Source organism: Schistocerca serialis, chromosome 12 (genome assembly GCF_023864345.2).
Source record: "Schistocerca serialis cubense isolate TAMUIC-IGC-003099 chromosome 12, iqSchSeri2.2, whole genome shotgun sequence".
In the NCBI taxonomy this organism is placed as follows: Eukaryota; Metazoa; Arthropoda; class Insecta; order Orthoptera; family Acrididae; genus Schistocerca; species Schistocerca serialis.
The window spans coordinates 57,894,703-57,966,791 of NC_064649.1; positions in this window are offsets into that span (position 1 = coordinate 57,894,703).

The following is a 72,089-nucleotide window of genomic DNA, read 5'->3' on the forward strand; positions in this document are numbered from 1 at the left end:
GTTTTCGAACTTACACCATACATAGCTCGAACAGCCCGTTTTTGAGCCAAAAATACCCTTTTTGAATCAGAAGAATTACCCCAAAAAATAATACCATATGACATAAGCGTATGAAAATATGCGAAGTATACTACTTTTCGTGTTGAAATGTCACTTATTTCAGATACTGTTCTAATGGTAAATAAAGCGGCATTTAGTTTCTGAACAAGATCCTGAACATGGGCTTTCCACAACAGCTTACTATCTATCCGTACGCCTAGGAACTTGAACTGTTCCGTCTCGCTTATAACATGCCCATTCTGTCTGATTAAAATGTCAGTTCTTGTTGAATTGTGGGTTAGAAACTGTAAAAACTGAGTCTTACTGTGATTTAGCATCAAATTATTTTCCACAAGCCACGAACTTATATCATGAACTACATTATTTGATAATGTTTCAATATTACACATAAGATCCTTCACTACCAAGGTGGTGTCATCAGCAAACAGAAATATTTTTGAATCACCTGTAATACTAGAAGGCATATCATTTACATAAATAAGGAACAGCAGTGGCCCCAGCACCGACCCTTGGGGAACGCCCCATTTAACAGTGCCCCATTGGGACTGAACATCATTACCACTCTCAATATTGCGGAGGATTACCTTCTGCTTTCTGTTCTTAAAGTAGGAGGCGAACCAATTGTAAGCTACTCCCCTTACTCCATAATGTCCCAACTTCTGCAGTAATATTTTGTGGTCAACACAGTCAAAAGCCTTCGTTAAATCAAAGAAAACACCTAACGTTCGCAACCTTTTATTTAATCCGTCCAAAACCTCACAGAGAAAAGAGACTATAGCATTTTCAGTTGTTAAGCCATTTCTAAAACCAAACTGTACATTTGATAGCAAATTATGTGAATTTAAATGCTGCAGTAACCTTGTATATACAACCCTCTCGATAACTTTAGCAAACACCGATGGCATAGAAATAGGTCTATAATTGTCAACATTATCCCTGTCTCCCTTTTTATAAAGTGGCTTCACTACCGAGTACTTTAATCGGTCAGGAAACTGACCACTCCTAAAGGAAAAGTTACAGATATGGCTAAGTACTGAGCTAACATACGTGGAACAATACTTCAGTATTCTGCTAGATATCCCGTCATATCCATGAGAGTTCTTGGTCTTTAGTGATTTAATTATTAACTCAATCTCCCTCTTGTCAGTATCATGGAGGAGCATTTCAGGTAACAGTCTCGGAACACTTTTTTCTAAGAGCGCTATATGATTCCCTGTTGGGACTAGGTTTCTATTTAGTTCACCTGCTATATTCAGAAAGTGATTATTAAGTACTGTACATATATGCAACTTATCAGTAACACGGACATCCCCACTACGCACTGATTCTATATTCTCGACCTGTCTCTGCAGACCAGCCACTTCCTTTACGACTGACCATATGGTTTTAATTTTATCCTGAGACTTAGCTATTCTATCTGCATACCACATACTTTTTGCCTTCCTAATAACTTTTTTAAGCACCTTACAATACTGTTTGTAATGCGCTGCTGCATTTAGATTTTGACTGTTTCTAACATTTTGATATAATTGCCACTTTGTTCTACAAGATATTCTTATCCCTTTAGTCAGCCACCCAGGCTGCCTGTTTGTGCTAGTACCCTGTTTTGAACGTTCTAACGGAAAGCAACTTTCAAAGAGCACGAGAAAAGTCTTGAGGAAAGCATTATATTTACCGTCTACTGTATCAGCACTATAAACATCTTGCCACTCTTGTTCCTTGATAAGGTTTATAAAAGTTTGTACAGCAACTGGATCAGCTTTCCTAAAAAGTTGGTAACTATATTTAACATGTGTTGCAGCACAAAAATCTTTTAGACTTAAAATTTGTGCATCATGATCTGAAAGGCCATTCACCTTTTTGCTAACAGAATGCCCTTCTAATAATGACGAATGAACAAAAATATTGTCTATGGTTGTTCTACTGTTCCCTTGCACTCTCGTTGGAAAGAATACGGTTTGCATAAGATTATATGAATTAAGGAGGTCTACCAGCATCCTTTTCCTTGCACAATCACTTATACAATTAATATTGAAGTCACCACATATAACAAACTTTTTGTATTTCCTATAAAGTGAACCAAGAACCTCCTCTAGCTTTAGCAAAAATGTTGTGAAATCGGAGTCTGGGGATCTATAAATAACAACAGTAAGAAGTTTAGCTCCACTAAATTTAACCACACCTGCACAACATTCAAACACCTTTTCAGTGCAGTACTTTGAAACATCAATTGACTCAAATGGGATACCGTTTTTCACATACATGGCTACTCCCCCACACCGCATAGAGCTCCTAGAAAAGCTGCCAGCCAACCTGTATCCTGGTAAAGGAAGCCTCTGAATTATCTCCTTACTTAAGAAGTGTTCAGATATACCAATAATTTCAGAGTCAACATCTATAAGCAGTTCACTAACTTTATCTCTAATACCTTGTATATTTTGATGAAATATACTAATTCCCTCATTAATCGGATACCCAAGCTTTGTAGAAAGTGGTTTCTTTGTTAGAGAGACTTCCCTTAAGCAGGAATACCTATCAGCTGACTTCAATCTAAAAAAGGTACAGCTCTAACACCCACAACTACCGGAATTTTCCCATGAGTGATCCCACCACCCCCACCTATGCTGTCACCTATAAGTTTTGCCAACCTCCCCTTCCCATACCTGTTGAGGTGCAGGCCATGTGAGTGACGAATGCGTTTTCCTTTACACCAGTCACTCAGCTGGGAAGGTAGATCCACCACATCGTGTTACTGTGAGGTGCCTCACTTGCAGAGCCCTAGGGCGAATAAAAAAAAAAAAGTTCAAATATGTGTGAAATCTTATGGGACTTAACTGCTGAGGTCATCAGTCTCTAAGCTTACACACTACCTAAATTATCCTAAGGACGAACACACACACCCATGTCCGAGGGAGGACTCGAAACTCCGCCGGGACCAGCCGCACAGTCGATGACTGCAGTGCCTTAGACCGCTTGGCTAATCCTAGGGCGAATCAAGCGATACCTGAGGGTCCGAAGCTGCAGCCTCAAGGTGTAGCCAAAAGCGCATTAAGCTGTTCGTGAATTGCGGCCAGCTACTCCTGCATCCGAACATAGCATGCACACATTTACTCCTCATAGCAAGACTAACCCAAGAAGAAAATTATAAAAGCAGACAGAATCCTAGATACGCAACTTGCTAAACTCCTGATTTGTTACCTATGGACGCTGATGTCTCAATGAGCTATGTAACTGGCTGTTTAGAAGATATTTAAAATGCGCTACACACTGCTCGAATTTACACTTATAACATGCGAGCTTGCATCTCTTAAACGGAAACACGGACGAAATGTAATACGCATACTATGACGAAAAAGACATGAAAAGACCAACACTTAACTTGGTGCACTGTAGCTGTATATCAGCTGAGAGCTGGAGCCTCCCATGTAACTTCCACGCCCTCCTTGTGCGACCACTGGATGATGTTTCTGAACATGGATTTCTACCCTCGATTTGCTCGTTAAGACACACCCTAGAATCCTTCCAAGTTTTCCGGCATAATTTTGTTACACTTTGTGTACTGGTCGAAGGTAATGATAGTAAGGCAGATAGCAAGTTTGAGCTACATAATAATTTTTGTACGTCTGTATGCGTAGTGCAGTTTCACGATTGCTAGTCTGCAAACGTATCTCAAGAACTATACTCTGACACTGATATCTGTCTTAAACTGCTGACAGTTTTGATTCTTTGGCTAGAATTTTCAGACTCAGTATTGAAGACATAACGAAAACGGTATATAGATCATTGTAAAACAGGACATTTGCTTCGTATTTCAGTGGGAAATTTTACATTTACATTTAAATGAGTACTCCCCGCGGTAGTATCGGTTGGCCTACGAATTATTCATGGCTCATAACCCCACATTCGCAATTACGTTGCACACCGCTCATCTGCAGACCCACTTTTACTGGTACGTTTTTGCTTTTATTACAGTATACGCCTACCCATTTCATCTTTAGCTAGTAATTACGATGCAGTCTACCTAGATGGAGATATAGATGTAGACGCATGAAGCATAACATTCTCTGCTTATTAACGTTGGAAACAGGCATAATGTATCACTACTAACGTATAAAGCTTCACCTAATCATACTGTGAACCAGATTGCTCGTGAGCGCGTAGACACGTATCAGGATGCAACAGCACCGTCACCATGCTGCCGGAAAAACTGACAGAGGCTCACAAGCAGGTCGCCAGCAGTGTAAACATTTGGTTTTTGGAAAATGAAGAAACCCGCGGGACAGTTGCTTAATCCACAATATTTTATTGGATACACAACAAGTTTCGAAATAGTCGCAATTCCATCATCTGGTGTAAACCGCAGTAGTAAAAGATTCTTGTACACGCGAAAGGGAGAGGTCCTCAAGTCTGGAAGTATCACATAAGAAACTGTGTGGCTCAAATTTTAAAATTAAACCAAATTAAAAGAGAGAGAACAGGACGTTGCTTACAAGTAAGATCAATTAATCGTCTGAAGTCATTCTCACCCCATGTTGTCACGGAACCAAATGTTCCGTGTCAAAACAGTAAAAGGGACCTACAACACCCCCAAAAAACAGACACCATGACCGGACACCAAAAGTTACCAAAATAATCAAACATGTAAAATGCAATTAAAGTTGGATGGGGGGGGGGGGGGTGGGGAGGGAGGAGAAATAAATCACGTATTGCGTGGAACTGCTTGCAAAAATTCGATAACAACCGTTCCTCGATGCTGCGCCACATGGAACACAAGCAAGACAGCCGTGTAATAGTAGATATTAGCCGTGAGTACTGAAGCAGCAGACAACCCAAGCGCAAGCGGTGTACGAAACAGAGATGAGACTGGTGAATTGTTTATAGTGGAAAAGCGGGAAGCAACTGCCTAAAGGAGACGTAAACATCATAACACTGAGAAAGAAGAGGATCTGTACATTTAAGCAAACGAGGAAAAATATTACCTTATATGGACTCAACCTGCATGGTTCAAATGGTTCAAATGGCTCTGAGCACTATGGGACTTAACATCGGAGGTCATCAGTCCCCTAAACTTAGAACTACTTAAACCTAACTAACCTAAGGTCTTCACACACATCCATGCCCGAGGCAGGATTGGAACCTGCGACTGTAGCAGCAGCGCGGTTCCGGACTGAAGCGCCTAGAACCGCTCGGCCACAGCGGCCGCCTAATCTGTCTGAATAATGTCATAATTAACTAAAATATCTTTGTGATACAGAACAGTTCGTTCATTAATCGTATCAGGAGGACGGGAATGAATACATCTTCACATTTCAGTTTCTTCCAGAACTTTCAGTATCCGACCTTTCTCTGCAGTGTGTAAGACAGTTAAGTTATCGTAAATCTGCTGAAGCTGATGTTTATTGTCAATCAAATGCATGCTTGAGAAATTTAATAAGAATATACAGGCGAAGGGGGATGGAGCATAGAAGGGAATCACTCTGAAGGCTGTAGAGAAAAAGAACAAGTTTTATAAGATTTCATATCATGGATACGTATCATAGAGGACTGGGGAGAAACTGATGTCAGCCAACATAGCTCCGGGATTTTTCATACCAAAAAATTTCGGCACTAGATTAAGGAACCATGAAGTCTTCAATAAGTATTCTTTCTCCTATGCCGGAGTGTATCGTATTGAGTGAGATAAAGGTCAGTTGTGTACGAGCAGATACATTGGCCATACGGGCAGGAATTTTCATAGGAGATTTAAAGAACATAAAAACCTGGTCAATTCCATGTCAGCTCCGACGATGCATTCGATTGACAACAAGCGTTAGCTGCAGCTGGTTTGCGATAACTGAACTACCTTACACACTGCAGAGAATGGTTGGATGCTGTATGTTCTGGAAGAAATTCAAACCTTAAGAAGTCTTCGTACCATCTCGATACAATTAATGGACGAAAAGACTCGAATCACAAAAGTATTTCGGTTAATTATGACATAAATTGCTTTCGAAATGTGGTGCTACAGAAGAATGCTGAAGATTAGATGGGTAGATCACATAACTAATGGGGAAGTATTGAATAGGACTGGGGAGAAGAGAAGTTTGTGGCACAACTTGACCAGAAGAAGGGATCGGTTGGTAGGACATGTTCTGAGGCATCAAGGGATCACCAATTTAGTATTGGAGGGCAGCGTGGAGGGTAAAAATCGTAGGGGGAGACCAAGAGATGAATACACTAAGCAAATTCAGAAGGATGTAGGTTGCAGTAGGTACTGGGAGATGAAAAAGCTTGCACAGGATAGAGTAGCATGGAGAGCTGCATCAAACCAGTCTCAGGACTGAAGACCACAACAACAACAATGACATAAATTAAGGTGTCCACATAATGCAGTATTTTTCCTTGTTTGTTTAAATGTACAGATACTGTTCTCTCTCAATGTTGTGATGGGTCCGTCTCCTTTCTGCTGTTACTTCCCGCATTCCCATTTTAAACAATTCACCAATCTCATGTCTGTTTCGTACCGCGCATGCGCTTCGGTCGTCAGCAGCTTCAGCACTCATGGCCGGTATTTACTATCACACAGTTTTCCTGTTGAGTTGCTGCTAGCGCAGCGCGGGGAATGGTTGTTATGGAATTTCTGTAAGCAATTACACGCAATATGTCTTTTCTTACCCCCCCCCCCCCCAACTCCCACTTTTATTGCATTTTATATGTTTCATTATTTTGGTAACCTTTGGTGTCCGGTCGTGACATCTGATTTTTCTGACTGTTTTAGATGCTTTTTACTCTTTTGACGTGAAACCATGACAACATTAAGGTGATGATGACCTCAGCTGATTAAGTGATTTTATTTGTGAGCAACGTTCTGTTCTCTCTCTTTTAATTGGTTTTAATTTTGAAATTATAGCCACATAGCTCCTTATCTGATATTTCAGACTTGAGGATCCCCTCGCTTTCGCGTGTAATAGAATATTTTTACTATTACACTTTAGATCAGATGATGGAACTGTAACTATTCCTAAACCGGTCGTGTACCCAATAAAATATTGTGAATTACGCAATTGTCCCGCCGTTTCCTTCATTTTTCAGAATGGACTTGTATAGCTTGTAATCTCCCCCTCCTTTCTTCTTCCATTTATTGTCCACATTAATTGATTAATAGGCAAAGTCTTTTATGAAGGTTTGAGAGGAACGAAGATTACAATAAACTTTCAAGTTTACTTAGCTTGTCATGTTGAGATGGTTCCAGTACTTCTTGTCTAGGGGTCTGATTCTTGAAGCAGAAAATCTAACACCAGGTCGTCACGGCTGGTTTGAACTAAATAAATTGGAAGATTGTTTTTGCAGAATTTTTACATAAATATATTTCACTGATTTTCTCACATTTTAGTATATAATAGTATTTTGATTTTTCACATTAACAAAGCCTAAATTACATTGTTCACGCCTATTAGACAAAAATATGTCCGATCATATCAGAGGCAAGCTTACGACTCGCTCACTCTGCGGAATTAACAATATTCCTAAGGGTTTACAGTTTGTCTTAACAAACTAGTTCCTGCTAGTTTTCTCTACGTTATTAATTTCGATTATTACTTCATAAATGAATCCAGACATAAACACAGTAAACAGTACATGATTACATAATTAATAATAAGTTTTAAGTGTGCAAATAATACGTAATTTAAAATATTTCTATAAAATATTTTAACTGCACATTCAGGTGTAGTAATTATAAAATATAACATCGAAACAAAATTATTGTCTAAAGTAATTCCTTTCCTGAAGGCGCCAGGAGTCAAAAACAGGGAACGGAAGGCTATTTACAATTTGTACAGAAACCAGATGGCAGCTATAAGAGTCGCAGGGCATGAAACGGAGGCAGTGATTGCAAAGGGAGTGAGACAGGGTTGTAGCCCATCCCCGATGTTGTATATTCAGCAAGCAGTAAAGGAAACAAAAGAAAAATTTGGAGTAGGAATTAAAATCCATGGAGAATAAATAAAAGCTTTGAGGTTTGCCGATGACATTGTAATTCTGTCAGAGACAGCAAAGGACCGGGAAGAGCAGTTGAATGGAATGGACAGTGTCTTGAAAGGAGGATATAAGATGAACATCAACAAAAGCAAAACGAAGATGATGGAAAGCAACCGAATTAAAGCGAGTGACGCAGAGGGAATTAGATTATGAAATGAGACATTTAAAGTAGTAAAGGAGTTTTGCTATTTGGGGAGCAAAATAACTGATGATGGTCGAAGTAGGGGGGATATAAAATGTAGACAGGCAATGGCAAGGAAAACATTTTTGAAGAAGAGAAATTAGTTAATATCGAGTATAGATTTAAGTATCAGGAAGAGTAAAAAGTATTTGTATGGAGTGTAGCCATGTATGGAAGTAAAACATGGACGGTAAATAATTTAGACAAGAAGAGAAATATGATGAAAATGGCTGTGAGAACTATGGGACTTAACATCTGAGATCATCAGTCCCGTAGAACTATTTAAACCTAACTAACCAAAGTACATCACACACATCCATGCCCGAGGCAGGATTCGAACCTGCGACCGTAGCGGTCGCGCGGTTCCAGACTGAAGCGCCTAGAACCACTGGGCCACACCGGCAGGCGACAAGAAGAGAATAGAAGGTTTCGAAATGTGATGCTACAGAAGAATGCTGAAGATTAGATGGGTAAATCACATAACTAATGAGGAGGTATTGAATAGAATTGGGGAGAAGAGGAGTTTGTGGCACAACTTGACTAGAAGAAGGGATCGGTTGGTAGGACATGTTCTGAGGCATCAAGGTGAAACGTCCCCTTTGAACAATTATACAAGACTGTGCTTAAACTGACATAAAATATTTTTAGCGCAACGCAATCTGACTATCAAAGATCCCTGCAAAAGAATGGCCCTGACTAACATTAAACTATACCTTTCACAAATCACTTACCTCACAAAAATCTTCGCTGCTCAAGCTACTGCAATACAGCGAGCGCCACTACTGCCAGCTAAATAAAAGATTCAAACTATGGAAGGCACTAACTACTGATAGGGATAGTTAGCAAATGAAAGATATTAATAGAGAACAAACAATGTATTTACCTTGATATCATCATATATAAATATAGCAGTTCATGACAAATTACAAATCTCCGCCATCTCTCTCCCCACATCCACCACTGCTGGCGGCTCCCCTCCAACTGCGCAACGCTACGCACTGTTCACAGCCAGCTGCCGCTGCCCAACACTACAATGGCAGACAACAATGCAAACTAGCCACAGACTGCACACAGCACAGCCAGTGATTTTCATATTGAGCGCTACGTAACGTTGCCAATAAGAAAACATAAACAGCCTACTTACATAGAGAAAACATAAACAGCCTACTTACATAGCCCCCATGCTCCCCACAAAAAAATTTTACAAATTTTTTTTTGGGCAGTGGCCAATAATGATTTGATAAAATTTTTCATAATTACAATAACAAAGAAATCAAATGCACACACTTATTGATACAATGTTGGTCAAAAGCTAAAATTTTCTCACAGTCCATAAAGATAGTCCTGATCATTCATCATAACAGTAATTACAGGTTTTTTTTCACAAAGTCTCATTAGTAAAATAAATTGCACACAGAAGTAGTGGATTTCCATGCAGTCTTGAAGAAGTAGTGTTGTCCTTCCAACGGAAAGACAGTGCTGACTCTTGACATGCTGACAAGTAATGGGCCACAATGGAGCAAACCCACAGCAGAGTCATTCGAAGTTTTGAAGAATATTGGTAGGTAGGTCATCACAGAGTAGACCCACTGCAGTCCTGGTAGAGATTACGGTATTAGTGGGTCATCAGAGTCGCAGACCCACTGCAGTCCTTGCAGAAATAATGGTACTGGTGAGTCAGCAAAGGTGTAGACCCACTGTAGTCCTAGTAGAAATAATGGTATTGGTGGGCCATCAAAGATGCAGACCCACTGTAGTCCTTGTAGAGATAATGGTATTGGTGGGCCACCAGAGGTGCAGACCCACTGTAGTCCTTGTAGAAATGTCCAGCAGCCATCTGTTGCGATTGTGCAGGTGCACATTCACCATCGAAGAGTCTTGCGGAGAATATAGCAAGTCCATAAACCACCACTTGTGCACTCACAAAGTGTTTGGAATTGTCCTTAGAACCAGCAATGCTGTTATCCAGTCCCTTGCTGAATTATTAACACACGTGCAAACACTAACAGTCCCTACTTCTCACATATTGTCCATATACTATGACCAACAGAAACGTGTGCAGTGAAATGTAATTTAATTTGAAGAACTGGTGTCTGTACAATTATAAATTTACAACATGAAAATACAATTAGAAAGGTACAAAATACATCATTAAAGAACATAACAATACAAATAACATTTGTAGTAACACAGGCTTTACAAAAGAATAGAAATAAACATATACATCAGTGGAATTATGACATGAGTACATACATAAAGGATCACAATAACTTTTGAAACATCAACTTCACACATGAACATTAAGACAGAACAGAATAAATAATGTATAAACATCTTTACAAAGAAAATAACATATTATTAATGCCAATTATATTCGAGGATAACAGTATTCCTCATCATAGTGAATGTAGCTTAATATTAAAAGAAGAAGAAATTCTATGAAACTACACAGAGACAGGAAGAAAACAAATACACAAGGGTACACAAACACATAGTGGGATAACACCAATAGGAAAGGACAGGGTTCGTTTTCAGTGTAACATTTGGTACTGCAGTCCAACCCAAAACTTCATATATCTTTCCTCTTATTTCATCCTTTGTTTCCACCAAAAGAATCCTATCCAAGCATGCTTTCTGTATTTATTTCACATATTTCTTACCTCATTATTTATTTCCAAGAAAATCCTACCTAAACCTGTTTTCTCAATGCATTTCTTCCAATTCATCGCAACTCTTCTATAGTCTACCCCCTCTTAATCTAACTTAAATCTACTGAGCTCAGATGCTAAACTAAGGGACGAGGCAATGCAGCAGCACAAAACAAGTAACACAAACATCAATGACAAAAATACAAATCTCCGCCATCTCTCTCCCCACATCCACCACTGCTGGCGGCTCCCCTCCAACTGCGCAACGCTACGCACTGTTCACAGCCAGCTGCCGCTGCCCAACACTACAATGGCAGACAACAATGCAAACTAGCCACAGACTGCACACAGCACAGCCAGTGATTTTCATATTGAGCGCTACGTAACGTTGCCAATAAGAAAACATAAACAGCCTACTTACATAGAGAAAACATAAACAGCCTACTTACAAAGGGATCACCAATTTAGTATTGGAGGGCAGCGTGGAGGGTTAAAATCGTAGAGGGAGACCAAGAGATGAATACACTCAGCAGATTCAGAAGGATGTAGGCTGCAGTAGGCACTGGGAGATGAAGAAGCTTGCACAGGATAGGGTAGCATAGAGACCTGCATCAAACCAGTCTCAGGACTGAAGACCACAACAACAACAATTCCTTTTCATAAATTTTAGCTTGAAATATAGCACACTGTGTATAAAATTATATGAAAGTTTTCAGCAAAGCAACTAAGATACTACTGACGTGCCCAAAATTCGAAAAATAATACCGGTATCGACAACTACAGTTGAGGAAAAGTAATGCTTGAGGGGGATGTCCTGTTACGATATGCGGCTGCCCCCGCAAGGAGGACACAGTCTTAGGCGGCGCGCCCGCGAGCGTCAGAGCTCGCTCAGTGCGTCGCTTTTAGCGCCGGCCGGTGCCGGGGGCGGCGGCTGCAGGTCGGCCGCCGGTCCGCGCCGCGCCGCGCCGCCTCGCTCAGACGGCTCTGGTAATCCCGCTGCTGCAGCCGGCGCCGCCGCGGGCCGTAAATCAGCGTGTCGTTTTAATGGCCGCGCCCGCCACGGCACGGCGCTGCCTGCCGCCTGCCGCTTGCGTCTCCGGCCGGGGTTGCAGTTTTTGTTCCCACGGCGCGCAAACCGCGTCGCCGGCCGCGCCAACCTCGCCAACACACTACCCTCGTGTCCGCTTCTGACAGTCTCTCTGCACGTCCCTGTGCGTCGCTGTTTCAGAGTACGCCTCCCCTTATTTCTCGTCGTACCTCACGGCTCATTCTTTGGACCTATTCTTTCTTACGAAAATATTTTTCTGACTGCGCTACCAGTCACAGAATTTTTTCTCTTACTTAAATGATTTAATAAGCGACGTGTTTCGAGTCACGAACATCTTTGCGCTACAATGACAATAGAAAAACATTTAATTTATCCATTTTACTGCTTGTTGAGCTCTGTGCCAGAGGATTACATTATTTTAATGAATACAAAAAATGGCTCTGAGCACTATGGGGCTTAACATCTATGGTCATCAGTCCCCTAGAACTTAGAACTACTTAAACCTATCTAACCTAAGGACATCACACAACACCCAGTCATCACGTAATGAATACAGCAACCAGCCACTTTTATTTAACCTAAAACGTGTTTCGAGCTTTTACTCAACCTCAGTTAGTGTAATACACACTTGAGACTTCTGTCGGTACATAGTTATATCATCGGTAACGAACTGCACGTCATAAATATGCAACTCGAGAAATTTAGTTGTTAAACAAAACTGTTACTTTGCACAGAGCACCAGCAGCATCTAATTCGCTGCTGACGTTGCAAATATGTACTGACTGAAGTCTCAGATACGTATTACGCTAATTAAAGGTGGGTGGAAGCTCGAAACGTGTTTTAGCTTAAGTAAAAATACACAACAGAGTGGCTGGTTGCAGTAATTTTTAAAATAATGAGAACATTTAACACAATTTCACACAGATATTTCAGTTCATTAAGCAGCCCGGACGCGAACAAACTTTTTCGTCAGATTCTCTCTTTTCTATCCACGGTTTTTGTCAAACAAGCCTGTTCCTAAGGTGAAGTTTTTTGACAGTTAGTTATCGGCTACCAATGCAGACAAAGCGTTTTTCACGTTGACCTAAACACTGTGTATTTATACTTTATTAAAATGAAATGGAGAACTAAGTAAATCCATGAACATCTGCTGCAGAAAGTAGGCTACACAGTGACAATTATCGAACTATTATGAAAAAAACGTAAATTAGTTACGAACTACGGCGTGCACCCACTTCATTCAACATGTTAAGCTGATACGACGAGATAAATTGTAATAAAACTCTTCTCCGCAAAAAAAAGCAATGCGAAACATCGACACAAGCAGCATCCACCATCTTGTGTGTAGTATACTGTGACGTTCTTTCTATGAAAGGTCCAAATTTCAGCAAGCTTCGATACTTATCAGTGACACATCAAGCGAAAGTTGCTTTCATCCTAAAATTTTCATACCATGTGTAGGATCTACAGAGGTCACTTCTGTGCCGTTCGGGGAAAAACTTAACGCATAAATCTTCAGCAGGTTATTTTGGATATGGCACTATTAGTGGTAGAGGGTGATTGGATGCCTTCTTTTCACCACCCCTTCCCGCGGGATGAAATCAGTATACCTCACACCCACGCATAAAGTGATAACCGGTGTGAAAGTCTCAGAACGTATTCTTATTGTTTCACAATAGTGTTACTGTGGTGCGACGTGGGTGCCAGTCCAGTATTCACCTAGTCGTCTGTGGTAAACCGCCTGAAAGCCACATCCAGGCTGATGTTAATCCACCGCGAAGAATCGATCTTGGAAGGGAGAGCCTCCCTGAATCCCAGAAGAAAGCGTGTTAACGCCCGGGCTATAGGAGCAACTCGGGAGGATAACCTAATTCGAGGGAAATATTCACTTAGTGTCCACATAATAATTCTGATTAATCACTCATTTAGTTCTTACGAAATGACTATCTTCTTGAGATGTGTTTATTTACCATCATTGCTTTGGCTCCTTGGAGCTCTTTAAGCACTGTTTATAAACTTGCAAATGGCTCTGAGCACTATGGGACTTAACATCTGAGGTCATCAGTCCCCTAGAACTTAGAACTTCTTAAACCTAACTAACCTAAGGACATCACACACATCCATGCCCGAGGCAGGATTCGAACCTGCGACCGTAGCAGTCACGCGGTTCCGGACTGAAGCGCTAGAATCGCACGGTCACCGCGGCCGGCTATAAACTTGCAAAAGGACAGTTAAAATATGATATTGCAAACATCTCGACTACGCAGCACAAACAGTGCTCGAAACAGAGCTTGTTTCCATTTAACTACAGACATGCCGATCGTCGTGTTATCAGTCACTTGCAGAGTCTTCTCCACATCTTGCTGTTGCATATTTGATGGTTGTTGAAATGTGTTACAATAAGAGAGAGAGAGTGACATTTTCACTTTTAAAACGACAGTATAAAAATTATTTTAATGAACTGCCAATATATTGTTACTGCAACAGAGATACATATATATTTTCAATCGTTACGTATATTCCATTTTACCACAATTACAATGGTGTTGGTGAAGAAATATGAGTTCTTGAAATCCTCGCTTCTGTTTATGATTTAGTTATTCCATTTCTGGCCATGGATAAGTATTTCTATTTCGTCGAAGATGTCAACTTCCCAGCTCCTCTCTAAAGTATATACTGCTTTAAGATCATTGGCTATCGGAACACTTTGACCTGTTTCGAATATATTCTTTGCTAAACCTGATTTGTTGCACTTATCAAGCCTGAAACAGACAACAGGTACTTGGGTTCTAAAATGTCTGCCTGTTTGATCACTGTAGTATTTGTTGCAATGACTGCATGTTACGTTCTACATTCCTGGTTTACTCAGTTTCTTAGTTGGTTGTGAGATGTCGGGAACCAGTCCTTTTCTTAACTTTTACCAGTGGCAAAAGTGATTTTCATGTATGTGTTTTTAAAAATCTTGCCTAATTTCTCCGAAATGCCCCTTAAATATGGTATATAGTTGTATATTTATGTTTCGGTACACTGTTGCAGGTGACGGCCTTTCCAGTTTGCTTGCTTTCGTTTTCTCATATGTTGTGTAAGTGCATCTGTTTTCCGTTGGCGACAGCCACTGTTACGTGCTGTGGATTTGATTATTTCGATTTCTGTCTCACAGCCTGTAGTTTCCGTGCTATGCGTAAGAAATCTCCTAATGCAGCTTGTTTATATGAGCTAGGTGGTGTAGAGGACCTTCTTTCCGGCATTTATCAGTGACCTGGTAACAAATATTACCCTGGTCAACGTTTAGTGCCACCAAATTAGAAACTGACATTTTTCTCCTTGTTGTTCAGGTCGAGTATGATTTGATGTAGATTTACACGCCAGTCTATACTGTGAAAGTTTGTGGGGAGCGTAGTATATGTCTCCATTTACTACATCGTTTCAGCTACTGCCATCACCACTTCAAAACAAACTTTATTAAACGAAGTTCAGTTTCAGTATCAGTAAAACTCTTCTAAGTGGGACTTCATGAGTCAGTCCGGAACTCATTCCAGGTATTCATTTCCTTTGTTAATATCCTGTGAAAGCTCTTCGTCCCTCCGTATCTACTTCAGCTTACATCCATTTGAAACTGCTAACTGTACTTAAGCGTTGGTCTTCCTTTACAATTTTTATCCACACACTTCCGTCCACAATAAAATTAATTTCTCCTTCTTTTAGTCATGTTGAGCCACAAATTCCTTTTCTTCCCGATTCGAAACACTGTCTTTTCATTGTTTACCCATTCTTTTATTCTCTTCCTGTCCTTAAAGTTTATGATCTACATTTCACTTCAGTACAAGGCTACGCTCCCGATAAAGACCATCGCAGAAGATTTCCCAAGCTTGCGGGTTCCTCAGGATCTTCCGGTGTCCACTACTGCTAGAACTATTAAGTGTCCTAGCAGTAGTGGACACCGGAAGATCCTGAGGAAGATCCCAGCAGAGGGGTCGAAACGTCGACTATTTTAGGGGAAATATGATGCGGCCTAATAACCCAGAAGATTTTAACTTGAATCACACAGATGGTTTGATATTCCGCCCACTCGTATTTTGTTTATTAGGCGCCAGTATGGGTCTGCGCTGAACGCCTTCTGGAAGTAAAGGAACACGGCATCAGCGTGGGTGCCGGTATCTATCGTTTTGTGGGTCTAGTGGAGGGGCAGAGCGAGCTGGGTTTCAAATAGTCATTGTTTTCGGAACCCATATTGGTTGCCAAAGAGGAGATTTCGGTGTCCAAAGATGGCTCTGTTGTTTTTGTGGATTCTGCTTAACTTACGGGACCCTTGCGCTCCGCAGTTGCGATTTATGAATACTCCATGTCGTTAATTTACCGCAGACATCGAGATTGTTTCTGTGGGAACAGCACCTCAGACCGCGCAGATCGGAACCGCTGCCTGCAGACGTCGCTAGCCGCAGCAGGGACCGGGGCCCTCACACAGCCGCGGCCGGCGTGGCGTGTTTTCGTTTTATGCGCCGCGGGTGACACGCGGTTAATGGAATTCCGCCACTTCTTTCGTCTCGCCGCCGGCGGGGCATCAACTACGCTGAGGCGGGGCGTGTAATTAAAAGCGCCAGGAGCCCTTCCGGATAGTCGACTGAATCCACCAGCGGTGTGCTATTTTCATCTTCTAGTCGCCCTTCCAATGACTGTCCCTCCTCTTTAACCGGTTAACCGTACTTTTGGACGGAGTAGGAAATAAAAATAAAACTGATTTCACGTATGGGTATGCAGTGTCAGTAAAACCTCGCAGACAGCCGTTACTGTTCTTTCGACAGACTCCAGCGGTGTATCTGACATCGTCCTATCGCTACGGTTACAGAATCCGAAACTTTCCTTTCGCCTGCCTTCGGAGACCCCTTGGCGTCGCGTGAAAACACACTCACGACTGCGCATGGTTACAGATGCGCCTAAGACAAGTTGCGCATATACGAAGTTGAGAGAAAAGTAACGAGACTGATTTTAACTAACAATTTTTACGTTTATTTTTTCTTTTCAAACAACAATTTGTCCGCTTCAGAGTAATTGCGTTCGGCAGCCATCCACCGGAGGAGCCGTCGTTCCCAGTCTTGGTGGCAGCGATGAAAAGCTTGATTGAACTGTTAGGTTCTCCAACATGTCGGCCACACTCTTCTGAATGTTCTCCACAGTCCGGAAATGACAACCTTTTAAGGCGTTTTTCAATTTCGGAAAAAGAAAAAAGTCAGAAGGACACAGACCAGATGGAAAGGGGGGTTGTGGAACAACAGCAATGCCTTTTGATATAAAAAATTTCGTGATTGTCCGTGTGACATGGGGCGTTGTCATGATGCGGCATCCACTTGTCTGCACTGACCGCTCTCACTCGAGCCACCATTCTCCTGAGCCTTCCAAACACATCTTTGTAGGACAGTTGGTGGACTGTTTGTCCTGGCGGAACAAATTTCTAACCCATGACAATCCTGCTATCAAAAAAGCAAATCAACCGTGTTTTGATCTTTTGATTTGCTGATTCGGGATTTTTTCGGTCGAAGAGATGTCTCAGTCTGCCTCCCCTCACTTCGCCGCTTCGTCTCAGGATCGTACCCAAAAATACAGAATTCAGCACGTCTAATGACGCGACTGAACCATTTTAGTCATTGGAAATCCTCTCCAACGGATCAACGCACACCTTTCTTCGAGTGTCCATCTGCTCAGTTGCGAGATTACTCGGCTCCAGTTTGGGTACAAACCTTTCCCGAGAGCGAAACGTCGATCAAAATATGATGTACAAGTTTAACAGGCCACCCATCATACTTATAGTTAAACGTCGGTCTGCTATCACCAGAGTGCGCAAGCGCTTGTTCGACGTTTTCGTCTGTTTTTGAAGTTCGAAGTCTCCCTGAGCGAGCTTCATCTTCAACTTGTTCTCGGCCTTCCCAAAGTGATCTGTGCCAGCGAAGAACTTGTGCTCTTCTCACTAATTCTTGATTCCCATTATACACTGTAGAACATCAACACTCCCACTTGATATCTCAAGCCCACGAGAACTACTGGTCGAGCGGTTTGACAAAACCAAGAGCAAAACTCTACGCACCATTATGGAATAATGCAAATGGGTCGGAAAACGATAGATGTAGTGCAAAAAAAAACCATATGATTACAATTTCTGAAAAATTGGATCATTTAAGAGAAAGAGCTTCACAAGTTGAGGAGCAACGCTTTTATCCATCTCTGGGGTGTCTCCGGACACGTAGACACGTCTCAGACCTGGAGTAAAATTGTATTCAATGATGAGTCCCGCTTCGAACTGAGCCCCGTTGAGAAGCGAATACGTGTCTTTAGACACCCCTGTCAGCAGTGGGATACCAGCCTGATGCGGCCCGACAACCAGGAGTGATGGTCGGAGGTCCATTTCCGGGACCCCTTTGGTTGTCATCCGCAGCACCCTTATAGCACAGTGGTACGTCGATAATATTCTACACTCCGTTTTGTTGCCTTCCACGGGGAGCCATCCTGGGGCCTTACATTTCTGCAAGCTAATGCTCGCCCGCACAGGGCGAGGGTTTCTACTTCTTCTCTTCTTGCCTGCCAAACCCTCACTTAACCAGCACGACGGCGCATATCTCCCCCACATAGAATATACGGAGCATTATGGACAGGGTCCTCCAACAGTCCGTGATTTTGACGATCTAACGCGCCAGTTGGACAGAATTTGCTACGATATCCCTTCGGGAGGACATCCAACAACTCCCTCAAACAGTGCCAAGCATAACGGCCACAGGTGGGCCAGCGCGTTATTGACTTGCTCAATTTGTGAAGCTCTTTCTCTTTAATAAATCATCCAGATTTTCTGAAATTGTAATAATTTGTTCGTCTGTACATGTACATCACATTTACCGATTTCCGACCCATTGAGAAAATTCGTTCGTGGTGGTCCGTTCGTTTCTCCTTTTTTCGTAGTGTATTACCGATGCTGATAGAGATACCGTTTAAAAATCATTTTCACAAGCCAGAAAGGAGGAAACTTATTATTTAAGGGCGCATCGACGAATGCATCATTAGAGACGATGCACATGTTCATCTTGGACAAGGATGAGTCCACGTATTCGCTTCAGTTGAAATGGTGAGACCACGAAAAATGTTACAGTTAATGACCGGATGGGAGATGAAAGTCCAGTTTTCCAGAGTGAGTGTCAGGAACCTTAGAACCACTGAGCCACCTCCTGCAGTCAATTTTTCTGATACGCGGTGGCCGGATTTCGCGTGACTTGTTCTGGCACTCAACAGCTACTCGAATTCATCGCAAAGACATTCTCTGGTGTTCGACTGAGTGCTTTGATTAAGACAGTCCAATGAATCCAACCAATTTTGCTCGAACTGTGATGTAACAGGAACATTGATGTGTCAATATCCGGCCGACAGTTTCTTGTTTTCCTGATCGTTTCTGAGATATCTAATCAGTCAGATCTTATACTTCTTACTGTTACTATCGATTTGTTACATTCAGACTGAAATGTAGGGTTTTCGTCTTTTGCGATTCGAGTTTGCTTTCTTGCATAACGTTTTCTATCGTACGACGTATTCTATGACACTGCCCCTTTGACTAATGTCTAACTGAACAAGCAAAAAGAGTGAGGGTGCCGTTTCAAATTTTATTCGCAGTGTGTTCAATACGTGTTATTATTTACAATCTTTTAATCAACTCCCTCCTTCATTTTTCCATCGACCTTAACAGATAATCCGATAATCATTCTTATCGCCTACCACCAACAACCCTAAAAAGAAGAGAAACTTCATTCTGCTACCCAGTGTTCCATTTGTTTTACTCCGCTGTATGACTTCTAGAGAAGAAATGTAGATTTGGATATGACTCTTGTGGATTATCCACGACAGGTGATGAAACTCGCGTGTCGAAAAAATCAAATATAGTAAAAATTTACTCGTATCTCTCCACTGATTTATTCTCACAGAAACATGTGTTATACGAACACATTGTTGTTCATTTATCCACGATGAGAGGCTTAAAGTAACACAAAAGTCATTAAATGTCCGATCCAAAGTTCTCTGGTCATATAGAGAACACGAAAGCTTCCTACTTCTCTTTTTCAACTAAACTGAGTACACAAAAAATATGACTTCCGCAAAAATTCACTATAAATATTCCCGTTTTACACAACGTTTCAACACGAGAACGAACATGAGCGCTATTTGAACTAGTTCTAATTGATATACTGAGAAACAGAAAATGCTATCACTGTACGCGGGAGAGTAAAAAATGGAGCTTGGACAAACATTGAAACGAATGCAACATTACAGTCACACCCTTGAGTTCCTGGTATTATCTACAAGAGCAATTATGTCCTGCCTTGGCAGATCACGTGGAATGAGACCGTAAGACCTCTGCAAATCCAACACCCTTATCGAACATAGCACTGGGATCAGCATGGAGCCACTACATTTCGGCAACATTGACTTACCTTACTGGCTGTAATATGCACTGAAATAATGAAAAATATTGCTGATAACGGCGCTCGTTTTTGAATAATAATTACGCTGAAAGCAGACTGCAGTTGATAGCTTGCACTCAGATCAAACATTGTTTTACACAGAAATACAAAAACGCATGCAAAATAGTAAAAAATGGAGCAAGTTTCATCACTGTATACGGGATGAGAATAAATGGGAAATACTATAAAACTGCTCGTTCTTCTTCTTCAAAAATAAAATTACATTGGTCCTATGATGGACTACGCAGAGTACAACTCCACGAAACACGAAAATCACAACAATAATCTAGAAACCTCGGAGAAACATTAAAACCGTAAGATGCCACAGCCTAATCTCACGGACCAACAATTGAAATAGCGATGTTATTCCATGAACATGGAGCAAGTCTCTCTCTTTGAACAACGGATATTAAGCCTGGATGCTACGGGAGGTACATCTGTAACGACGAGAGTGTTGCAAATCAAATATTGCACCAAGATGCGGTTTCGTAGAAACGATCTCCCCGTAGTTCCTGCGAGTTGCAGCATGGAAATGACCGTCGAAACGTAACATAGGCTTAGCGCCCTCACACTGCTTGCGACCCCGGTGGGTGCGTGAACTAGAGCTTCCCGAACCTCATGAAGAACTAGCGCGACGAAAAGCAAGAAACAACCGTGCCAATGTCGAACCGTTTACGGGGGTATGCTGCCTAAGAACTCTGCCGCACTGACACGTGATTGCTCAGTCAACTACTCTTCCAAAGCATCAATACTGAGAAGACAGCTGAACGATTGCTTCACAACAGATATTCTTCAAGGTACTGAGTATAGACTCACCTTTCCAGCCAAAGCCCGTAGTACGCTTACTAGTCGAGAAACCGGGTCCGTTAGTGATTTATAACACATACAAACAAAAAAAAACATAAAAACAAATAATTTGAGTACGACTTTTAACGAACTGTTTTCAAACGTAAGTGTTTATTGGGAGAACTTTCGGAAAAATATAGGAAGTACCAGTTCTTTACAAGTGATTCAGCCACATGAATTGAGCTGGGCCCTCGTAAGCCATCAGCGCTTCACATGTGTTGGTGTATTCATAATGAGCTCTGTACCTCGGTTGCCACTACATAATATTATTTGCACGACGGTTGTCCCGACAGCAATGCACCGCTTTTATTCTTCAACAATTCTCTATTGAACATAATGAGAATGACACACACAAAAGAATGGTGTTTTAGCTACACACCTAATTTTTCCACGTAATCTCCATCCCTATCTATGTCCTTCCTCCAGCGTGAAACAAGGGCGTGTATGCCCTGTCGGTACCAGTCCTTGTCCTAGAGGTGGAGCCAGTGCTTCACTGTGTCAATCACCTCCTTATCTTCCTCAAAATGTCTTCCACGAATGGGATTCTTTAATGGCCCAAACAAATGGAAGTTCGAGGGGGCTAGGTCAGTGCGGTAGGGTAGATGGGGCAACACGGTCCAACCCTGTTTTGCGATGTACTCAGCAGTCCTCAGACTTATGTGGGGCCGAGCGTTATCGTGTTGCAGCAAAAAATCTCCTGGGTTGTTGTGGCTTCAAATTGGCCGGAAGCGCGTCTCGAGTTTTGTTAATGCGTTGACATATGTTTCTGAATTAATGGTACCGACTCTTGGCATGACATCAATGAGAATCCCACCTTTCCAGGCTCAGAACATGGTAACATGACCTTACTGGAGGAAGCAGTTGCTTTGAATTTTTTCTTCTGTGGGGAGTGCGAATGGCTTCATTCCAACGACTCGTTTTCTTTCGGGCTCAAAATGGTGAACCCAGGTTTCATCACTTGTCACAATCGGGAACAAGAAGGCCTCCCATTCAGCTTCAAAACTTTGCAACAAATCAAGACAAATGTTTTTTCTGTGCGATTTGTGATCCACTTTTGGACACCGTGGGACCCATCTTGCACATACTTTTGAATATCCAAGAGTGCGGATAGTTGCATCCACACTTCCTTTGCTGATTGACAAATGCAGCGCCAACTGCCGAGTCGTAACGCGTCTGTCCTCGCGAATGACAGCATCAGCTCGCTGCAACGTGTCAGGCGTGACAGCCGTGGATGGACTCCCCGACCGCTGCAAATCGTGGAGCACCGCCGAACCGCCTTCTGATGACCTCACCCTTCGTTCTCAGCGACTACCTGTACTTCTGTCGACACCAGGTACTCCATAGACTTTGCACAATCGTCTGTGAATCTTTCTCAAAGTTTCTTTTCTCTCCAGTGAGAAATTCAATGACAGCAAGTTGCTTGTACATCACCTACATACACCATATTGAAACTGTCCTGCAACTACGCTATATGTCGGATGTGACACAAACTTGGCGTTCTCACTTAGGAGACTTCAAATAATACATACGTAACGTTTCGCATTCGTAGCACTGTTTTCGGCTGACAGAAAAAAAAATGCGGTTCATTTCTTTTTGGGCAACCCTCGTAGCTTCTACAAGTGAGAGAGCGTAAAATGCTCACAGCAAGTGAAAGAGAGAGAGAGAGAGATAACGAGATGTGCGCATGAAAAATCCGTTCCCTCGAAAATTGCTTTCCTTCATACCTCTTCTATGTCATAACAGATGACGTGTCGTCGATTTCATTTGTATTAAGACTGCAGGATATCCGAGGTGCCTAGTTGCTTCAACCGCGCTGAGTGGAATACGTAAGTTTTTAATTATGTTCATCAACTTTCAGTCTGCTATAGTAGTTGTCCCTCACGCAGAAAACACCCCATAGGTTATGAATCTGTTGTCTTGAGGCTGTACGAGGGAAATAACAAAATTTTGAATTGGGATATCACTCGCTTTTTATTAGAATACCAGAAATTGTGTACTTACATTCAACTTTATGGTTCACAAAAAGTTTGCATTGTTCACACTTTCACAGAGAATAAACAAAATAACGAACTGCATGTTTGCGTAATTAGTGTCACCTAGTTCTCAGTTAGTGTCCAAATCCATAGATTGCTAATTAAGTGCCGGCCGTTGTGGCCGAGCGGTTCTAGGCGCTTCAGTCCGGAACCGCGCTGCTGCTACGGTCGCCGATTCGAATCCTGCTTCGGGCGTGGATGTGTGTGATGTCATTAGGTTAGTTATGTTTAAGTAGTTTTAAGTTCTAGGGGACTGATGACATCAGATGTTAAGTCCCATAGTGCATGGAGCCATTTTTGAGCTAATTAAGTTTTAACCAATACCGACTGCAGCAGACAACATGTTTGTCCCCCCTAACTACCGATCGAGCTCTTACATTTACACACCACAGATTGCTACTTCAGTCTTAACTGATACCGACGGCGGCAGACAACATGTCTGTCCTCCGTGAATGCCGAACCAATTCTGATCTGACAGCCGTACCACTTCGTCCGCCATCCAGGCGGCCGCGATCCGAACATCTCGGAAGTGGTTCGTCTGCCTTTTGGCTTAGCAATTGTGTATTATCCTGCTGATAATTAACGCTTTTGCATTAATGGAATGATATCCTACCACTGAGAGATGCTTTTATTTGAAATGCAAGTAAATCCACTGTTTAGTTTTTCTAATATTAATAACAGAATTTTATCATTTTGGCCCACTATTTCCAAACACAACAGCCGACCGCGGAGAAGGATTACAATTTAGTCGGTCTTTCCCACGATACGCGTACCGAATAAACCATCTGTCATCGGTAGCTCACATCACATTTACGTCATCTTTCAACTGCTGCCTTTCCAACTACTCTAAGAAGACCTTTTTGTAGCTGAATATGATGGCTGTACAGTCAGAGGTATTGCATCCTGATAAACATGGTGAGACTATTATTAGCGCAGAAGATGCAGGAAACATGCGGCTGGCCCAGAGTACTACTGCTTGCTGCAGTGACTGTGTAAACAAAGTTAGCTGCGATCCATACTCTGGTGTTCTGCATAGGCCTGTGCTTTCCATTACGCCACTTTGGGGTCAGTGCAGTTTTCCCTGCCCGCTCCTCCGTCACTCCCTCCTCCCTCTCTTACACTCTGTCCCTTCCCCTCTCTTCCCACTTCCTCTCCTTCGCCTCCCCCCTCCCTGCAGTGACATCTACAGGAAACAAGCCTTCTCGGACGGATGGTTTGATAACATTCGTAATTAATGGTGGAGCCCACCGCGCGCGCCTACGCCGCTAATTAATTAGCAACTCGTAATGCTCGCTATCGGGCGACGTAAAACACCCGCGCCGTAAACAAGTTCGCACGTACTTTGTAATTATCGCAGACCGTATCGTACGGCAGGCGGCTGCGAACCACGTGTGACGTCTGAGAGGTTCAGCACGGGGCGGGACGTGTAACCGACAAGTAGCGTAGCGGAAATCACCGATCTAGGTTCAAGCTTGCATTCATTGCGAATCTGTCGCCCAGTGGAAAGTTCCAAGCGACTGGAAAAAAACTCATGTGACTCACTTATACAGGGTGGTCCATGGATCGTGACCGGGCCAAACATCTCACGAAATAAGCGTCAAACCAAAAAACTACAAAGAACGAAACTTGTCTAGCTTGAAGGGGAAAACCAGATGGCGCTATGGTTGGCCCGCTAGATGGCGCTACCATAGGTCACACGGATATCAACTGCGTTTTTTAAAATAGGAACCGCGATTTTTTATTACATATTCGTGTGGTACGTAAAGAAATATGAATGTTTTAGTTGGACCACTTTTTTCGCCTTGTGATACATGGTGCTGTAATAGTAGCAAACATATTTCCCCACAGAAAGAAATCTGGGGACGTCATATCCGGTGAACGTGCGGGCCATAGTATGGTGCTTCGACGAACAAACCACCTGTCGTGAAATATGCTAATCAATACCGCTTCAACCGCACGCGAGCTATGTGCCGGACATCCATCATGTAAAAGTACATCGCCATTCTGTCATACAGTGAAACATCGTCTAGTACCATCGGTAGAACATTACGTAGGAAATCAGCATACATTGCACCATTTAGATTGCCATCGATAAAATGGGGACCTATCATCCTTCCTCCCATAATGCCGCACCATACATTAACCCACAAAGGTCGCTGATGTTCCACTTGTCGCAGCCATCGTGGATTTTCCGTTGTCCAATAGTGCATATTGTGCCGGTTTACGTTACCGCTGTTGGTGAATGACGCTTCGTCGCTAAATAGAACGCGTGCAAAAAATCTGTCATCGTCCCGTAATTTCTCTTGTGCCCAGTGGCAGAACTGTACACGACGTTCAAAGTCGTCGCCATGCATTTACTGGTGCATAGAAATATGGCACGGGTGCAATCGATGTTGATGTAGCATTCTCAACACCGACGTTTTTGAGATTCCCGATTCTCGAACAATTTGTCTGCTACTGATGTGCAGATTAGCCGCGACAGTAGATAAAACACCTACTTGGGCATCATCATTCGTTGCAGGTCGTGGTTGACGTTTCACATGTAGCTGAACACTTCCTGTTTCCTTAAATAATCCGGCGAACGGTCCGGACACTTCGATGATATCGTCCAGGATACCGAGCAACATACATAGCACACGCCGGTTGGGCATTTTTATCACAATAGCCATACATCAACACGATATCGACCTTTTCCGCAATTGGTAAACTGTCCATTTTAACACGGGTAATGTATCACGAAGCAAATACCGTCTGCACTGGCGGAATGTTACGTGATACCACGTACTTATACGTTTGTGACTATTACAGCGCCATCTATCACAAAGCGAAAAACGTGGTCCAACTATAACATTCATATCTCTTTGCGTTCTACACGAATATGTAATAAAAATGGGGGTTCTGTTGTGGACTGGCAAGACAGCCAATCCACAGTGACGGGTAGCCGAAAGGCACGCGTTTAAGCTCACGCAGACTGGCGTGAGGCCTGGAACAATTAAAGGAGTTTATAGTAGCAAATAAAGTACGTAGTTGATGTAATACTTAACTTTAATCCATAATTGGTGTACATCGCTCTTGTTTATACATGTTTTATAATCTCAATATAAACTGGTAATGGCGCCTTGCTAGGTCGTAGCAAATGACGTAGCTGAAGGCTATGCTAACTATCTTCTCGGCAAATGAGAGCGTAATTGTCAGTGATCCATCTCTGGCAAAGTCTGCTGTACAACTGGGGCGAGTGCTAGGAAGTCTCTCTAGACCTGCCGTGTGGCGGCGCTCGGTCTGCAATCACTGACAGTGGCGACACGCGGATCCGGCGTATACTAATGGACCGCGGCCGATTTAAAGGCTACCACCTAGCAAGTGTGGTGTCTGGCGGTGACACCACAGGTTCCTATGTTTAAAAAAAGTTGATATCCGTTTGACCTATGGCAGCGTCATCTAGCGGGCCAACCATAGCGCCATCTGGTTTCCCCCTTCAAGCTAGACGAGTATTGTTCTTTGTAGTTTTTTTCGTTTGACGCTTAATTCGTGAGATATTTGACCCGGTCACTATCAGTGGACCACCATGTATAACATCGGCTTGCTGCAAAATTCTAGAACTTACTCTGAGTTCGACTATAATAAATTTCCTACAAATCTAAAAGCTTATGTCGAGGATTCACTACAGTTTTAGAAAACATCGCTCGAGGGAGATTACGATAAAAATCAACTGGCAGATCTAATATTTCCAAATTTTCGAAAAGCATTTGACACAGTACCTCACTGCAGACTGTTAACAAAGGTTCGATCGTAAGGAATAGGTCCCCGGACATGTGACTCAAATACTTCTTAAGTAATAAAGCCCAGTATGTTGTCCTCGACTGTGAGGTGAGGGCGTCGCCTTGCAATACTCTGGTAAAAAATGACCTAATCGTGCCTGTAACACTATACTGAAAGCGAACAGAAAGTCTTACGTAGTGTAGAACCGCGTGAAGAGGGAGAGGCAAGCAAGACTCCTTTTGCCTCTTTGGGTTTGGCGTAACTTGGCTTGGACGGCAGTAAAGCAACCCGCCCGTTCGGCTGATTACGTGCGGCAGCTTGCTTGCCTGGTTAATAAGCGAGCGTGGGCAGGCTGAAAGCGGAATGGGTACAACTCTGGTAATACCACGCTAAGGACCCATTTTAAACAGAGGCGAATACAAGCGAACGTGCAACAGTTGTAAGTAGGCTGTTTAGGTTTTTTTATTGGTAACGCCATCTCTGTATGAAAATCACTGGCTGTGCTGTGTGCAGTCTGTGGCTGCTTTGCATTGTTGTAATACTCGCCATTGTAGTGTTAGGCAGTTGGATGTGAACAGCGCGTAGCGTTGCGCCGTTGGAGGTGAGCCGCCAGCAGTGGTGGATGTGGGGAGAGAGATGGCGGAGTTTTGAAATTTGTCATGAACTGCTATATTTATATATGATGATATCAAGGTAAATACATTGTTTGTTCTCTATTAATATCTTTCATTTGCTAACTATCCCTATCAGTAGTTAGAGCCTTCCATAGTTTGAATCTTTTATTTAGCTGGCAGTAGTGGCGCTCGCTGTATTGCAGTAGCTTGAGCAGCGAAGATTTTTGTGAGGTAAGTGATTTGTGAAAGGTATAGTTTAATGTTAGTCAGGGCCATTCTTTTGTAGGGAATTTTGAAAGTCAGATTGCGTTGCGCTAACAAAATATTGTGTGTCAGTTTAAGCACAGTCATGTATAATTGTTAAAAGGGGACGTTTCACAGTGAACGAGAATTCTCTCTGGTGTAAACGCAAGGCGCGCGTCGGCGAAAGGCTTTTGCACGAATTAGGTTCGCATTCGCTTGTGTTCTCTCGTGTTCCGCTGTTTATCAGTCTTTTAAATAAGCATCATAGTTAGTGGGCATCCTTTCCGCTTCTGTGCTAATAGTGCAGGAAACTTTCACCTGCTGTCTTGCGTGCTTCTGTTGCTGTTGACATGAGTTGCTTGAACGGCAAAGTGGCCCGAAGGAAATGTAGTGTTGCTGATAGAACCATAATAGATAGAAGGGCTCGTGGCGTACAAGAGATGCATAGCACATAAGCGGAAGGAACTGAAATATCATCGGTAGAAAATTGCCGAAGCAGCCAAAGATGCTACTGGCGGCGTGAGTAAGATGACAAATTCATTACTTGCTTGCCTCAGGAGGGAACGCAGTGAATAAGCACGAGTTTTGTAATTCTTTTTATTAAAAAGGAAGAGCACAATAAATTTCCTTTAGATTAAATTAAAAGGAAGGTCAGCGTGGCCATAATATTGATGGTTTATTGATAGCAAAATCGATTTTCAATCACATAGTGATCATCTTCAGTGCTGGAAGTGCAATTTTAAAATTGAAATAATCAATTAATGATTTGCAAGTGCACTTTGGTATTTTGTGGTAATTTTTACCAAATAAAATATTGTTAAGCCTTCACGTGACACACGCCACATAGAGGGCGTTCCAAGACCCTGTCACACCGAGGTCTGCTGTATAGGTGAATGTAAACAGCGGCTTCAGTTATTGTGATAGTTTTGGTTACTGATAATAACTTGATACCAGTGCCCACGAGTTTAATTTTTACACCACTGGTATGTTCTTTCCAACAGTTGGTTTATACTCAGCTGTATTTGTGGGTTGGGTTGTTTTGGGGAAGGAGACCAGACAGTGAGGTCATCGGTCTCATCAGATTAGGGAAGGAAGTCGGCCGCGCCCTTTCAAAGGAACCATCCGGGCATTTGCCGGGAGCGATTTTAGGGAAATCACGGAAAACCTAAATCAGGATGGCCGGACGCGGGATTGAACCGTCGTCCTCCCGAATGCGAGTCCAGTATCTAACCACTGCGCCACCTCGCTCGGTGTATTTGTGGTTTTTGTTTTTTATTCACTGATCGCCATGTGAAATTTTTATCTTCCAGCACTGAAGATGATCAGTATGTGATTGAAAATCGATTTTCCTATCAATAAAGCATCAATATTACGGTCAACGCTGACCTTCCTTTTAATTTAACATACATGGTCGTTGTGTACAAAGCACTCCATGGAGTCGCCAGTCAATTACATTGAGAGCTTAGAGGTGGAAACATATATTTGTTGCGCTGATTAACGTTCAAAATATACGAAAGATTTTGATATTTTCGATGCTTCGTTCGTGGTATTTGTAATTAAATGACTGATGTATCTGTATTGTTAGAGATTTTTTATGATAAATACAAATCGTTTACCTTCAATCATGCTATCTGCTCTCTAACAAACTATGATGCAGATTTGATCAAGTAGTCAATGTGAGAGGTCGCATGTGTGTTTTACATTTAATTTATCACAGTTTACTGACATTATCTGCCTTATATGTACCTTAAAAAATCTTTGAAGTGCTTTGCAGATGCCACTGCAGACATCAGAAACTGTCTGGTATATAGTTGCTATTGAAATGTGAAATAATCACTAACGTAAATGACTCTGGTGGCAATTAACCAGAGTGTAAACGGTAGCCTTTTTTCACGTTATGCTAGTCGTCGGTAAGCAGTGTATTACTTTTAAATTTTCTTCTCAGCTGCAACGAGAAGTCAGCGAAAAGCGTCAACAGACGTGTGTGCAGAGTTTTAGACTAACGCTAAGGAAAGGTGGAGCTGGTATGCCGTGTTAAGTGCACTACCCCCACGCATTTCACGTTTATGTAGAAATTGACACACCTAAACGCTTTCCTTCTCACGCCAGTTTGCTTACTTCGTGAAAAGCAGCGCGCTTGCCACAAAAAACTATTCCACTTCGAATATGACACGTTTGCATCGTGCCTCTAACTAAATAGTTATTAGGGCAAAAACAATAACGCAGCGTTCAAAGGTTATGTTCGTTGTATCGTGTTCTCTTCCGTTCGTTCTACAGTAAACGGTTGTTAACAGATGCAGACAAATGTTTGTGAACACTGGCGAATTGTCTGCGAATGCGCGTTCGCTTTTCTTCCATTAGCTCCCGTGAAAAGGGGGCTTTACTGGACCGTTTGGCATTTGCGTGTAGACGAAGTGGAGTTTCGTATGCTGTGGCATCAGTTGATAACTATTTCACTGACATTTTGTGGCATATAGGGACCTTACTTTACTTGTATTTGTTGCATACTAGAAATAACGGCGAATAAACATCAGTTGTTGTTGTATGTCTCGACTTCATAATTTTAGAAAATTTAGACCTCGACATCACAAGAATAATTAATTAATCCCTCCCTTCAAATGTGAACATTTAAGATTACCCAGCCGGCCGCGGTGGTCTCGCGGTTCTAGGCGCGCAGTCCGGAACCGTGCGACTGCTACGGTCGCAGGTTCGAATCCTGCCTCGGGCATGGATGTGTGTGATGTCCTTAGGTTAGTTAGGTTTAAGTAGTTCTAAGTTCTAGGGGACTGATGACCACAGCAGTTGAGTCCCATAGTGCTCAGAGCCATTTGAACCATTTTTTTAAGATTACCCATTAATATCAACTGTAGCTACAGGTTAACAGTCATACCACCTATTCCGGAATCTGTTGCCAATGGAGAGATCATTATGACACTTTTTCAGTTACAGTTCCTGTGGATACACGTTATGTGTCTTTAATGTAATGGTTTCCGTTTACTTCCGCACCCTCAAGCCGTTTATCATTGGTAATTCTTCCGCCTTTAGGGGAAGTTTCCCACCCCATGGGCAAGAGAGTTTCCTGAAACCCTTTCTGCTCCTCCACTCTCTTTGACAAGACCGTTGACAGGATGAGGGTGGCTTCTTCTGCCGGCAGTGTTCGGCCGCCAAGGCTGATGATTCTTACTCAGAATTTAAAGTTGTGGCGGTATTCGAAATCCGGACCAAGGACTTTTGATTACCAATCAAATACACTACTCCTAGACCAACAGAAAAGGAAAATTTGAAGAAAAAACCGAACGTTTGCAAAGAATGGATCACAAGAACTAGATGCACACAGTACTGTGTGCAAGTCAGAGTGGCACTACCGTATCAGGCTTTGCTACGCTAGGACCCCCAACTGAGTAATTGTCATACGGGAAGTGTCCAACAGGAATTCGTTGTGGGACACAATTCAGAGAAAGTACAACAGATGTATGTCTCTTCAAGAGTGGACACCTCAGGCCAAGCATGAAGTGTCCAGAAATTTGAAGACCATCGACGGTGCCCGAAACCGCTAATTACGAAATGAAATTGCGTCTGAGTTTGCTGATAATAACTTTCAAAACAAGCAAAGATTCTTTTGTTTGCGTTTCATAGTGTTTGTAGGTATAGCAGTACAAAGTGTTCGGAAAAGGACGGAAATTTTTGTTTAAAGCAAACAGTTTTCATTTATTCGTCTGTGTCAGTCTTAGAAAATAGACTACATTAGATGCTATATTCTTTTTTCTCACTACCCGAAACACTCACAGAACTCGATTTTATCTCTGTCAGCAATGTTTCTTTGATCCTATCTCTGCTTGCAAATCTACGGCTTTTTAAGATTTGCTTTATTTTCCGGAAAAAAAATGGCGTGTATGACAGCTGAGGCAACATTGCAGCATGGTTTTGCCCAAAAGTTCACGAACAAGCAACCAAGTGTGAGCAGGTGCATCACTCTGGTAGAAAAACATGAACTGTATCTCCACAAATAAGGATTCTTTTTGTTAAATTGCTGCCTGCAGGAAAACGGCGCTCGACTTGTAAGTACAACTCCTTACTGATCGTTTGACCTTGTGGCAAGAACTCATTTCCACTATACCGTTAAACACTAGGGACGCAGTAAGTACAATACTCGCTTCTGACTGCACTTGTTCAGTTTTTTACGGTCTTGACGATATAGAACGAATATCCTCAAACCCTTTCTGTCACGATTGAGCAGCTCTACCTCCTCCTTGCCTTCTTCATCCATTGACTCCTGAGCGACTTGCATTCGGCGCTGTTTGTATTTGAAATTTAAAAGATTTTTAAACAAATTTTGTCGGCACGTGTTTCATACACATGTTTTCACATCAGAAAAAAAATTTTGCTCTGTGTCAAATGATACCCAAAATCATCAGCGAATTTTGTGACTGCGATTCGGCGATCGTTCGTTATCATTACTTTCGCTTTTTCCACGATATTCATCCATTAACAATGTGCTGCTGTAGGGCTCCGCCTTCAGCGCCTTCACGGTGCTCTTAGAATCGCTTAGACCACTCGTACATCCTTGTTTTACTCATTTTTACAATTACTAGTTTTTATAATATTTAACATATCTAGAACTTTTATGCTCTTTATGGAAACGCAGGACTGCTAGGTGAAATTCATTGATGAAATCGAGGGGTTATCAGCGGAGTAGTGACGTCGCCTCGTAGCAACGTTTCGACGAGTTTCCTACTCGTCATCTTCAAGCGAAGATGACGAGTCGTGAAGATGAGGAGTAGAAAACTCGTCGAAAAGTTGCGATGACACGATGTCCTGAATCGGCGGATAACACGAGAAAATTTTGTGCACTTATTTAGTTCTTCAAATGTTCAAATGCGTGTGAAATCTCATGGGACTTAACTGCTAACGTCATCAGTCCCTAAGCTTACGCACTGCTTAACCTAAATTATCCTAAGGACAAACACACACACACACCCATGCCCGAGGGAGGACTCGAACCTCCGCCGAGACCAACCGCACAGTCCGTGACTGAAGCCCCGTAGACCGCTCGGCTAACCCCGCCCAGCATTTAGTTCTACTTTACTACAAATTCTGAGCTCCATTTTTTATACAAAATGAATAATTCACAACACTACGAAAACGCACCTAGTCTTTTCCACAGATAAGAACAGACTAAATATTGATATGGACAGACACGTTTACCAATACATGAACGAAATATCGAGCGAGTCGGACTAATACAACACTCGAAATCGCAAAATTCCCGTTACTTGTTGATGACGCCCTTTTACGGCTGAAGGGCTGCACGTAGCTTATAGCCCGGTTTCCCCTACGGCGAGGGAAACGCCACCTGCACGCCGCGAAGGCTGCGCGGCTGCAACCCGTCTGCGGCCGAGTCTGCGCCATAAAAATGTTTCCCGGTTTACCGCAATTAGCTAATTATGGGGCGAAGGGGTAGCGGCGCTGCGCTAATGGAAGGCCTCGCTCACTGCCCGATCTGGCTGGCCGGCTGGCTGTTGCTCCGAGCTGGTCTCGTCTCGTCGCGACTCATCTGCTGGGCTGCCCGGCATTCCTGTCTCTGGCGGCGCAGCGGCCCGGACCCCCTACACAGCTGCGCAAGCAAACTGCAGCGCCACAGCGCGGCAGCCAGCGCGAGAGCAGGGCCACATACAATTCACGAAACTCTTTGCGGACGTCATTTTGACGTCACACGCAGCTATCGAAGACCGCAGTAACTGCTATCGACTTTCACTAACATTCGACGCTGTCTGCTTCGGAAATTTGATATTGGATTTTTCGAATGGTATAGTAAGATGGGGCCCCTCCACGCCCGTACCAACGTGGTGACCAGACCAAAAGTTCTACTGTCACCTCCGTCAACATGTTAGTTATCTAATAGGTGGATCACAGGATGCTGGGCTGTGATGTTATCCGTGTGTCAGGGTAAGACTTCGCATTAACACGGTCCATCAGGTGATAGATGGTGAACGAAACGGGAATTACGGTAGCAATTTGAAGAACAGAGGAAAAAAGTGCCAAGGTTCGTGCCGTGGGAAAAAAAAACCTCTGCGACAGTGGGTTGCGTAGTAAGAGCATTAGTGGCTCACTAGCTGCGATAGTTCATGCAAGGTTGGGTTTGTCAGTATGGGTATCATGCATCATTACCGTGGCAGGCGATGGCGATGTATCCGAGTTTGCTGCAACTGCTGCATTCCTGGAACAATCAGGATCGTTATATAGTAGTGGGACATCGGCCAAAGATCATCTCACTGTGTGTGTGTGGGGGGGGGGGGGGGGTGGAGCTTCTCTGCATGCAGTGTACGGTACGGCTTCTCCGCGTGGTGCCAGTTATTCGACAAATGTGTTCCAGCTGGAGATCTAGTAATGGCGTCTGATTAACAGGGGCTCACCTGTACCGTTGTGGTTGCGTGTACTTGGCCATAGATGTTAGGTCCTTACAAGTATGTCTTTTGGCCTTTTATGTTTTCATCTATGGTTGTGGTCGTAGTTCCCCAGATTCAGAATAAACGGGTTCTGCGAATGTCTGGAGTTTCTGTATAGTCTTGTAGTGAGTTTGTGGATTACCTCCGTGAGAGTCTCAAGTCGGTATTCCCAGTGAAGGTCCGCGATATGCGTGTATCGTGAAGCGTTGCTTATGATTTTGAGTACTTTGTATTGTATGAGCTGCAGACGGCGCATCCGTGTGGGCGCAGCGTATCACCAGACAGTCTTGCCATATCTGATTATTTTTCACCTTCATGTGTCTAAAACGTTCTGGGACTACCTTATTAAGTTAAAAAAGTATGTTGTGTATTATTCTATATTACGCATGAAACACGTAAATGCCACTCAGAATAAAAAGCGTACAAAAGACCAACACCTTTGCAAAAGAATTAAAAGGCAATTTAATCTCAGCCATCTAAAAACTCAAAATAAAATTTGCGAGCTAGTTCTTTTAGGACACTTCTTTGCCAAACAAAAATGTCTTCGTTTAAACTACGTCCTTAACTACCAGTACGACGATTTTCGTAATTTTGTTAGAACAAGTTTTACCAGTACCGACGCGTTTTCGAGAGATTCTCAATGTGCTGGTGTTTTGGAACAGGATTTATTCACAGGGTGTAAAGATAAATGTGGTACTGCTGTAATTCGTCTGCTATAATGGCTACCCACTCTCTCTACTGTAAGCCAACTGCTGAAACTAGTTTTCATGGTTTGTAAAAATAAGCTTATGTTGTTGAGACAGCTTAATGAACACTGCTGAATAAATACGTTACTGGATTCAGTGCTGGCTGATTTCAGTTTTTTCTGCTTGCAAATCAGTAAGTCGTCTTACTTTCGGGCTTGATGAAGGAATTTTAGGGAAAATAGTTAGTACAACTTTTTCAATAAGTTTCGGACGGAGTTGATTCTTGCCAGTAAGTTTCGGAGTTAATTCTTACCAAGATTTATGTTTTCCTTATCCATAGACCAGCCCGAATGAGTGCAGAACTTTACATATTTATAAACAACGTAACTCCGAGGTTAACGTACCTTGCAGTAAAGAAAAAGCGTAACCTCCAATTCTCTCGACTGGGGGTAAATGTTACTATTTTGAACGTCATGTTCGCATCTCGTGTTGTGAACCGAATGATCGTGCAAGTCGATATATAGCCCGTTTCGTCCTCGATACAGCGTGTGACTTCAAAATGACGTTAATTTTCCACGAAGTCTTGTAAACAGTAGGTTATCCGCGAGAGCACGCAGCTGTTATTTGCTTCTCACGTTTGTGGCGATTTGTGTACAATTAAAAGGACTCGAGGGACTTCGTTAAACGACACCAGTGATGTAGTTTCTCACAACATGCAGATACGACTGCTTCACCAGTTCAAGACGGAAAGGCCGATGCGAACGCTGAAAACCCCGAAGTTGCAGGTTCAGCTCAGAAACAGGGGAAAGTTGTTCACATTCTACTTGCTCCTAATTTGTACCGCTGCTATAAAATTCGTATTTCTTCAACTAGGTGACATTTAGAGAGATCAGCGCGAACCACAGGCTTCATCGAGCCATAGCGTCAGCTATGAGCTCTGTGTGTTGCGGGGCAGACCGTCTCAAGAAAGCGTTGATTTTGTTGTAGTTTTCATCTAACTTTTTGTGTACCTATTACGGTACGGGAACGGAAGGTCAATGTGGAAAATGGAGGACAGATGAATCTAAATGGAGATTATGGGTTAAATAAAATATCCCCGAGCCAACAATTAAGAGGCATGTCGAAAATAGAAACGAAAATGCAAACTGTTATATAAATTTTCTTGCTACAGTAAGCCCGCATCTCGTGGTCGTGCGGTAGCGTTCTCGCTTCCCACGCCCGGGTTCCCGGGTTCGATTCCCGGCGGGGTCAGGGATTTTCTCTGGCTCGTGATGGCTGGGTGTTGCGTGCTGTCCTTAGGTTAGTTAGATTTAAGTAGTTCTAAGTTCTAGGGGACTGATGACCATAGCTGTTAAGTCCCATAGTGCTCAGAGCCATTTGAACCATTTTGCTACAGTAAGGAGTTTTCCAGCAAAGAGAAAAGGGAATTGGAAGACATAGATGATGTTCGATTTTAGCATGATGGACGGAAGGAACCTTGCGTTCAACATTGCAGAAGGAACCGCATTGCCCAGTAGTTTCAAAGCAGAATAGGCTATGGCACGCAAACATGGGGTGAAGGTGTCCGTCCAAGAAACGGCACCGAATCCGGGAGAAATGATGAAAACTCCAAAGAAAACTTCCTGATCTTAGTCAAGGAACCTTTCAGCTGAGAAGGGGTGTATGCTGAACAAAGAAAAGCTAACCGAAACGAAGAAGAAGAAGAAATGTAAAACTACAGCTCGACATGTAAACAGGAAGTGCTCTGGGGACACAGAAACTCACACGGAAGAGACAAGAATTGTATAGCGGGCATTGCAACGAAGATCGAACGGAAGAAATGATCAGATTCATGAAGTGCAAAATGTGGAATCATGCAAAGCGTGAAAAAGTGGGCAAAAGAGTGAGAAAGTTACATTGTAATACCTGAAAATAGTAATGTAAGATCTGAAATATGAAGCATTTCTCTAAAATTAGCCTCGCACAATTCTCGAGCTCAGGGTGATGGTTTATAAGGGTGATATAATACATGCGCAAGTGAAGAAACCAGATTCCTAATTTGTACTGCTTTTAGGCGTTTAGAAGATTAAGAGTAATTTGTTTATTTTTCTTAGAATTTTCATTTTTGAAATCAGATACCAAGAACAACATCATATTGTTGTGACTAGAAGACGACGCCACTTGGCTGATAACCCGTGAAGATTTCATAACTGACATACGCCGAGAAAGCCTGCAATCGCATACGCCAGATCAGTTTAACGCTTCGCTCCCACGTCAAAAGCTAAACGGCCATCCAGCTGGTTTGATTGCGAAAAAAAAATAAAATAAAAAACCGGAATCCAAGGTTTATAATAAAGCTATAAGAGCATTTAAGAGTGTTAATTGGTGGTACAGAAAGATGATGAAGATTAACTGGACAGGTAAGAGTTAACAGTGAACAGGTACCGAGTATACAGGAAACCAGATCTTTGTGGAGGCACATTCAAACTAGAAAAGACGAACTCATAAGACATATTTTAAGAGACAAGAACATCATCGGAGCAACTGCAGAAGCAGCTTTTGAAAGAAGGAATCGTCGGAGACAGCCAAGGATGTCAAACAAGCAGCAGATTGCGAATGACGTTGGACGCGCATCACATGCGGAAATGAAGAGGAATGCATATGTAAGAAGGGACTGGTGTACTATTGCAGACTAACTGAACACCAGAGAAGATTAATAGTATTAATCTAGATGAAAAATTTGATCTTAAATGCAGGGAAGGGTCAAAACATCTTTGCGAGAAGGAGTGCCAGCCGGTCGCTTGCGCGCATGAGACGCGCTAAGGGAAGTATTCCGTCGCAGAAGAGGTGAACAGGGGAACCATTAGCGACGGCACGGGCCGCAAATGGGGAACTCCACTGACATAAGCAACTCTGGCAAAGAGCACATTGTAATGGCTCAGTGCTTGCGGACGAGTAATGCGGAAACTTGGTCGTCTGTTGGCGCGCTGTTGTCGCGATCGTCTACGAAAACCTGTTGAAGGATGGCGAGACTGCGAGTAGACGACAAGGTGTCGGACATCTGCTCCTCGTCGGAGGGCTGCCCGCTCTGTAACGCGTGGCAGGCGGCGATCTGTAGCCCACCTGACCACACAGGGCACTGCCGGTGCGCACGGTTCACCGCACGCTGTTGAACAGCGGTCTCGATAGCGGGCAACCGCGATCTGTTTACATGCTGGCCAGAGGACACAGTCAGTTTCGATTGAGCGAAGCACGAGATGACCGTGATTGGTCCGTCGATCAACGGAAACTCGTCGTCCGGTCGGATGTACAACGTTTCTTGTTGCAGCAGGTCGATGACTGCGTCCGGAGGGCGTTATCCCTTAACTCCGCCTTCCATTCCTTCCCCTGCGGCATCGTCCCAATCATCCAAGATTATTAGGCTATCGTCTCGTATTACATACTCAGATACTCGTCCAGTGCCTCTCCACATCTCTCCATCTTCTGTTTGTGAGACCTTGCATACGAGGTCTGTTCCAAAAATTTCGGAACATTCATAATTTCGCGCCAATGATGTGTTGGAGCGAATTTCGCTTGGCGTCCTTACACACACCTGTCTTTAACGTGTAACACCGAAATTCATTATTGTATGTCTGTTAGTTATTGTTCAATGCTGAATTGAGTAAAACGTTGTGTCGTACAATTTGCAACTTTTGAGATGGAGTTGGAGGAACGCGTCTGCATTAAATTTTGCCTGAAACTCAAGAAAACCTTTACAGAGACCCACCAAATGATGCAGGAAGGCTACGGTGATGAGTGCTTCAGCAATACTCTTTGTTACGAATGGTTCACACGGTTTAAAAATTATCCGACGGAAGTTAAAGATGATACTCGTTCAGGACGCCCTTCCACGTCTACCGACGACGCTCATGCCAGGAACGTCAACCAAACTGTGCGTGCCAATAGAAAACTAACTGTCCAGAGCTTGCAAAAAAATGGTTCAAATGGCTCTGAGCACTATGGGACTCAACTGCTGAGGTCATTAGTCCCCTAGAACTTAGAACTAGTGAAACCTAACTAAGCTAAGGACATCACAAACATCCATGCCCGAGGCAGGATTCGAACCTGCGACCGTAGCGGCCTTGCGGTTCCAGAATGCAGCGCCTTTAACCGCACGGCCACTTCGGCCGGCCCAGAGCTTGCAGAAGAGTGTAACATTACAGTTGCATCATGTCATGAAATAATGACGCAGCATCATGGAATTGCATCGCGTTTCCGCCAAGTTAGCCAAGCTGATAGTTTTCTTTCACTTTGAAAAATTGCTACACCATGAACACGTGCCGCAGGGACAAAATGTCGATGGTGCTTGTGGTGTCACCGCCAGACACCACACTTGCTAGGTGGTAGCTTTTAAATCGGCCGCGGTCCGGTAGTATACGTCGGACCCGCGTGTCGCCACTGTCAGTGATAGCAGACCGAGCGCCACCACACGGCAGGTCTAGAGAGACGTACTAGCACTCGCCCAGTTGTACAGCCGACTTTGCTAGCGACGCCACACTGACAAATACGCTCTCATTTGCCGAGACGATAGTTAGCATAGCCTTCAGCTAAGTCAATTGCTACGACCTAGCAAGGCGCCATCACCAAGTTATATTGAGATGATAATACTGTAATGTTCACCAATTGTGGATTAAAGTTAAGTATTCCAGCAGCTACGTACTTTTCTTTATATCATTCATTACGCATCCTGTTTCAGACCTCACGCCAGCCTGCGTGAGCTTAAGCGCGTGCCTTTCGGCTTCCTCTCATTGTGTCTAGGCTGTCTTGTCTAGACACAACAGTGCTATCGGGATGTGACGCCTGCGAGAAAATGCGAGAAGGAAACGGCCTGAAATGTGACGAGGCAATTGATGGCTCTTGCCATCGCACCCGCATATTCAACCCATGATGGTTCGTAACTGTTGCACAAAAAACGTAATCACTGAGCTGCCTCGTCCTCAAGACCTGGTCCGTGCGGACTTACTTTTCTACATCTACATCTATACTCCGCGAGCCACCTTACGGTGTGTGGCGGAGGGTACTTATTGTACCACTATCTGATCCCCCCTTCCCTGTTCCATTCACGAATTGTGCGTGGAAAGAACGACTGCTTGTAAGTCTCCGTATTTGCTCTAATTTCTCGGATCTTTTCGTTGTGATCATTACGCGAGATATATGTGGGCGGTAGTAATATGTTGCCCATCTCTTCCCGGAATGTGCTCTCTCGTAATTTCGATAATAAACCTCTCCGTATTGCGTAACGCCTTTCTTGAAGTGTCCGCCACTGGAGCTTGTTCAGCATCTCCGTAACGCTCTCGCGCTGACTAAATGTCCCCATGACGAATCGCGCTGCTTTTCGCTGGATCATGTCTATCTCTTCTATTAATCCAACCTGGTAAGGGTCCCATACTGATGAGCAATACTCAAGAATCGGACGAACAAGCGTTTTGTAAGCTACTTCTTTCGTCGATGAGTCACATTTTCTTAGAATTCTTCCTATGAATCTCAACCTGGCGCCTGCTTTTCCCACTATTTGTTTTATGTGATCATTCCACTTCAGATCGCTCCGGATAGTAACTCCTAAGTATTTTACGGTCGTTACCGCTTCCAATGATTTACCACCTATGGCATAATCGTACTGGAATGGATTTCTGCCCCTATGTATGCGCATTATATTACATTTATCTACGTTTAGGGAAAGCTGCCAGCTGTCGCACCATGCATTAATCCTCTGCAGGTCCTCCTGGAGTACGTACGAGTCTTCTGATGTTGCTACTTTCTTGTAGACAACCGTGTCATCTGCAAATAGCCTCACGGAGCTACCGATGTTGTCAACTAAGTCATTTATGTATATTGTAAACAATAAAGGTCCTATCACGCTTCCCTGCGGTACTCCCGAAATTACCTCTACATCTGCAGATTTTGAACCGTTAAGAATGACATGTTGTGTTCTTTCTTCTAGGAAATCCTGAATCCAATCACAAACCTTGTCCGATATTCCGTAAGCTCGTATTTTTTTCACTAAACGTAAGTGCGGAACCGTATCAAATGCCTTCCTGAAGTCCAGGAATACGGCATCAATCTGCTCGCCAGTGTCTACGGCACTGTGAATTTCTTGGGCAAATAGGGCGAGCTGAGTTTCACATGATCTCTGTTTGCGGAATCCATGTTGGTTATGATGAAGGAGATTTGTATTATCTAAGAACGTCATAATACGAGAACACAAAACATGTTCCATTATTCTACAACAGATTGACGTAAGCGAAATAGGCCTATAATTATTCGCATCTGATTTATGACCCTTCTTGAAAATGGGAACGACCTGCGCTTTCTTCCAGTCGCTAGGTACTTTACGTTCTTCCAGCGATCTACGATAAATTGCTGATAGAAAGGGGGCAAGTTCTTTAGCATAATCACTGTAGAATCTTAAGGGTATCTCGTCTGGTCCGGATGCTTTTCCGCTACTAAGTGATAGCAGTTGTTTTTCAATTCCGATATCGTTTATTTCAATATTTTCCATTTTGGCGTCCGTGCGACGGCTGAAGTCAGGGACCGTGTTACGATTTTCCGCAGTGAAACAGTTTCGGAACACTGAATTCAGTATTTCTGCCTTTCTTCGGTCGTCCTCTGTTTCGGTTCCATCGTGGTCAACGAGTGACTGAATAGGGGATTTAGATCCGCTTACCGATTTTACATATGACCAAAACTTTTTATTGTTCTTGTTTAGATTGTTTGCCAATGTTTTATGTTCGAATTCGTTGAATGCTTCTCTCATTGCTCTCTTTACGCTCTTTTTCGCTTCGTTCAGCTTTTCCTTATCAGCTATGATTCGACTACTCTTAAACCTATGATGAAGCTTTCTTTGTTTCCGTAGTACCTTTCGTACATGATTGTTATACCACGGTGGATCTTTCCCCTCGCTTTGGACCTTAGTCGGTACGAACTTATCTAAGGCGTACTGGACGATGTTTCTGAATTTTTTCCATTTTTGTTCCACATCCTCTTCCTCAGAAATGAACGTTTGATGGTGGTCACTCAGATATTCTGCGATTTGTGCCCTATCACTCTTGTTAAGCAAATATATTTTCCTTCCTTTCTTGGCATTTCTTATTACACTTGTAGTCATTGATGCAACCACTGACTTATGATCACTGATACCCTCTTCTACATTCACGGAGTCGAAAAGTTCCGGTCTATTTGTTGCTATGAGGTCTAAAACGTTAGCTTCACGAGTTGGTTCTCTAACTATCTGCTCGAAGTAATTCTCGGACAAGGCAGTCAGGATAATGTCACAGGAGTCTCTGTCCCTGGCTCCAGTTCTGATTGTGTGACTATCCCATTCTATACCTGGTAGATTGAAGTCTCCCCCTATTACAATAGTATGATCACAAAACTTCTTCACGACGTTCTGCAGGTTCTCTCTGAGGCGCTCAACTACTACGGTTGCTGATGCAGGTGGTCTATAGAAGCATCCGACTATCATATCTGACCCACCTTTGATACTTAACTTAACCCAGATTATTTCACATTCGCATTCGCTAATAACTTCACTGGATATTATTGAATTCTTTACTGCTATAAATACTCCTCCACCATTGGCGTTTATCCTATCCTTGCGGTATATATTCCATTCTGTGTCTAGGATTTCGTTACTGTTCACTTCCGGTTTTAACCAACTTTCCGTTCCTAATACTATATGCGCACTATTTCCTTCAATAAGAGATACTAATTCAGGAACCTTGCCCTGGATACTCCTGCAGTTTACCAATATTACGTTAACTTTTCCTGTTTTTGGTCTCTGAGGACGGACATTCTTTATCAACGATGATAATGTCCTCTCTGGTAAGCCGTCAGGTATTTTATCGTTTCGCCCAAGGGGGGGTCCCTCTAACCTAAAAAACCCCCGTGTGCACGCCACACGTACTCTGCTACCCTAGTAGCTGCTTCCGGTGTGTAGTGCACGCCTGACCTGTCTAGGGGGGCCCTACAGTTCTCCACCCAATAACGGAGGTCGATGAATTTGCAACCATTATAGTCGCAGAGTCGTCTGAGCCTCTGGTTTAGACCCTCCACACGGCTCCAAACCAGAGGACCGCGATCGACTCTGGGCACTATGCTGCAGATATTAAGCTCAGCTTGCACTCCGCGTGCGATGCTGGTTGTCTTCACCAAATCAGCCAGCCGCCGGAAGGAACCAAGGATGGCCTCAGAACCCAAGCGGCAGGCGTCATTCGTTCCGACATGTGCTACTATCTGCAGCCGGTCACACCCAGTGCGTTCAATAGCTGCCGGAAGGGCCTCCTCCACATTACGGACGAGACCCCCCGGCAAGCACACCGAGTGCACACTGGCATTCTTCCCCGACCTACCCGCTATTTTCCTGAGGGGCTCCATAACCCGCCTAACATTGGAGCTCCCTATAACTAATAGGCCCGCCCTCTGTGACTGTCGGGACCTTGCCGGAGAATCGGCCACTGGCCCAACAGGCGAGGCACCCTGTGGTGGCTCGGAAACGATGTCATCACCACTAGGAAGCACCCCGTACTTTTATTTCAAAAGTTGAAAACCCCGTTGAAAGGTCGAAGATTTGCAACGATAGACGAGATAAAAGGAAATTCGGAGACGCCGCTCCTCGCGATCCAGCAATAGTCGTACGAAGACTGCTTCCGGAAGTGGAAACTGTGGAGGAGAGTATTTTGAAGGAGACCATGCACAGTAAGTAAGAGGTAAGCGTAAAAGAATCTTGTAGCCAAAGTTCCGCAATTTTTTGAACAGAGCTCGTGTATGAGGTGTGGCTATAAAATAACGGGAGTAATCCTGTCGCGGAGTAGCTAGGCATGCGGCAATGATGGACGACCAGTAGCTGTGAAGCGTGAAGCTCTGTTTGTCAAGTGCGGCATCTCTGGCGTCTGTAGACAAATCAGTCTGCTCGTGATCTTCGTTTGTTCAAGAACTGTTGTTTTGTCGGAAAACGGTAAGTGTAGTAACAGAGCAGTGAATTGTCACAGTTTCGCATGAAAATTGGTTAAACCTGTCTGTTACTAAAAGAAGTATATGGCGAAGACTGTTTATGACGTACGCAAGTTCTTGAGTTGTTCAAACGTTTCCAAGATGGCTGAGAAGGCGTTGAAGAGGACGCACGCCCAGAACGCCCACCAACATCAAAAACGGATGAAAATATGGGAAATAGTAGATAACCTGATTCGATCACAGCGTCGGCTGGGTATTCGATCGATTTCTGAAAATGTTTGAACCACGCAAGACGATTTTAATTTCCTGGGAAGAGTGATAATGTGTGTCGAATCTTGTTTTTTCGCTTATGATGCAGAAACTGAGAGCCAATCCATGCAGTGGGAGGGCACAACTTTACCGAGAGCGATACAAGCTCGGTTGAACAAATGAAGATTCAAAATGATGATGATTGTTTTTTTTTATGATTTGTATCTTCATTGACTTCCTAAAGGTCAAACTATTAATGAACATTACTAGCATGAGGTTCTTGCTCAACTACGTAACAAAAAAAAAAAAAAAGGTGACCGGGACTGTGGAAGAACAGTCTTAGGCTCTGGATCAAGACAACGCACTAGCTCACACATCATTGTCTGTTTGGGGTTTCCAGTAAAGTCCAGCATTGTACTGTTGGACCACACACCTTATTTGCCTGACATAGCGTCACGTCGGATCCTGGTTACGTCGTCTATTTATTCACATTTAAATTCTGTACTAACTCAAGCTAGTTACTAGTGTAACAAGGGAATGTTGAATCAGTCAGCTGTTGGTGGACGCGTTCTGCGGCGACCTTCTGGTCTCCACAGGCAGAGCTGCAGTCGCTCAGCTGCCCGGGACGGGGGGGCTGCGAGAGCAGCGGAGTCGCCGGCCAATGGGAGGCCGCGTAGGCTGCAGTCAGCTGATTTGTGTGACGGCCGGAGCTGGGGGCCCTCCCCCGATTCTCACAATGGAGGAGCGCCTCGTGTATCTGACTCTCCTCTCGACGCTAAAGTCGGGAGAATGAAGCCTGGCCTCCACATGCGAGTAAAGACTCGCCGCAGCAGGTGTCGTGACGGCTGATACAGCAGGGACGCCGTGAAGTGCAGTATCCTAACGCCATAGAGGAATTTCTCGTGACATCGTTTTCAGTATGGCGGCAGATGAAATCGTGTGGGCCGACATGACTGTCGTGCAGGCTGTGGCAGTAAAGCTGCGGCAGGAACTAAATATAATACTCCCCGTTCTGCGTTCATAGGTAGCACACCGCGCCTAGTACACGTCCACCGTGGCGCTCGGGGGCCACAGCGCAGCTACGACACCTGAAGATGGGCTTCAGCCCGAAACCGGTGGTGTGAAAATAAAAGAAATTTACAACTGTAGCGGTATTTACGACCTGTAGTATAATGCTCATTTGCTGATGTTCTTCCAACAGAATTGTTTTTAAAATACATTGGACAACGGGACATGTTGGTATCAGGGGTACAGACGTGCAGACCAACTGGCGGAAGTGGGGCAGCATTTACGTCCCGCAGGCATATCCCTACAGTACGGTGAGTTTGATAGTGGACTGCCAGCCAAGCAAAAACGGGACGGACAATGTTAGTGGACATGGAGTACATCCGCCACGACAGGACCACAGAATGGTTCCACTCAAAAGTAATCACCAGATACGTTAGGACTTTTGTCACTCTGCGAGACGAGATCGGTTCCTGTTTCCTGGAGCGCGGTCGGCAGCTGACGGATCGACAGCCACATCCACTCTTGCCCGTCCTCGTCTGAGTGGAACAGAAGTCCACGCGTGTCTTTTTTTCAGGCCGACAGAGATGTGGAAATCACATCCGGGCGGTAAAGATCCGGGCTGTAACGAGGATGTTGCAGTGGTCCCCAGCCAAATTGCTGAAGCGCAGCAGTGTGGGGGCGAGTGTGCTACCGACTACAATGGCCCTCTGCTCGTCGAGCTCCTCGAGCATGGAGCCACACTCAACGTGCAGTGCTACGAAGACACTTTGCGCAAACTGTGACGCACCATAAAAGTCAAAACGCCCAGGAACGCTGTCGAACTGAATCATCGTGTTCCACGATAACACCCGTTCCCACACTGCCAATCGGACGAAAGCTACGCTTCAGTGATTTGGTTTGGAAACACTTGCAAGATCCTCCGTACAACCCTGATCTTTCAAGTCGTGAGTTTTTACTTCTCTGGCGAACTGTAGAAAGACATACGGGGACGTCGGTTTCAGTCGGACTAGGAAGCGCAGGAGTGGGTGCGGCTCTGCATCCATCGGCAGACGACCCCGTTCTACGAAACAGGAATTCAAATGTCCAAATGGCTCTAAGCACTATGGGACTTATGATTGGAGTGGAGCATCGGGAACAGGCTGTGAGGAAACCGAGTATCGATAATTTACACGATCTACAGCCGCCCAGAGCCTAAAAGTTGCGGAATTATAAGAAGTTTAAACGCGATTATAGCGTGGAGAGTCTTATTCCTCAAATTTGGCTTCATTTACGACGCTCAGAATTCCCTGCATCTTTCTTTTCCGCGCTTTGAGTAGTCCAGAGGTGGTGTCCCCCAGGTTGCTGATCCCATTTGAATCTCGCAGATTCGAGCCGGCCGGTGTGGCCGAGTGGTTCTACGCTCTTCAGTCTGGAACTGCGCTGCTGCTACGGTCGCAGGTTCGAATCCTGCCTCGGGCATGGATGTGTGTAATGTTGTTAGGTTGGTTAGGTTTAAGTAGTTCTAAGTTCTAGGGGACTGATGACCTCAGATGTTAAGCCTCATAGTGCTCAGAGCCATTTGAGCCACAAAAGATTTGGTAAGCCGCTATCAGCAGAGGCCCGCTGGCGTCCAGATGCGGTCACGGCGGCCGCTCTGACGGCAGACCCGCCATTCTCACAACGGAAACTCCCCATCGCAGCCCCGTCAGGCATACTGCTAAGATGGCCCCCCAGTGGACAGCCCGTCAAAAACTGAACACAGATCAAGCATGAAAACAAGGTGTACTGAACTGTGAAAAATAAGTCCAATGAATAGCAACCTAGAACAGCAACGGTTTCATGCGTAAGTAGTTGTGGTGTTGGGCTGCCAAGTGGACGAGCAGTGTTTAAAATCAACTCGTGCCTTTTTTTTACAACATTATGAACTGTCCATCCGCTCACTGAAGTGTTTGTTCTCTTTCTGTGGACTTCGCAGTTGTCATACTATACATTAGTTACAGAATACGAGTCATGTGCTGAGAATACGTTTCCGTGGCAAGTAAATGTGATGAACAGTGATAGCAGGCGACATACCACATAGATGTCTCACAGAAATAAGAGCAACAAAGGAATACAAGAGTAAAGACTTCCAAACCGCAACGAAACTTCAAAAACGTTAAAAACATACGTTTTGACAGAACACATTCAAAGAGTGTGATTGTGATAGTGCTGGGTTCATTTGTTGCAGCTTATGTCACAAACCATTATATTTTAAACATTTCCTTGGGAGTGGTCACATTCACATTCATACGACGCCTATATCGGGGAGGAGGCATATCTCACTCACTTACCAGTCGTACAAACTAGGTGCTTCGATCAGAAATTCCTCTCATATGAAACACATACTGACACTAACGCCATGTATGACTTATCAAACGTTTGCGGTTCCCATTCGAAAGCCGCTTCCTTTCGGCTGCTAATGGAGTAGCTGTTCAGAACCAATTTTCATTATAGGTACCTACCTCACACCTCCCTGTTGCAAACGGACGTTGCGCCACGACAAAGACACAAATTTGAATAAAGGGAACATCGAAAAAAATAATAATTGGCGCAGGTGAGCTTTGGACACCGCTCGCCTACTTGACAGTCCAACACCGTAACCGCTTTTTTTTAAGGATCTCATTTTGTTCGTTACCGGTCGTTGTAGTTGTTCGGGGCGGACGTCCCATGATGCTTGTTCAAGTCCATCGTTGATCCAATCACTCAGTTTTTTTCTTAATTACAGAGGGCAGCTAACCCTCTGACCGAACACACTGAGTTGCCGCGCCGGCGAACCACGAATCCATTTCCGTGCCACGCGGAGTGGCCGCGCGGTTTGAGGTGCCATGTCACGGATTGCGCGGCCCCTCCCGCTGGAGGTTCGAGTCCGCCCCCGGGCATCTTAGCATAAGTTCGGTTAAGTAGTGTGTAAGTCTAGGGGCCGATGACCTCAGCAGTTTGGTCCCTCAGGAATTCACACACATTTGAACATTTTTTAAACCATTTCCCTTCCCAACTGTTCTACATTGTACTTCTTGTTCTTGGACAGCTCATTGTTGCTACTTTGCTTTTCTTCCACAGTCCTTCCTCCTGTTTCCATGCTTGATCTGCCTTAAGTTTTTGACGGGCTGTCCAGCGGTCCCTCTCACCACTACATCTGAGGGGGATGCGATGGGGAGCTCCCCTTCTCAGGTAGATGCCTGGTGCGGGAGGTTCCACTGCATCCCACGCTACTGTCTGACGTCTCTGGCAGCATACTACCATGGCATCCCAGTGCGGTAGGGCCCTCATCCTGCCGCCCCCCCCCGCCCTCCAGGCACAACTGCTAAAGTTGCGCCGTCCACCCCCCTCACCCCCCCACCCTAAAACACTACATTCCCCAATTTTTTGTACACAGATATACGACATTTTGTAATTTGTAAAGGAGGTTCAACAAAAATGAAACGTTACTGAAAAATATTGCTTAAACGAAACATATAGACCTAAAATATTGCGTACAACAAATTAAATGTTTCATTGTAATAAATAAATTAAAAATTGTACAGACTTTCTGGAAGAACTGTAAGTAAAACAAAATCTATATCTTATTGTTTGTGGCAGCTACGGTACATTGCTTTCATCGTGATGTATAATAAAGAACACACTTTATTTGCTCCTATTAAAATAATAACACTGTACGAATCATTAACACAAAATAAAGGGAAAAGGGCTATAATTATGTGTTGAGAACACATTCCTTTACTAGAACTGTGGTGTTATTATAATTTGTCTTTCCATTTCCTTGCTTTGAGAGCAGAAAAATCATTGATAACGTCAGTGAAGTCAAATTTAGCAGCTGTGTCACACTCCGTTGGCCAGAAAGCTGAATTTGACAGTCTCCTTCACCTACACCGCAACATAAGTAGTTTTTTATGACCTTTAATTTGGTGAAACTGCATTGAAATTGTAAAAATCTTCACATTTATTTCGATGTTCGCATAAGCATCTCTTAATACATATATCAAAAACAAAACATTCGAAATAACCGAATTGGAATCTATGTTAGTGCTCTTCATCAGCTCTTTCCGCTGAAATTTGAGAGTATCTGTTCCTTTAACTAGCTCTGCTCTAGCGATATTTCTGTTATAGTTGGAACCGAAATCTGCTGAACGTTTTTCAAAATAAGATACGGAGCTTTCATATGACGCTTTTCTGACAGGGAATTAAGGTGAGCCGGCCGGAGTGGCCGAGCGGTTCTAGGCGCTACATTTTCGAACCACCGCTACGGTCGCAGGTTCGCATCCTGCCTCGGGCATGAATGTGTGTAATGTTAGGTTAGTTGGGTTTAAGTAGTTCTAAGTTCTAGGGGACTAATGACCTCAGATGTTTAGTCCCATAGTGCTCAGAGCCATTTGAACCAACCTACAATACTGTAGCTAAGTACCAGCAACGACTCCATTTCTGTATATACTTTATTATTACCTACAGCATTTCTTTTATCAGGCTTGGATTTATAAGTGTATAATTAAAATATTTACTGTTTTTGAAGTGTTTTTAGCAGTATGATAGAAATGATGGTTGTATAACATACATCTCGGAGTAATTCCGTAGTAAAGTTTACTGAATTTTTTCTGGATCCCAGCAACACGAGAATGAGCACCAGCCGCCACTGATGGGGGCCGTCTACGTTTAAACTACTCTTGTTTCGATAGCAAGGTTGCTTTGTGTAACTTAAGAAAAGATGCTTACTTGATCTTATTCTTCTAATCATCCATTTATTTTTAATCTCTAGCAGTATCCGTGTTTTGAGACTCCATTAAGGGGATTCAAGTCCGCCAATCATTTTCCTTTTGAACGCACCTTGTGCCATCATCAGTAAGTACTTTTATTCAGTTCTAGAAAATGCTTCGATTGTTCTAGCGAAGTTACGGCTGTAAACAGTTAATGTATGTTGTGACTGAAACTTCCTGGCACATTAAAACTGTGTGCCGGGCCGAGACTCGAGCTCGGGACCTTTGCCTATCGCGGGCAAGTGCTCTACCAACAGACCTGAGTTCGAGTCTCGGTCCGGCACACAGTTTTAATCTGCCAGGAAGTTTCATATCAGCGCACACTGCGCTGTAGAGTGAAAATTTCATTCTATGCTGTGACTGTTACCTTACTTTCTAGAATGCTTGATTTTGATCGTCCCTCTTTATATTATAGTGTACCGGTGGCTTCCAATCTCCAACTGCGTAAAATATGTTAAATATGAGTCTGGATAGCGAATTAACAAATCACTTTATGGATAAACCTTAGCGAAATATCTTACCAGCTTCCTAAGAAATTGTGGTCCCACGTAATATCACTTAGCAGGTCGATAGCTTCAATAGAGTGTTTCACAGTTCAGGTTCAAATGGCTCTGAGCACTATGCGACTTAACTTCTGAGGTCATCAGCCACCTAGAACTTAGAACTAATTAAATCTAACTAACCTAAGGACATCACACTCATCCATGCCCGAGGCAGGATTCGAACCTGCGACCGTAGCGGTCGCTCGGTTCCAGATTGTAGCGCCTAGAACCGCACAGCCACTCTGGCCGGCTCCGGCCGGCTCAGAACAAAATACATTCTCATTTTATCATTAGCATTAGACCGAGTACTTAAAAACTGAAAAAAACCGGTCTTTTGGGTAACAAGAGGTAGGACCAATAGATGAGGCGCACAGCGATGGATGTCAACAGTTCGCTGCAGTTAGAGTTCGCAGGTGTGTCTGCTAACGTTATACCGCAGTTAGTGTGAGAAAGCCGCGTAGAAAGCCTCTATCGGGTAAAGAGGAAGCAAGTATTAAGGCGAACAAAGTTATGGGCCTCTCTGATCGCCAGATTGCTAAGAAATTAGGGCATTCCAGTTTTGTTACTGATAATTATGCAAGCTGGGTGAACAGTATGGCAAAAACGGAAAATATGGCCTGACACGAATATTGTCAGCGTCAATACGCGATTCATTTTGCAAGACAGCATTGGAGGGCATGTCTTAGTGCTTCTCTAACAGTAGTGCGTGGAGTGCTGGTGCGATATGCGACTTCACGAGCGCTGACTCCGCCATGCGAAGATGAACCGGCTGAAGTCTGCATTAATTTTTTTCCTCAGCAGCGGTAGTGCTCGTTTCTGATCGCCCAGTATGGGGCCGATCGTCTAAACAACCTGTGGTTTCGAAATTTGTGATAACTTTCTTCACAGCTACACTTGACACTGGACCTTCACTCGTTCGGTTCGAATGCCATTGTTATGGCGAAAGGATGCTCGAACTGCAGCAGTGGATTTTCCATTATGGCAGTAAAGCTTCGCTAACAGTGCTTTTCTGGTAAAGTTAAAACCACGCGACTGCTGGCGAATCTGTTCCTCTCTCTCTCTCTCTCTCTCTCACTACAGCTCATTTTATAAACGATTCTCAGGTGTCGTTTCTTATGGGTTGCTGTCCACCGCCATCTGTTGTCCGGGTTTTGCACTTATTCTTTGGTGTCAATAAGACTCCACGTTATTTACTTCTCTACCTACATTATTTCGTCAATCAGTGATTTTTCAAATGTTAACTTACTTTTGGGCCACCTTGTATTTCGCCAAAGTCTCGTTTGGGTACCCATGTTTACTGGTACCGGTTTGTTCCTACAAACGTATACTTCTCTCTTATTACTTTTCGCTATTAATGGTGGTAGACCAGAATCAGTGTCTGTTCGTTGACTTCCGTGCAATACTTGGCACATTCGTCTACTCGTCGCCTCCCACGATAGCGTTCTACAAGGTGACCAAAAAGTCAGTATAAATTTGAAAACTGAATAAATCACGGAATAATGTAGATTGAGAGGTACAAATTGACACACATGCTTGGAATGACGTGCGGTTTTATTAGAAGCAAAAAAATAAAAATGTCCGTAAAATGTCCGACAGATGGCGCTTCATCTGATCAGAATAGCAATAATTAGCATAACAAGCTAAGACAAAGCAAAGATGATGTTCTTTACAGGAAATGCTCAATATGTCCACCATCATTCCTCAACAATAGCTGTAGTCGAGCAATAATGTTGTGAAGAGCACTCTAAAGCATGTGCGGAGTTATGGTGAGGCATTGGCGTCGGATGTTGTCTTTCAACTTCCCTAGAGATGTCGGTCGATGACGATACACTTGCGACTTCAGGTAACACCAAAGCCAATAATCGCACGGACTGAGGTCTGGGAACCTGGGAGTACAAGCATGACAAAAATGGCTGCTGAGCACACGTTCATCACCAAACGACGCGCGCAAGAGATCTTTCAGGCGTCTAGCAATTTTTTTGGTTCTAGTAAAACCCCATGTCATTCCAAGCATGTGTGTCAATTTTTACCTCTCTGTCTACATTATTCCGTGGTTTATTAAGTTTTCAAATTTATACTGACTTTTTGATCACCCGGTATATAACGAAACCTCGCCAGTTAATGGGATCCGTGAGGCAGCCCTTCAATGTACACTGTAGTGTTCCGGCGTCTGCCTTGCCCAGCTCCTTCGAGGTCGGCGAATCGGCACGCAAACTAGCGCCTTGTCATTGCACAGCGCTCGACGCGCTAGAGCGACAGTGCGCGTCAAAACATGCCTCGCCACTGCGCTGCGCGCGCTCACTGCTGACACCTCTGCGAATTAACAGAAACACAACACGCGGGCAGAGACGGCGCTACTATCGCCCAGCTGCTAACGACGTAACTAACAAACGCCTCCCCTAAACTACAGCGCTGTATACTCCACGCTCCGCTTCTACGCAGGCACCTGTCTATAAAACACTTGCACACGCAGTAGCGAGGATGGCAGTTCAGCTCCCTGTCCGACCATTAGGAACATACCTTACATTCTGTATGTAAGGAAACATCACTCAGTGGGATTCTCAATCAGATATCGCGCTAGAATGGTGTTTGTTTGTAAGAAGATAGCAAAGTACCTCGGGTAAGAAGGAGAAATATCCCCATCACACGTCAGATTTGAGAGCGGCAGGACCGTGACCTATTGGACCGCGATTTATTGTTCCGATATATTTCTGGTCACCGTTGTTGGAATCCCCCTACTGTCATGCGAACATGAAATCCCTTGATTCAGGAGGGACGTACACAAAGCCACTCATTATCTCAACGACCCTACGCGACTAACGCTCGAGAGGATAAATATATTCAAACTGAGGGGCAAGAAATATTTTGAGGGCATCTCTATTCCCCTCTCGTACATAAACGAAGAACTTCACGGATTGATAACAAACTTACTCAACTACATGACAAATATACCCTCTAAAGATCGGATAAGTAAGGAGGAAACCAGCACCTTAACTAACTGAAAATCTGAAACAGCTCATGAATCTCAGAGACGCTGGACGTCAGCACACCATCTGCGCCCTATGCCTGAAAATCATGTTGCTTACAAGAAGAAGCGGAACGTGAGCCAGGCAAGCTGTGAGAAATGCTAAACTCAGGCATGCCCATACATGTGTGATTTCGGTATAAAGCTACAGCATTGTGCCAGCTGATGAATTGAACCGGTAATTTACATTCTCTGCAACCACAACTGAACAACAAAAGAAATAAATGACCCGTTGATTACTTCATGTGAGTAAACGACTGTAGCCAATAAAAATTCTGTCTAAAGCCCGTTACTTGCAAGACTGTGAAAAAAGCCATCATGTGTTTCAGATCACGTAACTGCATTGTGCAAGATATTATCAGCATCTTTCTCTCCATGCCCTACAAAAATATAAAAAGCCCTCTTAAACTGAAAAAGGAACCTGCACAAACACTTTTAGTTCCAGTTATTGGCTACAGCGATGTTATCCTGCGACACCTTTCTCAGGAAAGCCCACGGCGCTGGAACTGGTTAGAATGCCTGCGTTCTTTCTGTCTCTGACGTTCGTCTCTCTGATTATGTGTCACCATCATATGCATTGATATCGTGGCTGCGTAGAGATAAGCGAGGAGATTTCAGTACCCTCTGTCTTCTCTACCGTCTTAGCAAGGAACACTGTCTCTGACATCTGTCCTCGACCATAACGCTCTTGTCCGAACAATATGGCAGAGACGCCAGTTCCAAAAAGAACAAAATCCTTTGTGTCCCACTCTGTCGTCCAACCACTTTCGCGAAGTCCTTCTCAGTAGCAGGAACCCGACTCTGGAGTAACCTCCAGCATTATACAGGGTGATTCAAAAAGAATACCACAACTTTAGGAATTTAAAACTCTGCAACGACAAAAGGCAGAGCTAAGCACTATCTGTCGGCGAATTAAGGGAGCTATAAAGTTTCATTTAGTTGTACATTTGTTCGCCATTTCATCCAATAAAGTTTTTGGTCCCTTTTTCTTCGAAGGTGCTACTGTAACTGGACTACAGTATCTGGAGATGTTAGAGAATTGGCTGTTCCCTCAGCTCGAACAAGAAGCACAACAATTCATATTTCAGCAGGATGGAGCGCCACCACATTGGCACTTATCTGTCCGTAACTACCTGAACGTCAACTACCCGAGGCGATGGATCGGCCGCCAGGCAGCCCGTGACAGAGCACGTCATCACTGGCCTCCAAGAAGCCCTGATCTTACCCCCTGCGATTTTTTCTTATGGGGGTATGTTAAGGATATGGTGTTTCGCCCACCTCTCCCAGCCACCATTGATGATTTGAAACGAGAAATAACAGCAGCTATCCAAACTGTTACGCCTAATATGCGACAGAGAGTGTGGAACGAGTTGGAGTATCGGGTTGATATTGCTCGTGTGTCTGGAGGGGGCCATATTGAACATCTCTGAACTTGTTTTTGACTGAAAAAAACCTTTTTAAATACTCTTTGTAATGATGTATAACAGAAGGTTATATTATGTTTCTTTCATTAAATACACATTTTTAAAGTTGTGGTATTCTTTTTGAATCACCCTGTATTACAGAACTGAATAACATCTCCGGCTTCAGAAGACAGTTGGTGATATATCTACTAAAGCAACTATAAGGATTACCATTGGCCCTGTACACACACGTTACCCCTGTACATCCTTATTTCCAACCATATCTTCCTCATTTCCCAGTATTCTTAGCTGCTGCTGTCTCGTTAAATTTCTTGTCCCCAGAACTCGCTCTATCAGATATCAAATATTTTGTACGCCTGTAAATTCTTTTTGTATCTGTCACTATCATTACTGTTACCACTGCTATTTCTTCCCTTTCTCAGACGTTATGTCTGGTTAGAAATGGAAAGTGACGCGGACCTTGATCAAGCGTGACTTCCTTTTAACTGTACGGTATGTGTTACATTGCATTTAGGAACTTTCGGGTAATTGAACATGTATCAATAATTACAGATTTCTGTAGTTGTATATATACGTTTGGATGTAGCTGTATTGCGTTGATGTACTGGTGGATATTGTGTGGTATGACTCCTGTAGTTGAAAGTATAATTGGTATAATGTCAACTTTATCCTGATGCCACATGTCCTTGACTTCCTCAGCCAGTTGGATGTATTTTTCAAGTTTTTCTCCTGTTTTCTTCTGTATATTTATTGTATTGGGTATGGATATTTCGATTAGTTGTGTTAATTTCATCTTTTTATTGGCGAGTATGATGTCAGGTCTGTTATGTGGTGTTGTTTCATCTGTTATAATGGTTCTGTTCCAGTATGATTTGTATTCATCATTCTCCAGTACATTTTGTGGTGCATACTTGTATATGGGAACGTGTTGTTTTATTAGTTTATGTTGTATGGCAAGCTGTTGATGTATTATTTTTGCTACATTGTCATGTCTTCTGGTGTATTCTGTATTTGCTAGAATTGTACATCCGCTTGTGATGTGATCTGCTGTTTCTATTTGTTGTTTGTAAAGTCTGCATTTATCTGTTGTGGTATTAAGATCTTTAATAATATGCTTGATACAATATCTGGTGTTTATTGTTTGATCCTGTATTGCAACCATGAATCCTTCCGTCTCACTGTATATATTGCCTTTTCTTAGCCATGTGATGGATGCGTCTTGATCGATGTGTGGCTGTATTAGATGATACGGGTGCTTGCCATGTAGTGTTTTATTTTTCCAAATTACTTTCTTTGTATCTGTTGATGTTATGTGATCTAAAGGGTTGTAGAAGTGGTTATGAAATTGCAATGCCGATGTATTTATATGAGTGATTGCTTTGTGTATGTTGCTAGTTTCTGCTCGTTCTATAAAAAATTTTCTTAAATTGTCTACCTGTTCATAATGTACGTTTTTTATGTCTATAAATCCCCTTCCTCCTTCCTTTCTGCTTAATGTGAATCTTTCTGTTGCTGAATGTATGTGATGTATTCTATATTTGTGGCATTGTGATCGTGTTAGTGTATTGAGTGCTTCTAGGTCTGTGTTACTCCATTTCACTACTCCAAATGAGTAGGTCTGTATTGGTATAGCATATGTATTTATAGCTTTTGTCTTTTTTCTTGCTGTCAATTCTGTTTTCAATATTTTTGTTAGTCTTTGTCTATATTTTTCTTTTAGTTCTTCTTTAATATTTGTATTGTCTATTCCTATTTTTTGTCTGTATCCTAGATATTTATAGACATCTGTTTTTTTCCATCGCTTCTATGCAGTCGCTGTGGTTATCCAATATGTAATATTCTTGTTTAGTGTGTTTTCCCTTGACTATGCTATTTTTCTTACATTTGTCTGTTCCAAAAACCATATTTATATCATTGCTGAATACTTCTGTTATCTTTAGTAATTGCTTGAGTTGTTGATTTGTTGCTGCCAGTAGTTTTAGATCATCCATGTATAGCAAATGTGTGATTTTGTGTTGGTATGTTCCAGTAATATTATATCCATAATTTGTATTATTTAGCATGTTGGATAATGGGTTCAGAGCAAGGCAGAACCAGAAAGGACTTAATGAGTCTCCTTGGTATATTCCACGCTTAATCTGTATTGGCTGCGATGTGACATTATTTGAATTTGTTTGGATATTAAGTGTGGTTTTCCAATTTTTCATTACTATGTTTAGGAACTGTATCAATTTAGGATCTACTTTGTATATTTCCAATATTTGTAGTAACCATTACTATTATTATTACTATTATTATTACTACAATGTGAGGAAAACATGCGAGGACCACGAAAGAAGTACCCGAATAGGATGGAAATCGATAGATGTGACGTACATGTACAGACAAACAAAGGATTACAATTTTTGATAACTTGGATGGTATATTGAAGAGATTAATTCACACACTGAGCAAGTTATCAACGCGTTGATCCACCTCTGGCCCATATACAAGCAGTAATTCTGCTTAGCATTGATTTATTGAGTTGTTGGATGACGTCCTGAGGGATATCATGCCAAATTTTGTCCAACTAGCGCTTTGGATCGTCAAAATCCCGAGCTGGTTGGAGGGTCCTGTCCATAATGCTACGAACGGTCTTAGCTACGGAGAGATCCGGCTACCTCGCTGACGAAGGTAGGGTTTGACTAGCACGAAGGCAGGCGGTAGAAACTCTGGCCGTACGCGGACGGGCATTATCTTGCTGAAGTGCAAGCCCAGGACGGCTTCCCACGAAAGGCAACAAAACGCAGCGTAGAATATCGTCGAAGTACCGCTGTGCTCTAAATGTGCCACCGGTGACAGCCACAGGGCTCCTGCTATGGGAAGAAATGGCAGCCCTGGTTGCCAGGGGGAATGGCGGGCGACAGTCATGTTGGTATCCGACCGCTGTCTGGGGTGTCTCCGGACGCGTCTTCGCTGGTAATTGGGATCCATATCGACTTGGGACTCATCACTGAACACAATTACACCCCAGTCACTGAGATTTTCAGGCTGGAGAATCAAGAAATGGGCTTGTTTGCATCTAGGCAAGTACCTGCACGGATAGTGCGGCGGCGGTGGAGAATCAGGGTCTCCTTGGGACGGCAGCAGCGAGGGTCGCGCCCACGTCTGTGCGCATGACGACAACGCTAGGCACAGGCCGTCTCTTCAGACGTGCCCTGGTTTTTCGTAACGCATTCCGATAGAGGGACTGTTTTGTTGGAACACTGAAAGAACAACCAACGCTTGTGAGGCATTTCACACAGCTTTGAGCCTAAATTTTCAGGGTGCACATCCACGTACAGGGTATTTCCAAGAGAGAATGCAAAAATTTAACATGACATAGAGGACGCTCCGCTGAACAGTTTGAGGTAGGAAACCGGCGGTCGAAAATGCTAGCTTAAGGAGATAATAGGAATAAAATCACATTACTGTGTACCTTTTTATTTACATTAGTTAACTGTAAATGCCATCAATGACACGATGAAAGTACCATTTGTACTGTATCTTGGAAAATGGGGTGGAACTGACGGCCATTAACCTCAATGCAAGCATGGCATTGGCGGACACGATTCTGACGCACCTTGACTCATATCCCTGGTGTGTTTCGAATCACGTCGCAGGCAGCTAAAATCCTGGAAACTAATTCTATCTCCGTATCCGCTGGGGTCTCGTACACAAGGGGCCTTAGATATATCCGTAGAAAATAATCAGATCACCTCGCAGCCCATGGAGTACGGCTCCCCTTTCCAGTCCAGCGACCAGGAAATACAGCACTGAGACGGTTGCAGACAACCGCACTGAAGTGAGGCGGTGCATCGTCATGTTGTATCCACATCCTCTCACGAATAGCCAAGGGCACGTTCTCCAGTAACTCAGGTAGAGCTCTTTGCACGAACCTCAAGTACAGGTGTGCATTAAGACAGCCAGGCACACTTCCTGGTAATCATGCTCGCCATCCTTGTTTCCCTGCAGGAAATGAACGATGTGCATCGGAATAAACGTGTAAACTTGTGCGCATGTTAGTTGTAAATAAGCTGGAAAACAATAACGCTAGACAAAGGCGTGGACAAGTTTACTTCCATATCTCCTTAATCTGGCTTTTCCGTCCCCAGGTTCCCTACCTCAAATTGTTAAATGGAGCATTCTCTACGCCCTGTACACTTTTGCACGATCTTACGGAAAACACTCTGTTTATCATTTTGTTGACGCAGTCGTTGATACTCGGAATAGTTGTTGTTGTCTTCAGTCCTGAGACTGGTTTGATGGAGCTCTCCATGCTACTCTATCCTGTGCAAGCTTCTTCATCTCCCAGTACTTACTGCAACCTACATCCTTCTGAATCTGCTTGGTGTATTCATCTCTTGGTCTCCCTCTACGATTTTTACCCTCCACGGTGCCCTCCAATGCTAAATTTGTGATCCCTTGATGCCTCATAACATGTCCTACCACCTGATCCCTTCTTCTTGTCAAGTTGTGCCACAAAGTTCTCTTCTCCCCAATTCTGTTCAATACCTCCTCATTAGTTATGTGATCAACCCATCTAATCTTCAGCATTCTTCTGTACCACCACATTTCGAAAGCTTCTATTCTCTTCTTGTCCAAACTATTTATCGTCGATGTTTCACTTCCATACATGGCTGCACTCCATACAAATACTTTCAGAAACGACTTCCTTACACTTAAATCTATACTCGATGTTAACAAATTTCTCTTCTTCAGAAACGCTTTCCTTGCCATTGCCAGTCTACATTTTATATCCTCTCTACTTCGACCATCATCAGTTACTTTTCTCCCCAAATAGCAAAACTCCTTTACTACTTTAAAGTAAAATGAACGATACAGAAAGAGCTCCCGGACTTGAAAAAAATAGTGTGCAGTATGTAAAGGATTTGATTTTAAAATACAGAAATAGAACTATGACACGTTTGAATTTTTTTTAAAACCGTTTATTGTTATCATAGCACTCCGTTTTCATGCAACGTGTCGCCTACCGGGACCATCCCACCACCGTGTCATCCTCACTGAAGGATGTGGATAGCAGGGGCGTGGGGTCAGCACATCGCTCTACCGGTCGTTATGATGGTATTTTTGACCGAAGCCGCTACTATTCGGACGAGTAGCAGCTCAATTGGCAACACGAGGGTGAGTGCATCCCGAAAAATGGCAACTGCGCATGGCGGCCTGGATGGTTACCCATCCAAGAGCCGATTACGCCCGACAGCGCTTAATTTCGGTGATCTCACGAGAACCGGTGTATCCACTGCGGCAAGGCCGTTGCCTTAGTGTTATCATAAGGAATGAAAATAGTTCCCGTGTGTCTTTAAACAACGTGACGGGTGCTCCATTCGGGCATGGGTATTTCATCAAGGGTACATATGACTGGTCTAGCTTGGCAGTCATAGAGAGATTTGAAGGAGAATACTGTGGTGCCAACATCACTTTTGTTTTCCTCCGCACGCAGTTTACTTGATTCAAGAAACTGACCTCCAGTCGCAGCTGACCTATTTCGAAAAGTAGCCGTGCGCACGGTTGATCACTCGGAGAGCGGATGAAATTTTAGGTCCGCGCCCCGTCGTCGTCACCCGCTGGCCACCAGACCGCCAGCTGTAGGCACCAGCAATGTAGAAGACTGTTTGAAGTCGTTAGCCTGAGTTGTCCACACTCTCCATTCTCTGGCCCAAGCCGTTTAGTACAGGACGCGTTACCTCACATTTAATATTTGCACGTCTTTAGTGTTTGTGCCGGAAGCATCGGTTACACGCGCGGCTCTCTATCTTTAGCGTCCTAAGCGGCGCCCGCGTGTGGACCTTCGGCCTGCCGCGGGGGAAGCGGCAGGTCCCTTTGAACACGACCTGTGTACGGCGCCGCGTCCCTTTTTGAACGCTTCCGCCGCACACAGCCCTGCAGGCAGTAATGGGAGCGTTTCCTGGAATGCCTCAGAAACTGGCCCAAAGGGTGCGTGCGGGCCCTCTGTGCTAAAGCCAACTGCCGACCGCGCGCGGCGTGTCGCTTGAAATGGAACAAAAGGCGGACACATCTTAACTCTTGTAACTTTTGACTGCAAAGTGAATACACTTTCGGGAGCCACACCAAAAAGTCCCTCGGCGATTTATGTTGTTACTAGCTTACCGCCCTTTGCTTGGCTCGCGTACACTTCATAGCCTGTACAAATTTTTTAGTTTTTGTTTAGCCGAATTTTTATGTTAACGCGAACTGCAACACCTTAACTTTTCACTGTAATTAATGCTACAGAAGTATGATCTCTTCCGAATATACTTCCGTGCGGAAAGCGGTTCTGGTAACTGTGGCCCAAGGTTATTGTTAATATGCCTTTTGCGTCCTTGTGATATTTCGATAGAAACTTTCATCGTCCAACGCATTTATTTCTGTCGAACAGAGAAGTGGAATATCAGTTTTCATAGATATAGCTTCAAAAACTTTTTAATGCAACGAAATATTTTCTTAAAAATTTTCATGCCCTCTTTCACGCCATTTTCTCTTCCTACAGAAGAGCTAAATAAAATTTTCATATATTCAGGTTCAAAAATTCTTTCAGAATAAGATAGTATGGCAAAATATTTCATCCCCTACTTCACCACCTGGGGGCTGAATTTCCAAAAATACTGAAACTTTATTTTTAGCCAGGACTTCAAACACAAATTTTCATGGATGTAGCTTTAAAAACACTTTAGTAAATTTTGGAAATTTGTGGTAAGGACTGTGGGACCAAACTGCTGAGGTCATCGCTCTCTAGGCTTACTCACTACTTAATGTAATTTAAATTAACTTACGCTAAGGACAACACACACATCCATGCATGCCCGAGGGAGGACTCGAACCTCCGACAGGTGGGGGGGGGGGGGGGGGGGGTGCCGCGCCAACCGTGACAAGACGCCCAAGACCGCACGGCTACCCCGTGCGGCCACACTTCAGTAGTTCTTCAGTAATGATGTGTTCAAGAAAGAGCCTTTTGTCCACTATTTCACCTCTATGGCGGGAATTTTCAAAAATGCTGAAACGTGCTTTTCTTAATTTCTAGCATTGGAACCAAACACTAAATTTCGTAGGTTCAAAAAATGTTTCAGATGGCTCTAAGCACTATGGGACTTAACATCTATGGTAATCAGTCCCCTAGAACTTAGAACTACTTAAACCTAAATAACCAAAGGACATCACACAACACCCAGTCATCACGAGGCAGAGAAAATCCCTGACCCCGCCGGCAATCGAACCTGGGAACCCGGGCGCGGGAAGCGAGAACGCTACCGGACGACCACGAGCTGCGGACAATTTTCGTAGGTCTAGCTTCAAAATTGCCTTCATAGTGACATATTTTCAAAAAACAAAAATCCATCCATGCCCTATTTCACCCTCTTAGGTGTGAATTAAGAAAGATACCTTCTTAAAGGACGCCTACAGTATAAGATCAACACACTCTCGAAATTTCGTGTTTCTTTTCTCAGTGATTTGTGCTGGGCGATGATGATTCAAGGGGTGGGTGAGTCGTCAGTCGGGATATTGTCTTTCATAAATGGAGATAGCATGGCACCGGTCCTTTTTCGAGTTTCGATCTGATTTGTTTTTTTGTAGCATGAACTAGTTTTCCAAGCCACTGCAAGCTCACAATCAGACGGAGGTCATAGACGAACGTTATCTGGACCATGTTGCAGCCAGACACTGTGGTATGGGCGATTACACTGCTTTACGGTGTTCAATTCATTCATTCGCCCTGTTTGAATGGTTTCATTGAGTGTGAGACTGAAGCAAGTCTCCGTTGGTTGCGGCCGTTATACGAATGTTTCCATTCACTCGTCCGGTTTGAGTGATGTTTACATGCTTTTCAGCCTTTTTGGTTACACGTGAAACATAACTAGGGTTGATAACTTTTTTAGAGACAAATAAAGTATCTTATTTCGAGATGTGAATGAAAACTGAATTTCTAAAAATAAAGTACTCTCAAAATGTACGTATTTTCTTACTGAAATACGAATTTTCGTATTTTCGCCATTAATATCAGTTCTTGGTTGGTTTTAAAAGTTTAATATAGTGTATTACACTGTAAATTTGTGTATATATCAATGAACAATCACTTTTTAACACATTTTTATTGGGTCGGTTTCTTGTCTGTTTGCTTCGGTCCAAATTTTGCAGTTGATTTTAAACTAGCTTCCCGGTAAGCTAGAGACTTGAAACTTTCAACATAGCTCAGAACTGCATGTTACTGTAACATTAACTCGCTTTCTTTTCTGGTGTGTGGCGGAGAGTACGTACTCGGTCTAAGAACTGGGGCCGGCCAGAGTGGCCAAGCCGCTTTCGGCGCTACAGTCTGGAACCGCGCGACCGCTACGGTCGCAGGTTCAAATCCTGCCTCGGGCATGGATGTGTGTGATGTCCTTAGGTTAGTTACGTTTAAGTGGTTCTAAGTTCTAGGGGACTGATGACCTCAGAAGTTAAGTCCCATAGTGCTCAGAGCCATTTGAACCATTTTAAGAACTGGATGACACTGCAATTTTAATTCGCTTTCGAGTGTGGTGTGTGGTGGATGGTACTTCGTTTTTCCGTCGGTCTGCCAGTTCGGTACAAATTTTGCAGCTGATTTTAGACTAACTTCCCGATGAGCTGTAGACCTGAAACTCTCAACTTAACTCAGAACTGAATGGCAATGCAATGGTAACTTGCTTTCTTTACTGGTGAGTGACAGGGAGTAGGTACTTGGTGTAGCACTGCTATTTCCCTGTTTTCTTGCTGCAGTCGCGAATGTTTCCCACTTAACGAACGATTGCTGCTAAGCTACCCTGTCAGCTCGATTCTCTCTAGTTTTTACATTCACGGTCTTCTCACTAGATATGCGTATGGGGCAGTAGTATACCTGTTGGCTCATTTGAAGAGAAACAAAAATAAACCTGAAGCTTACCACATGTTCTGCTGTGATCTCATCAAAATGTTTGAAACCAACTGAAAAATGTCACCCACACAAGACCAAAAAGTAGAAAATAACTATTTAAATAGAAAAAACTTTGTAACATAACACGGTTTTAAAACGGACTAATAAATATTAATTAATCTCTCCTAGCTCCATACAGATTCATAACATCATACAGATAATCCTGAAATTTTGTGTTTGTGAATTTTTTATACCTATGACATTACCTGTAAAACTGAAAACGTTGGAAGTACGTATGCAGGCGATGACTTAGTTTTCTGTTCAAAATATTTACCTTCCAGGCAAATAAATGGCCGAATATTCAAATGATTTTGCATTTGTGGACAACATCACGTATTTTCTATAAAACGGAATCCGAACTGTTGCTGAAACGAAGCAAAGTGTTTTTCTTCTTCATATATTCGTAAGGGAACCATTGCGCTCACCATTGCATCACCAGCTAGGCTGCAGTACCTCAGGATTTCCCCGGATTGACACTTGATTTTATTGAGACAATGAGAAGCCGCCGACAATGGTCGATCGCATACACGGCGACGTCGCCCCTCCTGTCAGACAATTGAATGTATTAAATGCCATTTGCCTTCTACTCATTGAGCTGTACAGAGTTCATGTCATTTACGTTAATTTTCCTTATAACAAGTTAGTACTACATCTGAATATGAACATCTCTATAATGCGCTTTCACAAATCCTTGTTACTCTCATGCGTAATTTATGTCTGATGACAGGTAGGAGGCGTGCGCCCACTGGCGTTATTAGCATTGAAACGCAAGCGAGCCCCTCTTATTTCCCCGCTTCCCCGTCTACAAACTGTGTCTGGGAAAATAATCCGATTTCACCCACACGTCGGGGCTTATCGAATTTTTTTGTATGTGATTCAACTGACAGAAAAACTACTGATTGCTTTCACCTGACTAGAAAGAATGAATAATTTAGAAAATGCTTCAAACGGCTCTGAGCACTATGGGACTTAACATCTGAGGTCATCAGTCCCCTAGAAGTTACAACTACTTAAGCCTAACTAACCTAAGGACATCACACACATCCATGCCCGAGGCAGGATTCGAACCTGCGACCGTAGCGGTCGCGCGGTTCTAGACTGAAGCGCCTAGAACCGCTCGGCCACACCGGCCGGCAATAATTCAGAAAGAGATTGTCACTCTGCAGCGGTGTGTGCGCTGATATGATACTTCCTGGAAGATTAAAACTGTGCCAGACCGAGACTCGTCGGGATATTTGGCTATCGCGGTCCCGAGTTCGAGTCTCGGTCCATCACACAGTTTTAATCTGCCAGGAAGTTTCATGAATAAGTCAGTCACCATCAAAGATTCAACGGTGTAGAATCTTTTCATTCGATTGCGCCCACTGACTGCTTTCACTCGAAAATAATAAGTGAATAATAATCCAACCGACAGGTGCAACTACAACCGACTGACACGATTGTTTTAATTCGGTTGCTCCCACACACCAGTTCCATTCGAAATAATGAATGAGTAGTGCGACCAACTGAACGATTGTTTTCATTTGGTTGCTCACACAGAAAGCCTTCACTCAAAACAGTGAATGACTAGTCCAACCGACTGAATCGATTGTTTTGATTCAGTTGCTCCCACAGACTATTTCACTTAAAAAAATGAATGAATAATCCAAGCGACACGTATAACTATAGCTGAATGAGTCGATTGCCTTCCAACAATGGAATGAATCGACTGTTTCCACTCGGTTGTTCCCGTCACTAGGTAACGCCGCGTGTTAGTCGGCTGGTGACGTACTGGCATTACTGCACACTCTAATTTGGTAATACGGTCGTGTGGGTCATACTGCTGGCTAGAGATGGACATCAATACAGAAGATTTCATCTGTAAAGGTGAGGAACTTCCATCCAGCCATGGAGTTTGAGGAATATTCAGATAAACTGCATAGGGAAACGTCCTTCAGTGAAGAAGGTGATTGGCGAGTGTCACTGACGTTTCTTCCCTCCTTTGTTGGGTCTGTTGACATGTCATTTATCCCGCAACAGCTCAAAGTGTCTTCAGACCAGTAGGTGTCCCGATCACGAACAAAACTGTGCAACACCCAGCAACTTTTTATAACATCTTCAGCAAATTTAAGAGAAACATTCAAAGGCCGATCAAAAACTGTGCTCTCCTTAGCGTGTGCGTCAAAACTAAATAGAACATACCTTCTAGCCCTACACAGACTAGCTGAAAACTATTTGAAAAGAAACTGTGTCCGTATTAATGCAGTAAGAAAACAATTACAAGACGGAAGTGATCACAGTCTACCTACAACTGCGTTCTTTAAGGAAATTTAATTTCATTGTCAGTTAACTACTTATGAAGCAATCAATTCTTGAACTCATGTAAATCTGATAACGGCAATGAACATGAATCTGTGGTGGGAATCACACATGGACGGCAACATTATCGAGAAGATATTTTTCTTCTTTCAATAGAGTGACCAACTGTCAGCTAGGTTGATGACGCATGATAACCATTTGTAGCCGCCACTCAGTTGGGTAAACTGGCTGCCTTTTTAGTAAATCTTTAACCACTTTTCCTTCGACAAATAGTGGCGCACAGAATTTACTTTTAAATTGCCTATTTTATTCAGTAAGAGAAGTGAAAGACGGGCATCCTGCTCATCAGGCTCCGTGACGGAACCGAAAGACGGCGGTGCAGCAGCAGCGGCAGATCAAAGCGAGTCAAGCCGATAGGCCGCGCGGTTTGAGGCGCCATGTCACGGATTGCGTGGCCCCTCCCGCAGGACAGGAGGTTCGAGTCCTCCCTCGGGCATGGGTGTCCGTGTTGTTCTTAGCATAAGCTACTTTAATTAGCGTGAAAGTCTAGGGAACGATTACCTCTGCTGTTTGGTCCCTTAGGAATTCACACACACATACACACACACACACACATACACACACGCAGATCAAAACGATGACAAAAGGCTATTTCCTGCAGCGCCGCGCTGTGGAGCAACTTGTGAAGTCTGTGTACAGCAGGGGAGCGCTTCTCGGTAGCTCGTATGGTGGTACTCTTAGCCGATTAGTAATATAGATTACTGCTTCCGGAGTGGTAGTAAAATAGTAAGAGACATAAAATACGAGTATATGTAAACAGACTAGAGCTCTCCTAACCCTCAATGTATTCGTGAAGAAATATGATGGAACTTACTTTTGTATTTCCACTTTGCAATAACTTTTCTCTTAAATGAGATCCTCATCTGGCTTATAGTAAATAAAGAGAGTCTTTTCTACCAATCGAGATCCAGATTTTATTAAAATATCATTGTCTTGGTTTCTATGAAACTGCTGTGCCTGTCTGTTCGTATTATGATATCACACTTTCACATGTCGTGTAATAATTTTACACGGAGTCGGACGACTTGCACATTCTTAGACTACACTCGACGTTCAAACGCAAGAGTAATTAGATTTAATTTAATCACTCCATTTTCAAAGTTGAAGATTCTGATGATGTCTGTCTACCTGACCTTTCTCGTTCTGATGTAATAGCAATTGTAGAAATGGTTTCTTACGTGTGTCAGTCCCGAGAGGCAGTTAGCTCATCCACGATAGTTATTTTTGGGGTTCTGGAACTGGTTTGGTCTGAAGAGAACAGAAGAGAACTTCATGCTATCGTGTGCTATAGGAAGTCTCTTTGAAAAATGCCCGTTTCTACAATTCACTATCCATTTAGTGCTCCTAAAAGGGAACTCTAACCTTCACTGTATGACTATATGTTACAAGAGAACAGGAACCACACAGTCCTGTAACATGTTGTTTTATATCCCTGAGGGACCCGTTTTTGTGAGCCTTCACTCTTCTGACTGGGCCGGCCGCGGTGGCCGAGCGGTTCTAGGCGCTTCAGCCCGCAACCGCGCTGCTGCTACTGTCGCAGGTTCGAATCGTGCCTCTGTCATGGATGTGTGTGATGTCCCTAGGTTAGTTAGGTTTAAGTAGTTCTACGTTCCAGGGGACCGATGGCCTCAGATGTTAAGTCTCATAGTGCTCAGAGCCATTTGAACCATTTTTTCTTCTGGCTGGTTGGACGCGGCCCGCCAGGACTTTCTCTCCTGCGCATCTCTCCTCTCATCTCAAATTAGCAGTTACACCCAACGTCCTCACTGAAATGTTGTATATAGTGCAGTCTCTGTCTTCCCCTCCAGTTTTTACCACCTACGCCTCCGTCTAGTACCACGATAGCTACTCCCCAACACATGTCTTGTCATTCTGTCCCATCTTATAGACTGCGCCTTTTCACATTTTCCTTTCCTCGCCGATAGTGCGGTGAACCTGCTCGTGTCTTACATCATCAGTCCAGTTAATTTTCAACACCTTTCTGCGTCACCGCATCTCGAACACTTCGATTGTCTTTTTTCGCATTTTCCTTACAGTCTGTTATTCACTACGATACAATGCTGGGCCCCAAACGTACATCCAGAAATTTCTTCCTCGAACAAAGACCGATGTTTGATAACAGTTGATTTATTTTGGCCACGGATGTCCTCTTTGTCTGTGCTCCTCTGCTTTTTATGTCCTTCTTGCTTCGTGTTTTATTCCTTCCGATGTAACGGAATTCCTTCACTTACTCGGATTTGTGGTCTATAATTTTAATATCAAGTTTATCCCTAATCTCATTACTGCTACTAATCATTACTTTAATCTTTGTTCTGTTTAGTCTCAATCCATATTCTCTGCCCATTACACTGTCTATTCCAGTCAGCAAATCGTGCAATTCTTCCTCACTTTCACTGAGTATAGCTGTACCAGCAAAACTTCACTGTCTTGCATCCTTTTCACTCTGTGAATTCTCTTCTTGGACTTCCATTCTTGTTTTTCCTCTTTTGTTGTTTATTTTTATTATTTTATTTTTCGAGTCCTTGACATAAAATAATTACAAAAACTAATAAGTATTGATTCACATACAGATTTGCAAAATTAAATATGTACAGTAGTATTTATGACACAGATTCAATAATATACACAAACAAGCAGTAAGATGATTACATTTTTTGACGGACCCAGTATTCGGCGGTTGTCACAGCAGTTTCGCCGGCTGCAGCAAGATCAGAGACAGTGCATGCAGCCGGTAGGTTCCTGCAGACTAGCAGACGTTGTTCGTCCTGTACGTCACCACACTGACAAGTCTCCTCCTCATTACTGAAGCCCCACTTCCTGAGGTTGGCTTTGCACCTTGACACCCCAACTCGCAGTCTGTTCAAAGTCTTCCTGGTCACGAATGGCAGGTGTGAACCTTCAGCTATTTCCTCCTTGACCGTTAAGTGCTTGTATTCAGCTAGGAAGTCTCGCCAGAGCTCCTCTCTGCGAGTTCTGGGAGATGAACGAATTGCCATAGTTTTCTGTAGGAAGCTTTTTCTTGACCTTAGTCTTGGCTGTTTATGGTCATGTCAAGGCAGATGTCCTAAGCACTTTTGGCTGGGCACCCCAGGTGGTTCCTGTAAGTTTGCGGATGATGTTGTTCCGCGGTTTTACTTTGAGGCTCGTTTCTTCACACTGGGCTTCGAATGTGAGGGAACGGTCTATCTTCACCCCAAGGTATTTAGGAGTTTCGCAGTGGAATAGTTGTTCTCCTCTCCAAGTGATGTTCAGTTTCCTTTTGGCTTCCCTATTTCTAAGATGTAATGCACAAACTTGGGTCTTTCCAGGGTTCGGTTTCAGTTGGTTTTCATCGTAATACTTGGCCAAGGTCTAACCTTGGGCAGCGAATGCTTTGTCATCAGCGTGTATGCCTTACGTGAAGAGTTAGTTGGCTGGCCACTTGTGTAGATATTGCATAACAGCGCAGACAGCACACTTCCCTGAGGGAGACCATTTTTCTGCATTCTCTATCCATTTGTTGTTGCACATACTGTATATTACTCGTCTTTCACTAGAGCTTAGAAAACCTATTGAATGAAAAATGTGGTGTTTTCTTTCTCTTATTGTTTCTATTTATTGTCCTACATTCTCAACCTCTTGTATAAACCCGCTTATAAATCATTGTAAATAATACTATTCACATTCACTGGATATCGTATTCAGCGGTGTAGCTTACTGATGGTTTGCGCTGTCTATAACAGAAGTGAACAGGAGTGTCACAACGGTATGTACGTCTACCTCCATGCTCTACAAACCCGCATGAAGTGCAAGCAGAGGGTACTTGAATGAAGCTAGGGATAAATGACTGTTTAAATGCCTCTGCGTGTGCTGTAACTCATAATTTAATATTTTCCACACGATCTCTACAGGAGCGATACGTAATGCGTTGTAGCATATTTCCAGATTTATCGTCTGAAGACGGATCTTGAAACTGTGGACAGTTTGGGTCTATCTTCACGAGTCGGCCAATGCAGTTTCTTCATTGTCTCTGTGAGTCTCTTGCACGGGCCAAACAAATCTGTGATCGTTCGTGCTGTCCTTCTCTGTCTACGTTCAGTATCCCCTGTTAGTCCTAAGCACCCGAGAAATATGCTTGGACGGGCACACAGTGTTTTGGAAGCTTTTGCTTTACAGACTGATTGTATTATTCCACTCAAAAACCGAAGTCAGGCAAGTGCTTTAGCTACGACTGGGCCTGTGTGATCATAACATTTCATATCCCTTCAAAGTGTTAACTCTGTTATTTGTATCAGTTGACCGACTCCAGTCGTAGGCTACTACATGTTTTGTTTTTTAAGTAAACAATTTTACATTTTTGAATGTTCGAAACACCTTGCGAATCTCTGTACCACTCTGAAACCTCATCAAGACGTGACTAAATATTTGTGCAGCTTCTTTGAGGAAATATCTCGTTACAGATATGTGCATGATCTGTGAAAAGTCTGAGGTTGCTATTAATGTTCTCGGTAAGGTCAGCAATACGAACAGCAAGGGTCCCGACAACCTTACCTGGAACACATCTGAAGTTAGCTCTGCACCTGTCCATTACTCCCCATCTAATACACGATGAGTCCCCGCGACCAACGAATCAACATTCCAATTACAAAATTTCGCCTGATACTCCATACGACCGAAGTTTCGACGATAGCTGAGCCAAATGGTTTTCCGAAATCAGAAAGTGTTGCACCTACCTGAGTAGCCTGATCAGTGACTTTCAGGACATCATATGAGAAAAGTGCAAGTTGGACCCGACATGATCGATACTTTCCGACGACACTGGTTTGTCATATCTCTGTGAGCTTCGATATACATAATCACTTTCTGTTGCATTCTCGTGAATTTTCTGAATATACCAGCAGTGCTGACGAATTCTGGTATTTTGGCTCTTGTTTCTCCCAGTTGTTAGAATGTGTCCAGAAGTACCACGTTCAGGTTTTAGATGGTCAGCAGACAATGGCGGAAATTCTGGAGGTTTCCAACCAGCAACTCTCACGGGCAGCGGTCACACCAGTAAGTCGCTTTTCGTATCATTTAAGCCAGAGTACTTCGAAAACGCCTTGCAAAGCAGTGCGAGCCACTTGAGCTCCCGAGAGATTTCAGCAATAGCGCACCGGTTGTCCTAAGCCGGGCGCGGTGGCCGAGAGGTTCTAGGTGCTTCAGTCCGGCACTGCGCGATTGCTAGGGTCGCAGGTTCGAATCCTGCCTCGGACATGGATGTGTGTGATGCCCTTAGGTTAGTTAGGTTTAAGTAGTTCTAAGTTCTAGGGGACTGATGACCTCAGATGTTAAGTCCCATAGTGCTCACAGCCATTTGAACCATTTTTTAATTTTTTATTTTTTATTATTTTTTGGTTGTCCTAAAAGCAGAGAACGGAGCCGCCGCTATGTTTCCGTAAACACCCTAGGAAGCGAGCTGTCTCTACACTCTCAGAAATCTTTTCGCCAATAAGGTGAGGACCAGTACACTGACATCTTTTATTTCGTTGAAAGAGAATACAAGAAAAGCTGGAGGAGAAAATCGCGCAAATTTTCCCTACATGCAGGAAGAGAGAGGGAGATTTACATTTGTCGCTGTGGCAAACCTTGTATTTTCCTCCCCTTCTATGGTATATTTGGGAAGTGTGTGAGTGTAGGTAGTCAGTAGTTGATTTCTGCCGCGAGTACATGGTGGCTGTTCGTCACCCTTTGT